At 42.7% G+C, this 72,089-nt stretch overlaps 2 protein-coding genes across 8 annotated transcripts; one reads left to right on the top strand and one right to left on the bottom strand.

Annotated features, from left to right (window-relative positions):
* Window positions 1–13,972: 13,972 nt before the first annotated feature.
* Window positions 13,973–35,164, top strand: LOC140195266 (ADP-ribose glycohydrolase OARD1-like). 5 transcript variants are annotated; one of them, XM_072253333.1, is made up of 6 exons: window positions 13,973–14,206; window positions 16,466–16,518; window positions 17,771–17,924; window positions 22,546–22,604; window positions 25,411–25,523; window positions 25,794–27,053. In XM_072253333.1, the coding sequence occupies exons 2-6, from the start codon at window positions 16,486–16,488 to the stop codon at window positions 26,020–26,022; spliced, it is 588 nt and encodes a 195-aa protein (XP_072109434.1). In that variant the 5' UTR covers window positions 13,973–14,206; window positions 16,466–16,485; the 3' UTR covers window positions 26,023–27,053. The 5 variants fall into 5 exon arrangements, 4 of the variants coding, with proteins under 4 accessions (XP_072109434.1, XP_072109432.1, XP_072109430.1 ...); XM_072253331.1 differs by having other exon boundaries at window positions 14,126–14,206; window positions 16,469–16,518; XM_072253329.1 differs by lacking the exon at window positions 13,973–14,206 and adding an exon at window positions 14,452–14,531.
* Window positions 30,682–62,559, bottom strand: apobec2a (apolipoprotein B mRNA editing enzyme, catalytic polypeptide-like 2a). Of its 3 annotated transcripts, XR_011885402.1 has the most exons (4): window positions 62,233–62,559; window positions 46,980–47,518; window positions 41,284–41,338; window positions 30,682–31,067 (listed from the first exon to the last, which is right to left on the bottom strand). XR_011885402.1 is itself a non-coding variant. In XM_072253335.1 (3 exons), exons 1-2 carry the CDS (start codon window positions 62,424–62,426, stop codon window positions 46,984–46,986), a joined length of 729 nt encoding a protein of 242 aa, XP_072109436.1. In that variant the 5' UTR covers window positions 62,427–62,559; the 3' UTR covers window positions 30,682–31,067; window positions 46,980–46,983. The 3 variants fall into 3 exon arrangements, 2 of the variants coding, with proteins under 2 accessions (XP_072109436.1, XP_072109435.1); XM_072253335.1 differs by lacking the exon at window positions 41,284–41,338; XM_072253334.1 differs by lacking the exons at window positions 30,682–31,067; window positions 41,284–41,338 and having other exon boundaries at window positions 45,910–47,518; window positions 62,233–62,558.
* Between the last annotated feature and the right edge of the window lie 9,530 nt (window positions 62,560–72,089).

The following is a 72,089-nucleotide window of genomic DNA, read 5'->3' as shown; positions in this document are numbered from 1 at the left end:
ATTAACAGATTGGAGCTGTGGGTGTCAATACAGTCATAGGTATACAGGGAGTAAAGAAAGGGACTTGGTACACAGCCCTGAGGGGCTCATGTATTGAGAATCAGAGGGGTGGAGGTGAGGGAGCACACTCTTACCACCTGCCAGCAATCTGACAGGAAGTCCAGGATCCAGCTACAAAAGACAGGGTCAAGGCTGAGGTCTCTAAGCTTCTTGTCGAGCCTATGGGGAATCATAGTGTTGAATGCTGAACTGTGGTCGAAGAACAGCATTCTCACATAAGCATCCTTCTCCAGATGTGTAAGGACGGTACACAGAGCAGTGGCTATTGTGTCGTCTGTTGATTGGTTGTGTTGGTAGGTGAATTGTAGGGGGTCCAGTTTGTGTGGTAGCAAGCTGCATAGAGCATGGCAGAAACCTGTGAATTAGCATGCTACCGGGGAGGGGTCCTTGCAGTCATTCAAAAGGAGACCACCCCAACCCCTTCCCGTACAGTGATGAGAGGGCCTGTGAGCCTAACGCACTTGCCTTGCTGGTGCCCCTGGAAAGAATTTTAGCTACCAGAGAATGAAGGGGTGAAGACAAGGAATGTGATTAAGCTGCAGTCGGCCAGAGGGGAAGAATCAACAGGAATATGAACAAAGCCACATTTCTAAAGACTGTTGTTCAAATTTCTGGAATAAACTCTCTGCTTAGCATTTTGTAGGTAGCAATTAGGGATAATAGGATAGATGTGGAGACACACAAAATAATTGAGGGGGGGTGGGATTCCGAGGCAGGGCATTTTTGCGGCCCTATTTGAGTAGATCCTTTAGGTTGGCTTTTTGGCCTTTTCTGGTACAAATTTATATTTGTCTAGGAGGCCATGAGGAGGGACTGTTAGAGTGGTTTGGGGGTTTAGGACATGCACATTTAGCAATTGACTTTGGTTCCCAGTCTTCACAGCTGGAAATGTATTGTGCATTTAAAATATCGAGCCCTTCATTGGGCCGACAGACCTTTCCACCAAAAGCGTCTCTATATGATGCCTGCTGTACCTTGTTCTGTCAAATAAGGAGGCTGCTTTGTATCTACCAATAACTTTCTCCGGAGACTTCATTCACGCAACAACTAAGACCATAAGATGCAAGAGCAGAATTAGGCCATTTGGCCATTGAGTCTGTGCTCCACTTTTTTTATTGTGGCTGATCCACTTTTCCTCAGCATCAACTTCACCAAGGATCTCGCGGTTTGTGCGTACCACTGTGTGGTGAAAAAGGCACAGCAGCTCCTCTTTCACCTCAGATGGTTGAAGTTTAGTATAGGCCCCTAAATCTTAAAAACTTTCCATAGGGGCACAATTGAGAGCATCCTGACAGGCTACATCACTGTCTGGTACGGGAACTGCACTTCCCTTAATCACAGGACTCTGCAGAGAGTGGTGCAGACAGCCCAGAGCATCTGCAGTTGTGAACTTTCTATGATTCAGGACATTTACAAGGACAGGTGTGAAAAAAGGGCCTGTAGGATCATTGGGGACCCGAGTCACCCCAACCACAATCTATTCCAGCTGCTACCATCCGGGAAACGGTACTGCAGATTAAAAACCAGGACCAACAGGCTCCTGGACAGCTTCTTCCACCAGGCCATCAGACTGCTTAATTCACACTGATTTGAGTGTACTCTATATTACATTCACTGTTCTATTTATTATGTTACTATGATTGCACGTGGCACATTTAGATGGAGACATAGCATAAAGGTTTTTACTCATGTATGTGCAGGATGTAAGAAATAATGTCATTTCAATTTAATAAAGTCAATTCAATTCAAGTGACAATTGTCATTTCTGGCTCTTTGTTCTCAATCACACAGACCAGACACAGACCAACGTTCACAAACTTGTATGTTACATCCAACCAACGAACATCTCACAAATATCTTTTCATTTGGAAATTATCTCTAGTCCAGCAGATTACCTGAGGCATCATTGTGTCCACTTTAAAACACTGATCAATCTAAGCAACTGGCTCACAAAATGGAGAACACAGTCTCTTCATAAAATGGCAGCCTCCATCTCCTCCCTCTTGGCAAGAACAAAGGAAACTGGCCTGTCTGTTTCTACCGTCCTTAGTTCATTAGAATTCACTGATTGTAGACTGTAGTTCTTTCTGGCCAACAAACTGGATGAGTCAACTGTGGAAGACAATGAGGCATTGCTAATGACATAGGTACGGTTTATCAGAAATGGAAAACTTTAGGAAGAGATCCTCGTTTGTAAAAAGTTTTAAAAAAACAAATATCAATGGCGAAACAATCCACGATGAGCTCAAAATGTATATTGAGGATAAAAGTATTCCAATTAGGAACCTGATTTCTTCTGCAACAGATGAAGCACCATGTGTGACAGGTCATCATGCTGGTTTAGTGGCATTTACGAAAAAAGAAATTCCAAGTCCATTTGCAATCCATTGTGTAATTCACCATCAACATCTCACAGACAAGAACCTCAGATAATGTCTTTTTATCCCAAGCAGGATTCTTGTAATATCGTCTATGAACTAAATTTAAGCTCATCCATTAAATAGCTGAATATTTTGCCAGTTATGCCAAGATAATGATGAAGAGTTTGAATGCTTGCTTCTTCACACTGAGTGCATTGGCTGTCAAAAGGCTGCTGCTTAAAATTTTTCTTTGATCTTTTCTACACTGTGGTTGAATTTTTGCTCAAAGTCAACAAGAGCTTGGGAGACAAGATTGAACTTTTTATGTGAAGATGAGGCAGACCAAGCCAATCTATATAACAAAATGAACATTCCAAATAAGAAACTGCAGGGTGAGAATTTCAATTTAATCTGGGCAAAAAGTGCAGCATCCACTTTTAATGGAATATTGGAAATACATGAACGAATCACTGGGAGAAGAGTGTTCCCACAGTTTCAGTGTATGGAAAGTATGACATCTCTTTCACAGATGGTGATTTGCAAGAGTACCACTTACAGCTCTAGTCAATGAAGAAGGATTTGAATGATCTGGAAAATCTGGACTGGGAAATTAACCCATTTCTTTGCAAGGTGGAAGAACAGGAACAGAGCTCACAAGAAGAATTATCAAATGATGAAGAGGCAAAAATGTTTTTCAAAAATGCTGGCTTTTGTGATGTGTGGCTACACAGTCATACAAAGTTCCCTGGTCTTTGGAGAAGAGCCAAACTGCTCTTCATTGCACTTCCATCTACTTACCTTGTTGAAAGAGGCTTCAGTGCAGTGAACCACAATCTCACAAAAACAGAAACCACTTGGATATTGTTACACGTGGAGACTTCAGGCTTCTGCAGTCACAACTTGAACCAGATATTTCAATTCTTGCTAAAAACCATCAAGTTCAAGGATCACATTGATATCGAAGCTGCTGTACAGTGCACAGGTACTGTGTAAACTAGGTTTAATGACAAGTAAAAATTTAAAGTAGAATCATTTTTCTCATGTTAGCATATGATAGACATGTTTTTACACAATGGGAGCGCCGGAAAGTATATTGTGCCTAAGAGGGGCGTTGGTAAGTACGAAAGTGCTTTATGGGGGTATTGAGCTAAAAAAGGTTGGGAAACACTGCCCTAGCCCATTGATGTTAAATCTGAAGCTGTCAAATTCTGAAAGTAAGCATATTTAACTGATCCTTCTCTCAGACGCTGATGAATTACTGTATACGCACGGAAGTTAAAATTCCTCCATTGTCAATGTTAACATTGACAAACAATGGTTTTAGTTTGTGAGTCTGATCCCATCTGTGAACTTGAAGTATTAAAGTGTTTTCAGGTACTTTCTGAGGTTATTACACCACCTGCCAAGTTGAAAATTAGACAAAGACAGGAAAAACCAAGGACTCAACTCTTATGTTTGTGCTCCCACTAATTAAAATCCTTTGAAAACTTTTGTAATTGATTTTGCCAAGGTTATAAAATGCAGCTGTAGAACAAAAGTTGTTTTTGTATTTGTTTTGTAAGTTCATAACCCACTGAAATCATAAGGAAGCTGAGTGAGGAGGAGGAGATGGAAATTTTCGCTGCAACCTTTGGACTTACAGATTTGATGTAGGTTGATAGATTACAATAAGCTTAAAGCAAAAGACATTTCCATTTGCAGAGGGTTCAGGGAACAGCACGTGTAAGGGTGATTCTGCACTTAGGGACACTTTTGGCTACTTGAAATTCTGAAAAATGAAATTTAATGAAACTCTGTTTTGTTTAAGTTAGAATATTTATTTTAGGCTCTGGAATGAAGACCAGATCTTGGCATTGATCAATCTTTAAGAAAACTTTTATATTTTAAGGCATTTTTGCAGAGTTTTCACAGATGAAAGTCATTACCATCACGCCATCAAAACACTGAACTTAATTTAAAATGAAATGACTAAAACAAGATTTCAAAGTCAATCCTGCAAATAAAAAAAATGCCCTTTAATAAATTTCATTTGACTCATTTTTACATTCAGATTATATTTTAAGACAAATTTTCTTAAGCTTGTCAATATTTTCCTTGGCTAAACAATGAAACACTTGTTTATTAATTAGACTATTGGAATTTAACACTGACAGCATGCTGATTTTGACATCAAAGCACTTGACTCCAGCAAATGAGTTTAGACCAATAGTACTAAACAAAACTTTTTAAAATATGCACTGCGATGGTAATAACAAAATACTTTTAACATTGGCAAACAATGGTTTTTGTTTAACATTAACTCTGACAGAAAGAACAGCTGTCCAACTAGAAGAAGCAACACTTACAATTAAAAACACATTCTTACAGTCCTTATTTATCAAAATTCCATCAGCAATCACAGTTTTTAAGACAGGCAGCTAGATAACATTGTTAAAAAATCCACGTGAAACGTGCACGTAGGCAGCCCAGCTAGACATTGTATAGTCTTGTTTGAAAAAAAAACAATAATGCTTACAAAAGCATCCGCCTAACCCTCCCCAGGTCTGGAATAAGCAGCAACTCAAATTTCAAACAGACCATAGAAATCATTATTTTTCAATTGTCCATAAGAGAGATCACTTTTTTAACACCAACAAAACATTTAATAAACTCTCTGCACACATTTTTTTAATCAGTAAGACAAATGGAACATCACACAAATCTCAATTCTGAAAAAAGCAACACTTGAAATTTAATGCACTTTTTTACAGTCTCTTTTAGTGCATAGGTGAAGCATCAGGAAGATGAGGTCATGGTGTTCTAGTTGCAGGTGTACTGGAGATTCTGGCCGGGTATTCTCCGCTCTTAAACCTTGTACTGCCTGTCTTTTCTTATCAGCAACCCTTTTGTTTCTTTGATTAACTCTCCACTGTCGTCTCTTCCGTCTCTGTTTGTGCTTTGGTAATTGTGAGATGATCTTAAATTTTCCTGTTTCCCTTTTTTTTGTATTCTACTTTCTTTTTCAAAGTACTGCTGATATTTCACTGGATCTACTTTAATAGTGTCTCTGTTTTTTTTTGATCGGTCTGCTGATGATTTTTGGGCCATCTTGATAACTTCACCGCCAGTTGTGTGATGGTAACGACATTTCTCATGTTTTAAAGAAAAAGCTGGCTTAGTCTTGCACTTGCTAACTCGATTTGATTGCTAGCTTGTAAATTTAAGTATACAGACATAAAGTGAAATTAATTATTTCTCAGTTAAAACACTCAAATAGTAATCTTTTACTCACTCTTCCTTCAGTTAGTCCTGACGGAGGGTCTCGGCCTGAAACGTTGACTGCACCTCTTCCTAGAGATGCTGCCTGGCCTGCTGCGTTCACCAGCAACTTTGATGTCTGTTGCTTGAATTTCCAGCATCTGCAGAATTCCTGCTGTTTGCAAATAGTAATTTGTTTGGTAATGACACGTAATAAACATACACTCAGATCAGTAGGTATAAATATTTCAATTACTCACATTTCTGGACATCAAAATGTCAGTGTTTGTGTTTTTAAAATGTCAGTCTACTGCCCAGACAGCTACATGCTCCCCTGTCACTTCTCATTTTTATGACAACCACATAAGCAGTTGCTTCAAAAAAACTTGATTGGTCTCTAAAATGTGCTGCATGTTGGTAATGACAAAAATATTGGGGACAGTGGTTCTTTGTCATAAAAATGTATAAATTATATTAAAAAAACCCACATGAATTTGATATGTGTTTTAAAAGTTCTTGTGAGAAAATACAAACTAAAAGTTTCATGAATTTCATACTTGCTGTTACTTTATTTGAAGACAAAATTATAGAGTCTGGGTAGGAGACAAGCCCAAAATAGTGAAATTCTGGCATATTCAAGTGTTTAACTCAAAAACTAAGAAGATATTATTTATGAAACATACTGGAAAAAAAAGTTTAGAGTTACTATTACATAACTTTTAAAACTGCTTTTAAAACTGACGAAGGGTCTCGGCCTGAAACGTTGACTGCACCTCTTCCTACAGATGCTGCCTGGCCTGCTGCGTTCACCAGCAACTTTGATGTGTGTTGTTTAAAACTTTTTTTTTTCTTGACAATCTATGCCAGGATAGATTTAACTTACCGTAATTAAAGAATCACCCACAACTTTAAAGCGATAAGGATAAGAAGCATGGGTTGCAAGAACCCCTGTATAAAGCAGAGAATGCTAATAATCAGGAGCCTGCTGCACTGAAGCTGGTGGGATCAGGCTGGTTTTTCCGAAAGGAATTGGATTGGTATTTGAAGGAATTATTCGCTAGGCTACAGGGGATGAGGCTGAGTAGATTGTTCTTCGTTGCCATCTCTTGGTGCTATGAGTCCACAGCCTAAAGCAATCCTGTGGGCAAACTAATTGTGTAATGCCAAGCTTACAAGAGCAATCAAACAACAACAGAGACTGAGAAACTCTAGTGTACATAGGAAAACAATTTACAGTTTTTAACCCAGGACTGTATTTTCCCTGCTCTTTACTAAGAATCCCAAGTCTTCGAAGACTTATTTCATTATCCTCCAATGAAGATTAAAATCCTCATGGGCTGGTGATTAATATGTAGACATTCCCCAAACTAGTACTTCAGAATTCCATCTTGGTTTAGAAAAGATTTCATTTTGAAACATCATTTTGCCAGTAATACAGGCATTACATGGTCCAAAGGAACAACATAAACAGGAGACCTGGACGGGGACTTGACATGGTTTGGGAAACAAAGCACTCAAGAGTTTAGTGAGATAGCAAATTAAGGCCATTTGGCCCATCAGCACTGTCATTTGATCATGGCTGAATTACTTTTCCTCTTAATCCCATTCTCCTGCCTTCTCCTCATAATCTCAGATACCCTTACTGCTTAAGCATCGAATATACCCAATGATCCGGCCTCGACAGCCATCTGTGGCGATGAATTCCACAGATACACCACCCTCTGGCTGAAGAAATTCCTCCCTATCCCTGTTCTAAATGGACATCGTCCTATTCTGAGGATGTGCCTTCTGTTACTGAACTCTCCCACGATTGGAAACACCCTCTCCATCTCTATTCTACCTAGGCCTTTCAATATTCAGTAGGTTTCAATGAGATCCTCCCTCCCAGAGCCTTCAAACACACCTCATTCATTAGCCATTTCACACTGGGATTATTCTCGTAAACCTCCCATGACACTCTCCAATGCCTTCACACCCTTTTTTAAATATGGGGCTCAAAATGTGGTCTGACCAATGCCTCATAAAGCCACAGCATTAATTTCTTGTTTTTATATTCTAGTCCTCTTGAAATGAACACTAACATTGTATTTGTCTTCCTTACTACTGACTGAGCCTGCACGTTAACCGTTATGGAGTCCTGCACAAGGAGTCCCAAGTTCCATTGCATCTCTGATTTCTGAATTTGCTCCCTGTTTGGAAAATATTTTATTCTCGCAGGAATGTAGGAGGCAGAGGGGTAATCTTACAGAGGTTGATAAATCATGAGATAAGATAAATAGAAGGAATCTTATTTTCCCCCCAGGGCAGGAGAGTTGAGAACTAGAGGACATAGATTTAGAATGAGTGAAGAGAGATTTAAAGGAGATAGCAGAGGTTAAGTTTTTCACCTAGTGGGTGAAGAAATGTCCGAATGAACTGCCAGAGGGGGTGGTGGACGCAGATCCCATTGCATATTTTAAAAATTATTTGGTCAGGAATGTGGATAGGAAAGCCATGGCAGGATGTGGTCTGAAAGCGGGATTAGATTACCTGTCAACATGCAGGCCCAAGGAGATTGTTTCTGTGCTGTCTGATTATATAATATTTAATTTATTTTTACTTTTGTGGTTTCCATGGGCTTTGCACTTTTCTGTTTAACAAAGCAAATACAGCTTTTCACTAAAGAAAATCAAACAGTTTAATGATACATCAAATATTACACAATCTTAAACGCATGCCCTCACTCTGTGTCGCTCTGGGGAGGGGCGTGATCGACAGCCGCCCCTCCATTTCTACTGACCTGTACTGTTTATTGTTCTTGTGTTAAAATGCTTTTGTGGGATTATGGTGGGAAGTTCCAGTTGATTTATTGTTACATGATAGCTTGGGTTATTTACTTGTCTATCTGTGGGTCACCCTGACTATAACCGGGGTGTGTGTTGGTCACCACCCTCGTCTGGTGAGACTGGTTGGGTTCAGCATCTGCAGAGTATTTTGTGTTCACGCTCCGGGTCATAGTGCCCGCTCCGTTTGGAGTTTATCAAAATAAAATGGTTGTTGAGTTATAAGAGCTTCCTTGTCTGTCATTATGGACCAAAAGCTCGCCACAATACATATACTGTAACTTTAAGAAATATTTACTTGTTAATGTTTACATTTTTCCCCAAAGTCCACAAAACGTTTAGAGTTAAAGGATCGCAAACAAGAGAAGATCTGCAGATGCTGGAAGTTCAAGTAACACTCACAAAATGCTGGGGGAACTCAGCGGGCCCGGCAGCATCTATGTAAAAGAGTACACTCGGCGTTTCAGACCGAGACCCTTGTGTCCGCCCGAAATTTCAACTGTTTACTCTTTCCCGTAGATGCCGAGTTCCTCCGGCATTTTGTGAGAGGCGTTTCCACACCTTCCGATTTACAACCATTTCGATAACTAACAATTCAAGTCTTTTTACAGGGTTACCAGATTGGCTTTTTCGGCGCCAACTTCCAGAAATCTGGCTTTTTCCCAATTTGGTTAGCATCAGAAAATTCATTTAGCTTTTTCCTGGCTTTTTTACACGCTAAAATTATCTGCACGAAAATTACATACCATTCTTTTTCTAAAACATTTTCCTTTAAGAAGAATGTTTTTTTTTGGTCAGTTACATTTGGCAATATTTCTGCCGCCAAGAGTCTGGGCAAGGAGGCGCCAGCCGGCAAGTCGGCCACATGGTCACGTCCGCGTCCAGTTTGTCTCGGACCTCCAAAGTGTTTTGGATGTGATTTATGATCATACAAATCGACCGTAAAGTGTACTTTCTATAAGTAATAACGTTTTGTGGTGAAACTGTGACGCCTTCGGCTGTTTTTATAAATCATTTATTATCAACACCCATGGGCATCTCGTCAAAGAAATGGAAAGCTTCTTACGATAGCAATCGTAAGTACAATAGCAAATGGGAAGAAACATTTGTATGGGTCCAAAAGACTGCTGATGGATCGGAGGCAGTTTAATGTAAATTGTGCCACTGCACTATTGTACCAAGAACTAGCAACCTTTCAAATCATGAAAAATCGGAGAAACCAAACGGAGAAAACCATCAAAAGGCCATACGCAACTTAATGTAACAAAGGCAAGATAATATAGAACATAGAATAGTACAGCACAGTTCAGGCCCTTCGGCCCACAGTGTTGTGCCGACCCTCAAACCCTGCCTCCCATATAACCCCCCACCTTAGGTTCCTCCATATACCTGTCTAATAGTCTCTTAAATTTCACTAGTGTATCTGCCTCCACCACTGACTCAGGCAGTGCATTCCACGCACCAACCACTCTCTGAGTAAAAAACCTTCCTCTAATATCCCCCTTGAACTTCCCACCCCTTACCTTAAAGCCATGTCCTCTTGTATTGAGCAGTGGTGCCCTGGGGAAGAGGCACGAGCTGTACACTCTATCTATTCCCCTTAATATCTTGTGTACCTCTATCATGTCTCCTCTCATCCTCCTTCTCTCCAGAGAGTAAAGCCCTAGCTCCCTTAATCTCTGATCATAATGCACACTCTCTAAACCAGGCAGCATCCTGGTACATCTCCTCTGTACCCTTTCCAATGCTTCCACATCCTTCCTATAGTGAGGCAACCAGAACTGGACACTGTACACCAAGTGCGGCCTAATCAGAGTTTTATAGAGCTGCATCATTACCTCGCGACACCCCGTAAGCTTTCTTAATTATCTATCTGTGAGGCAACTTTCAGTGATCTGTGGACATGTATCTCCAGATCCCTCTGCTCCTCCACACTACCAAATATCCTACCATTTACTTTGTACTCTGCCTTGGAGTTTGTCCTTCCAAAGTGTACCACCTCACACTTTACCTCGACACTGTTTTATCCCCCCTTGTTCAATCCCTTCCTACCTATGTTTGTGACACTTCTCACACTCTGAATTTTTTCAATGATTTTAAGTTCCCTGGCCCCCACCATGGATTTATTTTCACCATGGATGTCCAGTCCCTATATACCTCCATCCCCCACCAGGAATGTCTCAAAGCTCTCCACTTATTTTTGGATTCCAGAGCTAACCAGTTCCCCTCTACCACCACTCTGCTCCGTCTAGCGGAATTAATCCTTAATCTTAATAATTTCTCCTTTGCCTCCTCCCACTTCCTCCAAACTAAGGATGTAGCCATGGGGACCCAAATGGTTCCAAGCTATGCCTGCCTTTTTGTCGGCTTTGTGGAACAATCTATGTTCCAAACCTATACTGGTATCTGTCCCCCTCTTTTCCTTCGCTACATCGACGACGGCGTTGGCGCTGCTTCCTGCACAGTTGCTGAGCTCGTTGACTTAATTAACTTTGCCTCCAACTTTCACCCTGCCCTCAAGTTTACCTGGTCCATTTCCAACATCTCCCTCCCCTTTCTTGATATTTCTGTCTCTATCTCTGGAGACAGCTTATCTACTGATGTCTACTATAAGCCAACGGACTCTCACAGCTATCTGGACTATTCCTCTTCTCACTCTGTCTCTTGCAAAAATGCCATCCCCTTCTCGCAATTCCTCCGTCTCCACCACATCTGCTCTCAGGGTGAGGCTTTTCATTCCAGGACGAAGGAGATGTCCTCCTTTTTTAAATAAAGGGGCTTCCCTTCCTCCACTATCAACTCTGCTCTCAAACGCATCTCCCCCATTTCACACACATCTGCTCTCACTCCATCCTCCCGCCACCCCACTAGGAATAGGGTTCCCCTTGTCCTCACCTACCACCCCACCAGCCTTCGGGTCCAACATATAATTCTCCGTAACTTCTGCCATCTCCAACGGGATCCACCACTAAGTACATCTTTTCCTCCCCCGCCCCCCCCCCCCCACTTTTCGCAGGGATTGGTCCCTACGCGACTCCCTTGCCCATTTGTCCCCTCCATCCCTTCCCACCGACCTCCCTCCCGGCACTTATCCTTTTAAGCAGAACAAGTGCTACACATGCCCTTACACTTCCTCCCTCGCCACCATTCAGGACCCCAGACCTTCCAGGTGAGGCGACACTTCACTTGTGAGTCGACTGGGGTGATATACTGAGTCCAGTGCTCCCGATGTGGCCTTCTATATATTGGCAAGATCCGACGCAGGCTGGGAGACCGTTTCGCTGAACACCTACGCTATGTCCGCCAGAGAAAACAGGATCTCCCGGTAGCCACACATTTTAATTCCATGTCCCATTCCCATTCTGATATGTCTATCCACGGCCTCCTCTACTGTCAAGATGAAGCCACACACAGGTTGGAGGAACAACACCTTATATTTCGTCTGAATAGCCTCCAACCTGATGGCATGAACATTGACTTCTCTAACTTCTGTTAATGCCCCACCTCCCCCTCGTATCCGATATTTATTTATTATTATTATTAATTTTTTCTCTCCCTCTCTCTCCTTTTTCTCCCTCTGTCCCTCTCACTATACTCCTTGCCCATCCTCTGGGCTTCCCCCCCCCTCCCCCTTTCTTTCTCCCCAGGTCTCCCGTCCCATGATCCTCTCACATCCCTTTTGCCAATTAACTTTCCAGCTCTTGGCTCCATCCTTCCCCCTCCTGTCTTCTCCTATCATTTCGGATCTCCCCCTCCCCCTCCCACTTTCAAATCTCTTACTAGCTCTAATTTCAGTTAGTCCTGACGAAGGGTCTCGGCCCGAAACATCGACTGTACCTCTTCCTATAGATGCTGCCTGGCCTGCTGCGTTCACCAGCATTTTTGTGTGTGTTGCTTGAAATTCCAGCATCTTTTGGAATTCACCTCACACTTCTCTGGGTTGAACTCCATCTGCCACTTCTCAGCCCACTTCTGCATCCTATCAATGTCTCTCTGCAATCTTCAACAATCCTCTACATATCCACAACACCACCAACTTGCCAACCCACCCTTCTACCCCCACATCCAGATCATTAATAAAAATCACGAAAAGTAGAGGTCCCAGAAGTGATCCTTGTGGGACACCACTAGTCACAACCCTCCAATCCGAATGTCTTCCCTCCATCACAACCCTCTGCTTTCTGCAGGCAAGCCAATTCTGAATCCACCTGGCCAAACTCCCCTGGATCCCATGCCTTCTGACTTTCTGAATAAGCCTACGGTGTGGAACATTGTCAAATGCCTTACTAAAATCCATCTAGATCACATCCACTGCACTACCCTCATCTATATGCCTGGTCACCTCCTGAAAGAACTCTATCAGGCTTGTTAGACACGATCTGCCCTTCACAAAGCCATGCTGACTATCCCTGATCAGACCATGTTTCTCTAAGTGTCCATAGATCCTATCTCTAAGAATCTTTTCCAACAGCTTTCCCACCGCAGACATAAGGCTCACTGGTCTATAATTACCCAGACTATCCCTACTACCTTTTTTGAACAACGGAACAACATTCGCCTCCCTCCAATCCTCCCGTACCGTTCCTACAGATAAAGTTAAGGCAGTAGAGCTGCAAATTGCTGTAAGCATGACCTGCCATTGTGCGATGCGTACAGTTGACCACCTGAGTGAAATCATGATAGCAGATGAGCATGGGAGCACACTGGAGCACATAAAGTTACATAAAACTAAATGTGCATGCTTAATCAAAAACATCATTTCGCCTGCACTGAAAGCTAATCTCATTGATGACTTTCAGAACAAGAAATATGCCATCATTATAGATGAATCTACTGACATTACAACACAAAAACACTTGTGCATTTTAGTTCAATTTTTAAGTGATAGGACAAAGTAACTGGATTTCTTGGTTTAATTCCGGTGCAAGAGGCTACAGGAGAAAATATTCAATTTGATTGACGAGGAAATCAAAAGATGTGGCCAGAGTCTTGTAAATTGCATTGGTTTTGCATCGGATGGTGCATCAAACATGGTTTGATCAAGGCTCAAGGCTTGAGAATAACCCAGTTTTTACTTATATAAAACTGGCACTCGTTTCACAGAGTCTTGCTGGAAAATTCATTGTTGTACATACTTTAAACTAAAAGTGAATGTCCCACTTTCAGGAGGTCAACCCTATTACTTTTTGGAAACAATAGCTTCAAGAGGAGATGTAGTTAACCATTCCTTTCACGCCCGTCCCAATGTTTATTATTTAAACGAAAGCTGGCACATTTTTACCCGCGTAAACGTAACGCCTAGCAGATTTATTCCTTCCGTAGCAATTAATATTTGTAAAAATAATCAAAAGTTATTGAAACGGCGAACAGAATGAGACAGTTGGCTGTGCAGTGGTCAGAGCTAGTGTATTTGATAAAATTACTTTAATTTTTAAGAATGATTGTAATACTGCCTCTAAAGTGACGCAGCCCGACTCTAGAGGAACAACACAATTCAGCGGCTCGAACGTCATCTCAGGGACAGGAAATTCCGCATTGCTGCCACACTTTCTGTTGCTGAAAAATCTCTGTACAGCTTCCACCTGGCGCATTTTGAACGAAAACAGAAAACGCCGCGGCAGGAAGGACAAGCGGGTCAGGACACAGACACACAATACCGACTCCTTCCCAGGGTCCTTCCAGTACTTCAATTTTCATTCGGTTTGCAGTCTGACTGCGCCATCTCTGGTATTTCTCTTCCGTTTACCGCTTCGGCTGGGCTAGGGCGACGGTTTTATATTGGCAGGAAGGGCTGGGATCTCCCCACCTCAAGCCGCCGCAGTACTGGCAGGTTCCGTACAGTCAACTCCCCGACCCGACCCGTTGTCTCCCCGACCTCTCCAACGAGATTATCATCGCTCGGAGTCGGAGACGGCGACGCGGAAACCTGCCGTAGATGTCGGGCTGGGTCACAATACCTCTTGCCCACACTCTTGAAGCCCGGAGCAACGTGCGGTGCAACTATACGGCCCCCTCCCGTCTCCAGGGTCAGAAGGCTCGGGAGTCCACCTTGGTAAACACGAGAAAGTCTGCAGACGGTAGAAATCCAAAGCAACGCAGACAAAATGCTGGAGGAACTCGGCAGGCCAGGCAGCATCAAGAAAAGAGCCCGACTGCTCCCCTTCCTTCCCAGTATAAGGTTCTCCACCCTAAACGTCGACTGTTTACTCTTTCCATAGTTTCTGCCTGGCCTGCTGAGTTCCTCCAGCATTGTGTGTGTGTGTGTGTGTTGGACCCTTGTGAACTGCGCGGCGTCTTTAATTGTCCCCTGGCGTTATTCCAACCGCGATCTGGCGAGCTTTCTGCCCCTCACTACAGTGGATTGTCTGTTAGTGGCTGTTCTGTAAGAGTTATTGTTCATTTGGTGGGCACGCTTCCTTTTTTTATTTTTGTGTAGCAGTTAATATATACCTTGATAGAATCTCGTTTGTAGCCAAAACTACGTTACCCCTTTAACGTCAATAAATGCTCCATGTTGATATTCCAGGAGCTGGCTGTAGGGCATGAGCTGTCCGAGTGTTCTCATTGGGGTCGGTGGGGGGGGGGGGGGGGTGGTTTGGGAACAGGCATTAAAAAATTGCAGGAATAGATTGACGTAGGAACCAATGGAATGGCCTTATCTGAAACCTTGTTTAAATTTAAATGTTTTTTTAAAATGTTCTTAAGGAAAATGAATCTTTAAGTTTTAGTAGGTTCCCTGATAAAAGATCCTGGCTCCAAGTTTTTCATCTGGTATCTGTTTCAAATGGTGCCCTTCCACGTACCTTCTCTGTCCCCATCTTCGCGGTTCTGCTGCATTCTCCTTCCCAGGGCCAGCCCGAGCCTGCTGTGGAAGATCTTGGTGCCTATGATTTCATAAGATCAATTTGTGGCAGGTATTCTTTGCTCTATATGAGTTTCAAAACACTCAGCTTCAGCTTTTTCTCTGCAGCACCACAAAGCAACCAAAGTTTGCTGTCTTAATTAATGTTATCCACTAAATCCAGCAAAGAAAGATGTCATATGTGGTATTTGCCTGTCCAAAATGCCTAGATCAGTAGCTTGCCTTGTAATAAAGTTTTGTGTAGGAGTTTGTAAGAATGTTTTTTAAGCCTTTCCCATATTGGATGAGGATATACTTTATTGAAGGTTTCAATAATATCCCACAGTTGTTTGCAAAGCATTTAAGCACATGAACATAGTGGTTTGCGCAGTGCTTTACAGTACCAGTGACCTGGGTTTACAGCCGGCCGTTGCCTGTAAGGAGTTTATACATTTGCCCCGTGACCTCATGGGTTTCCTCTGGGTGCTTCAGTTTCCTACCACAGTCCAAAAACTTAATGGTTGGTAGGTTAATTGGCTAAGTGAAATTAAGGGTTGTTGGATGGTGCAGCTCGAGGGGCTGGAAGGCTATTCTGGGCTGTGTCTCAATTAAAAAAATATATATATTTAATATGCTAATGGTGTTTGCAGGAATATAATAATTGAAATTTGACAGGTTAGCAAAGCAAAGTTAATGAAAAAAATTTTTAAAAATACATGTTCATTTAGAACACATGAGGAAGTTCTTTAGCCAGAGGTTGGTGAATTTGTTGCCACAGACAGCTGTGGAGGACAAGTCATCAGGTATATTTAAAGCAGAGGCTGATAGATTCTGGATTAGGAAGGGCATCAAGGATTGCAGAAAGAATGTGGGAGAATGGGATAGTTGGTCAAGCTTGGTTGAATGGTGGGACAGACTGGATGGGCTGAATGGCCTAGTTCTGCTCCTATGTCTTCTTTTCTTTACAAAGTGGGGAGGGGGAGAGAGTTGGAGGGAGGGAAGTTTGAGCACCTAAACAACTGAAGAGCCGGTGTTGGAGAATATTGTGTTTCAGCCGTTCTAGAAGCAGTAGAGTAGATAATTAACCAGTATCAGGCAGGATCAGGAGAATTGTGTAGTTAAATAAACACTCCTGTTATCTTCAGCAGGTAGGATAACCAAAAGGATGGATTATACTGAGAAAGCACCAAAGCACAATGTGAGTATGTGAATGTAATCATAATCTGCCTAAAAATAAGCTGCATTTTACTTTATTAAGGAACCAAAAGAAGTTCATCATAATGTAAGACTAATGATGTTTGCCTGATATAATGTCAAGGCTACTGCTTCTCCAGTTCTGACCCATTAGTTTTTGCTTTGGCCATATCTTCAGCAGTTGCTCACGCCCTGAACTTCCTGGAAATTACCTTTTTTTTTAAAGGGTCCTTAAGGCCATCTCTGACTGAATTATTATCGTCTCTAATAATATCCATAAAACATAGAAGCAGAATTAGGCCATTTGGCCCATCAAGTCTGCTCTGGCATTCGGTAATGGCTGATTTGTTATCTTTCTCAATCCCATTCTCCCACCTTCTCCCTGTAACCTTTTGATTCTTTAACTAATCCTGAACCTCTCAACCCTCTGCTTTAAATATACCCAATGACTTGGCCTCCACATCCATCTGTGGCAATGAATTCCACAGATTCACCATCCTCTGACTAAAATATTCACCATCTGTATTCTAAGTGGACGTCTCTCTATTCTGAGGCTGTGCCCTCTGGTCCTAGATTCACCCACTCTGGGAAACATCCTTCCTACATCCACTCTATCCAGCCCTTTCAACATTCGATAGCTTTCAATGAGATCCCGCCCCCTCCCCGATTCTGCTGAACTCCAGCGACTACAGGCTAGGAACCATCATACACTCCTGATATGTTAGCCTTTCACTCCAGGGACCATTCTCATGAACCTCTTCTTGACCCTCTCCAATGTCAGTAGATCCTTTCTTAGATAAAGAGCCAAAAATTGCTTTCAGTACTCCAAGTGGAGCCTCACCAAGTGCAGTCCAACCAATGCCTTATAAAGTGTCAGTATTATTTCCTTGCTTATACACTTAAGTCCTCTTGAATTGAATGCTCACGTGCGTTTGCCTCTTTGTGTCCGGTGGACAGCACTGGAACAGGTCTTTGGTCCAGCAAGTCCGTGCCAAATATCAAGCAGTCGTTTACACCATCCTGTGGGCATCATGATGGGGTAATGCTTAGGGCAATGTTCTTACAGCGGGGGGCATCGGAGTTGAGTTCAATTCTGGCGTCACCTGTATGTCCTCCCCACGGGGTGCATATTAGGTATGCTTTCGATGGTGAAAATAACTATATCAATGGGGAATTCTGAGCACGGGTGGAATAAGATACTGGGGACGGTGAGCCAGCTGTTAAATTTCTGTAACTGATTTTCTTTGCCGTCATAGGGCTTTGCTGTCTCATACGTGACTGGTGATCTGTTCCAGTGTCCAGCAGAAGAATCACTGGCACACTGCATCAGTGAGGACTGCCGTATGGGAGCAGGGATAGCAGTTGCATTCAGAAATAAGTTCCAATCCATCGCAGAGCTACGGAGCCAAAGTAAGAGATTGAAGTGAAGTTATTGTTCACTGATAGAACGTACATCTTGGTTTGACACTAAAACTTAAACCAAATATTCTTGTGACTGGTGAAATATTTGCTTAAGTTCTTTCGTTGCTGGCCTGTGCTCTATTCTCCTGTGTGTGTATGTGGACGTCAAGGGAAACATTTTATATTAGATTAAAATCTTTTTTTTAAAAGAAAAAGTTTCACAGATTTACAGGTTATCTAGTATTGTACTAGAGGTGTTACATGCTCAAGGAGATCTTTTTTTTTGGTGAGAATGCTGTAATGGTCTTTTGGAGGTCACCTGATGTGATTTTCCTGCCGTCATGAGGTCATGTGATGACGTGCCCCGTGACTATATAAGGGTCGACTCAGGTGACGCAGTAGGTTTTTGAGTTTGTAGATTTCCAGGTAGAACGTGTTGTGCCTCCGTTTCTGTTGCGTTTGTTTTTGTGACGCAGTTTCATTTTTAAAACGGTTGTACGTTCTGTTGGAAGATTCCATATTACTTGGACTGGAAATTCGTGGCTGGAAGTGCCAATTTACTCAATTCCAACAGTTTTGAAGGGAGAGTGAAGAATTCATCGAAGTGAAGGATCGAGAGAAGTCGGCATCGGTTGGCAGTTTAATAAAGGATCGACCTTACTGAGTCTTCGTTGAAGAGAAGCTGCATTGAGATAACTCTAGCAATAGCACAATGAGTTCATGCAAAGGCTCTGTCTCTCTAAAAGGAATTTAAGGTCAGTTGATTTAAACTGTTTATTTTCGGCATCGGGAATCCTGTGGACAGAACTGGCAGTAAAGGTGCGTCGGTGAAGAAATCGTTCTCCAGAGAAGTCTCTCCCGATTGAATGTGTAAAACTGTTGGACTTTTGAAGTTATCGCTTTAAGAACTATATCTGATTGTATCGCTTTAAGAACCAGAGCCGAGTGGAGTTGGTGAACGGCTGCATACCTGTTAACCTCCGGTTAAAGTTTTCCTTTTTTTTTTTTCCCCCTATCACTTTTACATGTTTAATAAATGTTTGGTTGTTTTTATAAAACCTGTCTCGATTAATATTCATTGTTGCCGGTTACGTAACAGAGGTCCCTTTTCAGAATAAGGGATTGTTTGCTCAGGATTTATTCAGGGTTAGTGGTAGTTCTTCATCTGATTATTGTTAAATCTATTGTGACGTATCTGCACGGAATTTTATAATAAAATTGCCACTGACCCTGCTTCTGTGAATAATGATAAATCCTTTAGATAAAAGGAATTGGGGAAAAAAAGGGCTAATTCTATAGGGCTGAGACTAGAGTAGTCAGTACAGTATTGTTGCCATTCCCAAAGAATCAGAATCAGGCTTATTATCACTGGCATGTGTGGTGAAATTTGTTAACTTAGCAGCAGTTTCCAATGAGTGGGCAGTCGCAAGGCTGCGGGACTGGATGGCATCCCAGGGCGGGTACTCAGGATGTGTACGGCACAACTGACAAGTGTGTTTACAGTCAGTTTTAATCTCTCCTTCTGCCAGTGTAGAGTGTCCTCCTGCTTCAAAACATCCAACGTTGTCCCTGTACCAAGGCAACATGTCTGAACGACTGGCGTCCTGTCGCACTCACCTCAATACTTAGCAAATGCTTTGAGAGGCTGGTCAAGGACTACATCTGCAGCTTGCTACCACCCAAACTGGACCCCAACAGTTCACCTACTGACACAACCAATCAACAGACAACATGTTAGCCACAGCTCTACATATTGTCCTTGCACACCTGGAGAAGAGGGATGCTTATGTGAGAATGCTGTTCTTGGACTACAGTTCAGCATTCAACACTATAGTTCCCTCTAGGCTTGACAAGAAGCTCAAAGACCTTGGCCTTAACCCTGCCTTGTGCAGTTGGATCCTGGACTTCCTGTCAGATTGCTGGCATGTGGTAAGAATGGACTCCCTCACCTCTGCCCCTCTGACCCTCAACAGAGGTGCCCCTCAGGGCTGTGTCCTAAGCCCCCTGCTTTACTCTCTGTATACCCATGACTGTGTTGCCACCCACAGTTCCAATCTGTTAATTAAATTTGCCGATGACACTACATTGATTGGCCTTGTCTCAAATAATAACAAGGCAGCCGACAGGGAAGAAATCATCTCTCTGACACAGTGGTGTCAAGAAAGCAACCTCTCCCTCAATGTCTCAAAAAAAGAGGAGCTGGTTGTGGACTACAGGAGGAATGGAGGCAGGCTAACCCCATTGACGTCAATGGATCTGGGGTTGAGAGGGTGAACAAATTTATGTTCCCTGGTATAAACATCACCGAGGATCTCAGGTGGTCTGTACAAACTGGCTGTGTGATGAAAAAGGCACGACTGCGCCTTTTACACCTCAGACGGTTGAAGAAGTTTGGTATGGGTCCCCAAATTCTAAGAACTTTAACCACAGGGGCACAATTGAGAGCATCCTGACTGGCTACATCACTGCCTGGTATGGGAACTGTACTTCCCTCAATCACAGGACTCTGCAGAGAGTGGTGCAGACAGCCCAGCGCATCTGTAAATCTGAACTTCCGGCTATTCAGGACCATTTTATAAAGACAGGTGTGTGAAAAGGGCCAGAAGGATCATTGGGGACCCGAGCCACCCCAACCACAATCTATTCCAGCTCCTCCCATCCAGAATACGGTATCGCAGTCTAAAAGCCAGGACCAACAGGCTCCAGGACAGCTTCTTCCACCAGGCCATCAGACTGATTAATTCACGCTGATATAATTGTATTTCTATGTTATGGTGACTGTCCTGTTGTACGTACTATTTATTACAAATTACTCTAAATTGCACATTTAGATGGAGATGTATAGAGGATTTACTCCTCATGTATATGAAGGATACAAGTTATAAAGTACATTCAAAATTCAATCCATTCAAAAATTCAGTTCAACGCAATATACATAATATGGAAGAAAACTAAATAAATCAATTACAGTATATGTATATCGGAGATTAAACATTATGCAAAAACAGAAATATATATATTGAAAAAGTGAGGTGATGTCCAAGAGTTCAATGTCCATTTAGGAATTGGTTGGCAGAGGGGAAAAAGCTGTACCTGAATCGCTGAGTGTGTGCCTTCAGGCTTCTGTACCTCCTACCTGATAGTAACAGTGAGAAAATGGCATGGCCTGGGTGCTGGAGGTCCTTAATAATGGACGCTGCCTTTCTGAGACACCGCTCCTTAAAGATGTCCTGAATACTTTGTAGGCTAGTACCCAAGGTGGAGCCGACTAAATTTATGACCCTCTGCAGCTTCTTTCGGTCCTGTGTAGTAGCCGCAGCCTGTCAGAATGCTCTCCGCGGTACATCTATAGAAGTTTTTGAGTGTTTTTGTTGACATACTAAATCTCTTCAAACTCCTAATGAAGTATAGTCACTGTCTTGCCTTCTTGGTAGCTGCATTAATATATTGGGAGCAGGTTAGATCCTCAGAGATCTTGACATCCAGGAACTTGAAACTGCTTATTCTCTGCACTTCTGATCCCTCTATGAGGATTAGTATGTGTTCCTTGGTCTTACCCTTCCTGAAGTCCACAATCAGCTCTTTCGTCTTACTGACGTTGAGTGCCAGGTTGTTGCTGCAACACCACTCCACTAGCTGGTATATCTTCGAAGGGAAGGTTGCTAAAGCACGGCAAATATTTGCCAAACAGGGCCCAGGATTGTGAGTCTTGACGGGTGCCACTTGAATGTCCTTTCTGAAGCATCTAATATTAAAGGGCACAAGAGTGGATGTAGGATGTTTCACCTAGCTGGGTAATCCTGAGGGGGATGATTAGTCTTGGGAGGGGGGCATTTTCAAGACTCAATGAGAAATTTCTTCACTCAGAGGGAAGGAAATTGTTGACTGTCTCTTCCTATTGGCACAATAAACTCTGTGATTGTTTTCAAAACTAGTATCAGTTTGGTTTTTGGATGTTAGAGGAATTGAAGGATATGGAGATGTGGTATTAAAATAGTGTGTGGTAGAAGATCAGCCATTGTATTGAGTGGCTGAGGGGACTGAAAGCCAATCCTTTTGTACAATATCCTTAAATAATGCTGGAAGGGATAAATGGCCTATCTCTACTCCAAATCTTAATATTTTCTGACTGAAATTCTTACAGCTTATGGTTGGTTTTTATCTTGGCCATCTTTGTACAAGAGTGCAATAAAAGTAGACCAGGTTGTTTTCTGAGATGGTATGTTTCACATGAGGAAAGGTTAAGCTGAACAGGCCTATACTTTAGAATGAGAGGAAATTCCAGATGGGATTGGATGTAGAGTTGATATTTCTACTTCCTGGGGTGTCAGGTTCAGACAGCAAGGAATTAGCCAAATACAAGTTGTTTCTTTCCCCCAATGGATAACAAATCTTGGAATTCACCACCCAAGAAATCTATGAAGGCCTAGTCCATCATTTGAGATTTATCAGTGCCAGATTTTCCAATATTATGGAGTTGGTGCAGGAAAGTAGTGCTGAGGCAAAAGGTTAGCCATCACGTTGTTGAATGGTAGACTTGGCAAAAAGGACCAAGTTGGTCTAATTCTGCTTTTTCTTGTGTTCTTGATAAACCCGTTACTAAAATGACCAACTTTTCTTTGCTTCACAGAGAAGAAAACTGGAGAAGTGGCAGTGCTGAAGAGAGACCAAAGATACATTTACTATCTGGTAAATCAAACACTATGATTGCTCACTATATGAAGTATTTTTAAAATTTTGATTCAAAGGTTCATTTATTATTAAGTTTACAATCCTGAAATTCTTCTTCTCTGGGTAGCCATGAAGCCAGGAATGAAAAGAAAGGTGGCACGGTCATCAACCCCCTCAAATCTCCCCAGCCGGCACAAAATAAAAGAAACATAAATGGAACTGGCATGTTAACCACCTCCCCCAAATCCCCCTCCCTGTTCAAAAAAAATGAGGAAGATCGGGGAAAAAATGCAAAATATAAAAATATATTAGACTGAAAGAAGTCTCTAGTGCAAGTCCACATCCAAAACACAGAAAACCTGGGCAACAGTCTCTGGGCACAGCGGGTGGCTCTCCCCTGTCCGGTAGCAGAGTGACCAAAAGACGGGCAGCTGGTACTCGCCCTCTGCACCAGATTCAATGTTTCAATCTCTTTAATTGGCGCACAATGGAAGCCTTAATCAGTGAAATGGAGTCGGACATCGGCTCGCGCCCCGTCCTGCAGCCTGCCCGCCATGAGGTTCGTGCATGCCTCCCAGAATTTTTCAAGGCAATAAATTGTTTTGCACGATATCAGACATACTAATAGCATTGTTCTCTGGTTTGACAAAATTCCAAAATGCGTCTATTATTTGCTTATGACTAAACTCAAGTGACTGAAGCTCACTGGTTGACGGTGACATTTCAGTGTTTGGTAATGAAACATTTGTGATCTGATTGTCTTTTAATCCTAGTTTTAATGTTCACTTAGTGCCAATTTGCATTTGGTATATTTTTGTGTCCAAGTTCTATCTGGTATAACAGGCTTCATTTGGGGCTTGTGCCAGTATATTATATGAACAATTTTAATGGCACAGTATTCTGTATTTTTATTTTTTCCTGCCGTGGTGTGGACAATGAAGCCCACCCAGATTGTACTTTTGAAATGTTTCCTTTTCCATATCCTTGTAAGACAAGTCATTCAGCCTACCTATTTTAAGCCAATTCACAGCAGTCCCATTTCCTCTAGGCACCAATTTACTTTGTAATTGATTTGTTAGTTCTTCAGTTCTGTATTTCATTTGTATATAAGGAGCATCTTCTAGTAGTGGCCAGTTAAACTATGACGCGGGAGAGAATGGAAGGACCTGGAGAAGGCCCGCGCTGTCACTAATTTAGTGGATAAATACAGGTCTGCAAGGGAAACATCGGAGATTTCCAAAGAAAGTAGGGAAAGAAATTTGATGCCAAATGATTTGGTTCAACGATGGTGCTAGACGATTATAAGACAGCAAATTTTACACCTTTGTTTAAAAATAGCTATAGGAATAACAGACAAAATAGGCAGTCACTCAAAGTTTGGATTAATAAAGGGAAGTCAGAGTTAATTTGTTTAGACAACTGACTTGATTTTTTTTTGGCTAAATTAACATGTGAATGTGCTTCTTTAACTTGCAAAAGGAGATTGATAGTGTCATAGACACACAAGGGATTCCGCAGATACTAGAAATCCAGACAACACAGAAAATGCTGGAGGAACTCAACAGGTCAGGCAGCGTCTAAGGAGAGGAATAATCAGTCAAAAGTTTTTAGTCGACACCCTGAAGGTTGGCATTGACTGTTGTGGCCTGATCTGCTGAGTTTCTCCAGCAAGATAGTGTCAGGTAATGGGCATAACATTAAGAGAAACAATTCCCATTGGCAGAAGGGAGTCAGCAAACAAGATAGAAGGAACTGGCACAGGAACCAAAAGTGATATGAGAAGTATTTTGTAGAGCAAGTAATTAGTGTGTGGAATGCACTGTAAGGGGAATAAGTGGGAAGCATTGGTAATTTTTCTCCAAAATTCAGCTGGCTAGTTTCTGGGAAGTTGAGGGATGGCTTTGGAGAAGCTAGATAGATTTCTCAGTCTAATTAGACTGTGATTAGCCTTGCTGCAGAAATTCTTCTATAGGCTCAACCACCAAACTAGAGCTTTATCAGTGACTTCCCTGCCATCATTAGATCAGATGTAGAAAGGACGCTGCCCGACCAGCTGAGTTCCTCCAGCGTGTTGTGAGTGTTAGAAAGAGTGTTAATTCCACAATGTCCAATTGCATTTCCAGTTCCAGTGTTGCTGTCCATTGTCTATGTGAAAGATAATCAAGATTCAATTCACACGTGGGATGAAGTAGTAAAATCACTTGTCATTCAAAGCATTGCCATCCTGAAGTCCCCTATCAATGCCCCAGAGCCCTGACCCAAAGCAAATGCCACAACTGCTGTTTGAATATCATGTGGTCAGTGATTCAAGTGCCACCCCAAAGCCGTCCCTTCACCTAGAAGGCACAACTTAAGGACAATGTGGAATACTCTCCTCTTGCCAGAATGAGTGACTTTACCTGCCTGGGTGAGAATCTCTCCATCCGAGGTGAAAGTGAACAGCAGCTGTTGTTTTTAAAACAGTACCTTCCTCCACTGGTGCACGCACTGGCTGTGGTATGTATGGTGTTGCTCACCAACACCATTCTGATGCACTTCCAAAGCCTCCTCCCATCACCAAGAAGCACAAGGATGGCTGCAAAAGTTGTTCTTCATTTCTGATTTGAGAATTCAGAGTTTGAGAGAAATATTTTAAGAAATCCGATGTTAGAATATGCTTCAGTAATCAAATTGATTTTTGTTATTACATTTCCAAACTATTTATATGCTATTTAGTTGAGACAGTGCCTTGCCTTTACCTTGAACAAATAACCAGTTTAATGTTTCACTCTCTATTAATCCAAAGAGTAATTGGTTAATATTAAGTGGGATTATTATTGCACAGATTACTAAAAAGAAAGCCTTTCAAAAGCCAACTTATGAAAGTCTACAGAGCAGCCTGGAGGCCATGAAGAGACACTGTATCAGAAATCAAGTCACATGCATCTCAATGCCCAGGTAATAGAACACCCTGGTCTAGATAAATGAGCAAAACATTAATGGGGGTGAGGGAGAAATATAATGCAAGCTGGGTGTTGCATATTAATGTGAAATTGTTATGTATGAACGTGAGATTTATTTTTTTTAAATGTTCAGCTATCTAAAGGCAGGATCTTTGTTGCAGCATTTGAAAGTATGGGGTTATACTGACTTTTTTACATAGACTATCATTTGAAGCCAAAAATCACTAGTATGGACTACTTTTCTTCTAATTGTCTTTCTTTACAGGATTGGATGTGGATTGGACAAACTCAGCTGGAATAAAGTTGCTCAGATAATTCATGATGTCTTTAAGAACACTGACATTGTTATCACTGTGTACTCGCTGAGCAGCTCTGTGGCTTGCTGCTTTGAGTGGAAACGTGGTCAGACGAGTAACTCTTTGGATTGCCATCAAAAACCAAGTAGTTTGTGTTTAAAGATGTGGTCCAAAGGAATAGGAAGCAGCAAGAACTGAAAACTAGGACTTGTAATTGATTGAACCTGGTTGGTATACTCATCTAAAAGTGGGAATAGTTTCTGGGAGTTTTTGATTAAATGAAACATCTTCATCCTGTGGGAATTTCAGAATGCTGGTATTGAGATAAAATCACTTCAGCTTGTATTCTGTGCTTAAGCGTTACTGATGCTGTTAGGGAATGGATGTTGAGTGTTTCCTAGATTTCATATTATAGAAAGTGAAGATGGACTTTTAACAAAGGAGAAAATGTGAGTTTGGCCTTTTGCTCCAGTAGATGGGGAGAAGCAACATAGACTTGAAGGCATAACCTGAAAGTGGACTGGAACCAAGAAACCTGGAGGTTCATTTGTGTAGACCTTTGATTATATTAAGAATAGATGGTAAAGTGTAATGATCTTAGATGCCATGTAAAAAGTACAAAACTACGAAAGTTGTGTTGAATGTTTTATAAAGTATGCATACTGTTCTGGTCATCATAAACTTAAGAAACTGAAGCCTTTGTACACTGATCAGATTTGTGAAGATGCTTCCAGGAATAGAGCTACAAATTTTGTTAGAGAATCTGGGGTTGTTTCAGTAAAAAGATTAGTTTGGAATGTGAGGTAGAACTTTGTTCAGCAAGAGCTGATAGCTTGCCACCTATAACTATGGGCAATCAATGATTTCAAAAGGAAATTGGAATAGCACCTGAATGAAATAAGCTTATAAACATATGTGGGAAAGCAGGGAATGTGATTGGCTGAATGGGTCGACAGAGACCTGATGTCGACTGAATGCGCTGAAGTAATAATTCTAAGACCCAGTGGCTATTTTACATCCTGCTAGTGAGGTGGGAAACATTTGATCGTAAACTAGTTGTATCATGGGGAGCTTTAACAAAACATTGTGAAAGTTATCCATCTGGTTGTGTGTAGAAGCTTGCTTAGGCTTTAAGAATTGTTTGGGTGAAATGCACAATTAAAGCACCCAGTAGGAGTGTTTGAGTGCCTGAAACAAATCCAATTAAAGTCTTTCTGAAAATGTGAGAATTCTGTAGGCTCCAGTGCAGTTGTACAATTCATTATGTACACATGCAAAATTCTGGAGAAATTCAGTGGGTCAGGCAACATCTGCACTGTTTCTAGGTTTTGACCCAACACAGACTCTTCATTTCCCTCTATAGGAAGCATGCCTGAGCACTGAATAACACACACAAAATTCTGGAGGAACTCAGCAGCTCAGGCAGTATCTATGGAGAAGAATAAGCAGTTGTCGTTTTGAGCTGAAAACCTTCATCAGGACAGGAAAGGAAGAGGGAAGAATCCAGAATAAAATGGGTGGGGGGGGATGGTTGGAGGAAGGTAGAAAGTGATAGGTGAAGCTAGGAGGGTGTGGGGGTTGTTTGAATTAAGAAGCTGGGAGATGATAGGTGGAAAAGGTGAAGGGCTAGTGGAGGAATCTGATGGGAGAGAAGAGTGAGCTATGAGAGAAAGAGAAGGAGAAGGGACCAGGGGGAAGAGTTAGGTGAAGAGAAGGGGTGAAAGGGAAACCAGAATAGGGAATTGAAGGGGGCGGGGAGCTTAAAAAAATTAATATTCATGCCATCAGTTTGGAGGCTAGCCACATGGAAAATGAGGTTTTGCTCCTCCAACCTAAGAATAGTAGAGCATGCCGTGTCTTGAAAGTAGTCTATTTGCTACACAGGGAGAAAATTCAAAAATCCAAGTTGCAAAGGGACTTGGGAGAAGGCTTCGATAAAGTAGATGCGAAGAGGGTGTTTCCTATGATGAGGAGACTAGTACTGGAGGACACAGCCTGAAAACAGAAGGACGTACATTCAGAATGGAGATGAGGAATTTCTTTAGCCAGAGGGTGGTGAATCTGTGGAATTAGTTGCCACAGGTGGTTGCCCGATTGTTGATTGTATTTAAGACGGAGGTTGATATATTCTTAATTAATCAGGGTGTTAAAGGTAATGGGGAGAAGGCAGGAGAACTGCATTGAGAGAAAGATGGATCAGCTATGATCAAATCATGCAGCAGACTTAATGAGCTGAATGCCCTAATTCTGCTCCAATGTCTTATGGCCTTGTGTCAAAATGGAGATTGGAATTAAAATGGTTGGCCACCAGGAAATCCTGTTTTTAGCAGATGGAGCGAAGGTACTCGACAAAGCGGTCCCCCAGTCTTCGTTGGGTCTCACCAATGTGAAGGAGGCTGCATCGGGAGCACCGGACACAATGGACAAGCCCAGCAGATTCACAGGTAAAGTGTTGCCTACCTGGAAAGATTGTGCGGGGCCCTGAATGGAGGAAAATGGACCTGTGTATCACTTTTGCTTGCAGGGATAAGTTCCTACAGAGAGATCAGTAGGGAGGTAAGAATGGACACGGGATCACAAAGAGAGTAGTCCCTGAAATAATCTGGTTTAAAAACAAATTATAAGATGGGCTGCTCCAATTTGTGTCTTTCTGGACAATATAAGCTTTGATGTATATGCAGATATTGAACTGACACCATTGCTGATGGGACATTAGGAGTTTGAAGAGATTTGGCATGTCAACAAATACACTCAAAAACTTCTATAGTTGTACTGTGGAGGGCATTCTGACAGGCTGCAAAACTGTCTGGTATGGAGGGGCTACTGCACAGGACCGAAAGAAGCTGCAGAAGGTTGTAAATCTAGTCAGCTCCATCTTAGGTACTAGCCTACAAAACACCCAGGACATCTTCAGGGAGCAGTGTCTCAGAAAGGCAGTGTCCAGTATTAAGGACCTCCAGCACCCAGGGCATGTCCTTTTCTCACTGTTACCATCAGGTAGGAGGTACAGAAGTCTGAAGGCACACACTCAGCGATTCAGGAACAGCTTCTTCCCCTCTGCCATCCGATTCCTAAATGGACATTGAAGCTTTGGACACTACCTCACTTTTTTTTAATATACAGTATTTCTGTTTTTTTGCACAATTTTAAAAATCTATTCAATATACGTAATTGATTTACTTGTTTATTTAGTATTATGTTTTATTTTAATTATTTTCTCTCTCTCTACTAGATTATTTATTACATTGAACTGCTGCTGCTAAGTTAACAATTTCACGTCACATGCTGGTGATAATAAGCCAGATTCTGATTCTGATCTAGCTTATATAAAGTTACGTAAACTGTCACCTTGGTCGGTCGCTCTCTCTGTCTCTCTCTCTCCCCCTCTCGCGCCCTCTCACCTTTCAGTTCCACCGGAATCTGGGCACTCTGCACGACGTCTACCATTTTACCAACTTTCAAGTCCCTCCCCCTCCCCTCACTGCCTTGCCTTCACTATGGAATTCTACTCCCTACACAATTCCCTACCCCGATGGGAGGACCTGAAGAACTCCAGTTACCTTTTTAAACGTGGATTTAATCAGTTCCCCTCTTAACGCTTGCCTATGTCTGGCAGAATTTGTTTATCCAGAACAAATTCTCCTTTGATTACTATCGCTTTCTCCAAATCCAAGCAATAGGCCTAGATATGACTGCCTTGCATTGGCTACACCGAGCAATCTCTTTTCCAAATCTGCTCTGGCTTCACTCCAACTTTAAACACTACAATTAGTTCAAGAATTGGTTCTGCCTCAGCAGCTGTGCAGAACTCATTAATTTCATCAACTTCTCTGTTAACTTGCACCTGTCCTCAAGATTACTGGGACTTTTTCAGATGCCTCTCCTTTCCTGATCTGTCTCCATCTTGAGACAAACTATCCAAAGCATTTACTACAAACTTATTGACTCCCATGGTTCCCTAGATTACATCTCCCACTCTGTCCTTTGCTGGGATGCCATGCCTTTCTTCCATCCCCCCCCACCCATTCTTATCCTCCCTAACATACAATAGGGATAGAATTCTCTTGGTCTGTATACCCCATCAGCCTCGGCATCCAGCACATCATTCTTCAAAACTTCCACCAGATTTAATGTGATCCCACACGCCCCTTTCCACTATCAGCAGGAATCACACTGGCAACCTCCCCTCTGCTTTAATGTAACCTCCTTTATCCGTGAGACCACTTCTGTAGCAAAATTTTCCATGACCATGATTGTTCTTGGCAAGACCATGATTACCCACGTCATGCGGCAGAGTAAAACAAAGAAATGAAAATTTCCATTAGTGTGTGGTGGAGTAATAGAATTTAGGCAGAGTTGTTGGGAATTTAAAAGGAATAAAACATGCTTGGTGTAAACAGGTGTTTCATAGTTGACTTGCACTTGGAGTGAAGTGTGGTATGATTGACTGTGAGCATGCTCAAGTGAGAATGATTCTTACAGCTGTCTTTCCATAACAGATCTACATTGCTTTTAGCAGCAATATACGTGGTAGAAGTGACCCTTTCATAAATTGGTCATTGGTGCACAAGATAACACCTGGATGTGCCACTTAAAATAAACTGATTTGTCAGTAAATTGCTGCATATCAGTATGTGTTGTGTTCCAGTTATTTGAAGAGCTGTTTAAAGTTAATCAATTTGTTTATGATAATTTTCATGATTAAACATCTTGTGAAAGATAAGTCTTGGGATAGAAATAAAAAAAACTACCAGAAACCCTGAAGGTGAATCCAGAAGTTTCAGTTGTAAATGGTGTGAGGTAGGAGATGAGATGCTGACAGACCTGAAATGAAAGAACTAAACAGCTAAAGGGTACACAGTGTTTTATTGTAAAGCATAAAGCAGCAGTGAATACTGAATATGACACACTGACGTGTCCTACATGACACTGGTGTTCTCTACACAAAGTATTGCATTTTATTAACATGAAACCTTCTTACAGGCTTCAGGCAGTCCAGTATTTAAAACCACAGTAAGTAGCTTGGAGCTTCATTTCGATTGGGACATTTCACAGTAACTGCTATCAAAGAACTCGAGTTCAAGACATTAAGTACGTGTTCAAGAAACTTGATGCATTTCCAGAAGTAAAAGCAAATTCCTTTCAGTTCTGTCCGAGTGAATAAATAACCTTAGCTTCTTCACTGATGCTCGCTGTGCTGTGTGGAGTTATTGAAGTGTTTGGCTTTAACAGCACGCAATATTCTACAATAAAGAGAAGTGTACAATTATTTAACAATATTGTCCATTAGCTGTTACATATAAAGTTCAGCAGGTTATTTTTGGCTTCAGTGTGTTCTTTGTACTGAATATGTTTTAGTGATTATTGGCATGCTGCTGAATGTTGGTAAGGACTCCAAATCCACTGCTGCTCCTTGAACTTGCCACAGGTTAATTTGTGGTCACCTGAGAAAGCAAACGGCCTTAATTACTAAACAGACAGCAAAGCTGGCATTGCAGGAACTTACCCAGGATCTCACTGAAGAAGAAAATCCTGTATGTGCTGAAGTTTCTGAAACACAATGTGTGGCCTTCAGGCTTCCATGATGCATTGCAGAGCTATGTTTAACAGCAGATTAACGTCTAGCTACAGAACCACACACATGGAATATTCCTGGCCAGACAGCCACATATGGATTAGAAAGATTAGAATTGGTGCCAACCGCAGTCAGCTCTTTCCCACTGCATAATTAGAAAAGTTTCCATGCTCATAGTACTGACTGGATTATGGAGAGGTATGTCATTTTTCTGGACTGTCTTCCCGATAAATACTGAGACAGCTGATTTGCTTTGTGAACGTATACAAGACTCACATATGCCATAAAATGATATAAACCAAAATAAGGAATTATCAGTTCACTCCACGGGAAGCTGTTTCATCCACTATATGGAGCAGCTCTCTATAGCCTTCAGCATTTCTTGTTGCCTCTGTCTGTATTAATGGGCTGGTGCCCATTATCCATGGTGGATTGAGCCTTGCCTCATTAGCAACACACAGGTCCTGGCGTAGATGAAAACCAACGTAACTCTGCTCCAAGTGGAGTTTGACCTACTTTGAGATAGAGGGAGACCTTATTTGATGCTAGCGCTAAATGCAAATATGCTTTAGTGCACTAACAAAAGGTGAAATGTAATAATAGACTTTATATCTACTTTATGATATATCATTAATCCATGTAACATTTGTACAATGAGCAAGAAAAAAAACGAATTTATATTAGGAATTTATTTTAGTTTAAAGAATGTTTGAAGTAGAGAGAGAGACATCTTACAGGGTGGGAACCATTTGCAAACTGTAAGTCTCGTCAGGAGTGAGTCGCTGTTTGAAGTAGTGACTGATAACGAACTGGAGTGGGTCTAATTCCTAGCGGAAAGATTTACTAGTGCTGCAGGCCAGGGGGGTGGGGATGGAGAGGGTTCAAGCTAAAGTTGCAGGGCAATGGGTACCAGGAAGCCAGAACAGAGTGTGGAGTGGTTGTAGAGAAAAATGTTACTAAGCCTTTAATACAAAGTCAGGAGCATGGTGGGACTAATGTTCTGAGCTGTGTATATTTTAATGCAAGGAGCATTGTAGGAAAGGCAAATAAACTTGGGGCATGGATTAGCATGTGGAATTATGACATTGTATCAGTTAGTGAGGCTTGGTTGCAGGAAGGGCAGGACTGGCAGCTCAGTATTCCGGAGTTCTGGAGTTTTAGGTGTGACAGAGCGGGAGGAATTAAAGGAAGAGGGGTAGCATTACTAGTCAGGGTTACGGTCAGGATGGGACTAGGCATTTTCAATCCGAGTCTCAGCCTGGAAAGGGTCCTGACTATGGAAACATCATGTGTGGACGCAGTACCCAAGAAGGGCCAACTAAATATCTTAAATTACTACTGTCTACTGGCCCTGACCTCACACATCTTGAAGACTCTAGAGAGACTGGTCCTAGCTCACCTTTAACCCTTTTCCAGATCTGCCCTCGATCCCCTGCGCTTTGCCAACCAGGAGCACATTAGAGTTGATAATGCTGTCAACTACCTGCTGAACCGAGCTTAGTCCCATCTGGATAAGCAGGGCAGCACTGTGAGGATCATGCTTTTTGATTTCTCAAGTGCTTTCAATACCATACAGCCCTCATTGCTGGGGAAAAGCTCCGTTCAATGCAGGATGGCATTTCCATTGAATCCCGGATAAGGGACTACTAGATTGGCAGACCGCAGTTTGTACAGCTTCAGAGCTGTGTGTCAGACATGGCTATAAGCAGCACTGGGGACTGTGTTGGCTCCCTTCCTGTTTACCCTGTATACCTCGAACTTTAGATACAACACTGAGTCATGTCATCTGCAGGAATTCTCTGATGATTCAGCAATAGTTGGGTGTATAATGGGAGGATGAATACAGGGCCCTGGTGGAGGACTTTGTCAAATGGTACAAGCTGGATCATCTGCAGCTCCACATCAGTAAGACAAAGGAGATGGAGATGGAGATGGACCTTAGGAAGGCTAAGCCTGCATTGCTCCCTGTTATTATTGATGGTGAGGACGTGGATGCGATGAGACCCTACAAATATGTGGGGGTGCACCTGGACGACAGGCTTGAGTGGAGCACCAACACAGAAGCTGTGTACGAGAAGGGACAGAGTCGCCTCTTTTTCCTGAGGTCCTTTGGAGTCTGCAGGCCTCTCCTTCACATGTTCTACCGGTCTCTTATCGCCAGTACAATCGTCTATGCGGTGGTGTACTGGGGCAATGGCATCAACATGGGTGATACCAACAGGCTCAATAAACTGATTAGGAAGGCTGGCTCTGCTATGGAAATCAAACTGCTCACACTGGAGCCTGTGGCAGAACAAAATACCCTACAGAAAATAATGGCAATTCTGGGCAATGTTTCTCACCCTCTGGATGCCACATCGGCTGAACATAGGAGCACTTTTAGTAATAGACTAAAGCAATTGTGGGGTGTATGGGGTGTCTAGGGAGGGGTAGCACCTCTGGTGGGGGGCCTGCCGTGCCCTTTTTCAGGGCAGCTCGTCCACCTTTGGACCCCACCCGGCGCTCAGCTCTCACCTGTGGCTCCAAGTAGCTTTAACGCACCCCGGTAAACCGTCTCGGCAGACGGGCCAAACTAGGTGAGGGTAGCCGACGGGTCCTCGACCCTCGGTGAGGTAGGGGATCTGCCTGTCCCAGCGTGTGAAGTCAGGCCATGGCAGATTGAGTGGAAAAGTTCGATTAATGGTCCAACGGTCAAGAAGGCAGGCCGGCAGGCGTGGTGGAGCGCTAAGAGCACGACGAGGGACTTAGACTTACTGCTCATCCACTGCAAGAGGTGGTGATCTCACCCGGCAGAAGGCAAAGGCAAACCGCTGCTGTCACCTGCCGAGTACATGATTTCCCAATATGTCAGAGCGGCGTGGAGGGAAATCGTCCGCCGACTGGAAGTTCCAGATGCGACCTAACGACGAAAGCTATTGTGTTGCTCCAAAGAGAGCTATATGAGGCCATTCTTAACCTCAGCCATTAGGCTCTATAATGAGTCAGCCTATAGCCGGGGAAGTGATGACCCCCCCCCCCTCCTGTTAGACTATTTGAGGAAACCTATTTTTTTAATTCTTTCTTGCTTCTCTTGTATTTGTACTGTGCACTTGTAATGCTATTGTGACACTGTAATTTCCTTTAGTATCAATAAAGTATTAGCTATCCAATGGTTCAGCACGGACTAGATGGGCCAAATGGCCTGTTTCTGTGCTGCCGTGTTCTATGAATCCAATCTAAAATAATGATAGAATGTAATGTTTTATTCCTAATTTTCCAAGTTAAAGATTTTGAAATAATAACCAATTACAGGCTGCTTCTCGTTGCCTGGCATTGATTCTGAAGTTTGATCTACGTACTGTATATTCTCTGACTTAACTTGACGTGATGAGACGAGTGGTTCAACTTTACTATGCATTACCAGAACAAATATTAAACAATTGAATTTAAAACCTTCTTAAAATACAGATACACAACTTCAAACCGTCAGGCACAGCCTTAACCTTGGACCAAAAGGGCTGCAGATCTTCCAGAGTTAAGGTGAAACAGAAATAGCTGCTTCTGATGGAGTGAGAAGTCTACGTGAAAGGAACAGCTAAAACTGCTGGCGTCGAGTTCCAGCACGTCAGACTGTGATGCCGCGGGACAGACCATCACGTATCTCGCTCAGATGGTCTCGCTTCAAATTATTATCCTTTATCCATTGTAAATCATGATAACGCTTGTGTATTTCCAACAGGTTCTGCGTTTTTACGCATGAGTATTAAAAGTTTCTCCTTTGTCCTGTTTAGTGAATATCTTGAGTACAAAACTTCAATCCACCCAATCGAATAATGAGCTTGCATTCAATGAACTGGGCCGTGTACTCAGTCCCTTCTCATAGCACCTCCAAATTACATGTACCCACATTCCTATATACATTTTATATCCTAAAAAATGGCAGTTATGAATTTTTATTGCCAGCAGATATAGCAGCGAAATATCAATTCTGTGAGAGATACATTTTTGAAGTCTCACATTTTCAGCCCGTCTCTAATCTAAAACCCTAAAGTAATAAACAATAGTTTGTTGCTTTCCTGTCAGTTTCATTTAATATCAGGAATAATAGAATCACGTCATTCCTGAATCTTTTTTAAAATAAATCTTTGTGTGAAATCTTGTAATTGAGACATCGGATCAAAGTATACTTTCAATGAATATATCCTGAATTTAAAGCTCACATTGTCCTGAAGATTCTGTGTGGCAAGGTAGCAGTCCATTCGGCTTTTTGATTATTTCCCATGTCTATGACATAGTCATCATTAATTTAAAAGGAACCCAAGGTTCTTAGAGCGAAGAAAGTAACCCACCAATCAATATTCAGGGCACACTTACACTGAGTGTGAATAACTTTGAAGTTGCTTGCATGAAAATTTATTTGCCACAGTTTACCTGTTTGGTAAATCCTTTAATACCACGTTTTAATGCTTCCAGCAAGAGCATATATCATAGAGTCAGAGAAAAGTACAGTGCAGAAACAGGCCCGTTTGTGCCGAACCATTTAAACTGCCTGCTCCCATCGACCTACACCAGGCCCCTAGCCCTCCATACCCCTACAAACCATGTATCTTATCCAAACTTCTCTCAAATGTTGAAATAGAGTTGGCAGCTCATTTCACACTCCCAAGACCCTCTGAGTGAAGTAGTTTCCCCTTAAAATTTTCACCTTTCCCTCTTAACCTATCACCTCTAGTTGTATTCTCACCCAACCTCAGTGGAAAAAGCCTGCTTGCATTTGTCATCAGCAAATTGCACTTAACCTGTTACTAAATATGTTAATAGTTGAGACCATAATAAAGATTCCCCCAAAGACATGACTGGTTGCATTCTTCCAGATAATCTTCAGTCTTCTCTTAAGTCAATAATTCACCCTCAGTCCTGTGGGGTTTGTTGTAATGGTTGCTGTGAGCAATTTTAACAAATGATCTTCCCGAAATCCATACAAGTACCAACTGTAGATGCTCCTATGTAATTTATTCACATCTTTAAAACCAAAATTAAGTTCTCTTGTCATTGCTAATCCTTTATAAGTCTATATTATTATTCTCTCTTTCGATAGGGGTTTCCAAACTTTTTTATGTCATGGAGCCTTACCATTAACCAAGGGGTCCGTGGTCCCCAGGCTGGGAACCCCTGGTTTAAATAAAGTTCAGCAAAACAGGAACAAGATGGTTGGCACTGGACAAGTAGGTGATCTCAGTCAAGTGGCAGAGTCCTTGTTGGAAGATTGGTGTTTACAGATAGTGGGAGCGGGTAGGATCAAGCCAGTTTTCGCATTAAGCTCAATTTTTACCAAAATTGTTGTGAATACTATTGAAAGTGTTGAGGAGATTCTAAATATTTGGTTGCATTCAAAATATGCAGCAGGAAAACTAGATGCCTTTCAAGACATGGCAAACATTAAATGCTGGTGAAAGTGAGCTCACCGGCTTTAGCAAATACATTTTAATGAGTGAATGTAAGCAAATTTCAAAAAGAACTTCTATATTTCAAGAATGAAAACATACATAAAATAATTAACAGCTGATTATTTGAGGAAAACATATGGTATATTCAAAGTGCAGTTGAACATAGAGGGAGAGTCTTACAAGGTCAAATTCATGGACTTTCACTAGCTGGCCTGATATAATAATTTAGAATCGTTATTCATAAAGTTTTCATATGGGGGGAGATGTTTGGGCTGTAAACTCACCATGCCAATATTTTCTGTTTGTACAACTTACCTAGCGTGAAACTATAGCACCAAAGACATTTTTTTTGTCAGAATTTCAAGAGTTGTCACAGCTGCTCAATTGGTTAGTGCATTTTTTAAAAGTATTTTTGTGAAATATGGCCACTGTGTAATATTCAGTAACTTTTTAGAGAGTACTCCAGTGGCTGTGCCCCTTAACAACAGGTACTCCTGTTTGAGTACTGTTGGGGGGGAAAGCTTACCCAGGGGAAGTGACAGTGGCCGTGCCTCCGGCACAGAGTCCAGCCGTGTAGCTCAGAAGGGTAGGGCAAGGAAGAGGAGGGCAGTTGTGATAGGGGACTCAATAGTAAGGGGGTCAGATAGACGATTCTGTGGACGCAGTCCAGAGACCCGGATGGTAGTTTGCCTCCCTGGTGCCAGGGTCCGGGATATTTCTGATCATGTTCAAGATATCCTGAAGTGGGAGAGTGAGGAGCCAGAGGTCGTGGTACATACAGGTACCAATGACATAGGTAGGAAAAGGGAAGAGGTCCTGAAAGGAGAATATAGGGAGCTAGGAAGGGAGTTGAGAAAAAGGACCGCAAAGGTAGTAATCTCGGGATTACTGCCTGTGCCACGCGACAGTGAGAGTAGGAATGCAATGAGGTGGAGGATAAATGCGTGGCTGAGGGATTGGAGCAGGGGGCAGGGATTCAAGTTTTTGGATCATTGGGACCTCTTTTGGCGCAGGCGTGACCTGTACAAAAAGGACGGGTTACACTTGAATCCTAGGGGGACCAATATCCTGGCAGGGAGATTAGTGGGGGCTACTGAGGTGACTTTAAACTAGAATGGTTGGGGGGTGGGAATCAAATTAAAGAGGCTAGGCGTGAGGAGGTTAGTTCACAACAGGGGGATGGGAACCAGTGCAGAGAGACAGAGGGGTGTAAAGTGAGGGTAGAAGCAAAAAGTAGTAAGTAGAAAAGTAAAAGTGGCAGACTGACAAATCCAGGGCAAGCATTAAAAAGGGCCACTTTTCAACATAATTGTATAAGGGCTAAGAGAGTTGTAAAAGAGCACCTGAAGGCTTTGTGTGTCAATGCAAGGAGCGTTCGTAACAAGGTGGATGAATTCAAAGTGCAGATTGTTATTAATGATTATGATATAGTTGGGATCACAGAGACATGGCTCCAGGGTGACCAAGGATGGGAGCTCAACGTTCAGGGATATTCAATATTCAGGAGGGATAGACATGAAAGAAAAGGAGGTGGGGTGGTGTTGCTGGTTAAAGATGAGATTAATGCAATAGAAAGGAAGGACATAAGCTGGGAAGATGTGGAATCGATATGGGTAGAGCTGCATAACACTAGGGGGCAGAAAACGCTGGTGGGAGTTGTGTACAGGCCACCTAACAGTAGTAGTGAGGTCAGAGATGGTATTAAACAGGAAATTAGAAATGTGTGCAATAAAGGAACAGCAGTTAAAATGGGTGACTTCAATCTACATGTAGATTGGGTGAACCAAATTGGTAAAGGTGCTGAGGAAGAGGATTTCTTGGAATGTATGCGGGATGGTTTTTTGAACCAACATGTCGAGGAACCAACTAGAGAGCAGGCTATTCTAGACTGGGTTTTGAGTAATGAGGAAGGGTTAATTAGCAATCTTGTCGTGAGAGGCCCCTTGGGTAGGAGTGACCATAATATGGTGGAATTCTTCATTAAGATGGAGAGTGACATAGTTAATTCAGAAACAAAGGTTCTGAACTTAAAGAGGGGTAACTTTGAAGGTATGAGTCGTGAATTAGCTAAGATAGACTGGCAAATGACATTTAAAGGATTGACGGTGGATATGCAATGGCAAGCATTTAAAGGTTGCATGGATGAACTACAACAATTGTTCATCCCAGTTTGGCAAAAGAATAAATCAAGGAAGGTAGTGCACCCGTGGCTGACAAGAGAAATTAAGGATAGTATCAATTCCAAAGAAGAAGCATACATATTAGCCAGAAAAAGTGGCTCACCTGAGGACTGGGAGAAATTCTGAGTTCAGCAGAGGAGGACAAAGGGCTTAATTAGGAAGGGGAAAAAAGATTATGAGAGAAAACTGGCAGGGAACATAAAAACTGACTGTAAAAGCTTTTATAGATATGTAAAAAGGAAAAGACTGGTAAGGACAAATGTAGGTCCCCTACAGACAGAAACAGGTGAATTGATTATGGGGAGCAAGGACATGGCAGACCAATTGAATAATTACTTTGGTTCTGTCTTCACTAAGGAGGACATACATAATCTTCCAGAAATAGTAGGGGACAGAGGGTCCAGTGAGATGGAGGAACTGAGCGAAATACATGTAGTAGGGAAGTGATGTTAGGTAAATTGAAGGAATTAAAGGCAGATAAATCCCCAGGGCCAGATGGTCTGCATCCCAGAGTGCTTAAGGAAGTAGCCTAAGAAATAGTGGATGCATTAGTGATAATTTTTCAAAACTCGTTAGATTCTGGACTAGTTCCTGAGGATTGGAGGGTGGCTAATGTAACCCCACTTTTTAAAAAAGGAGAGAGAGAGAAACTGGGGCATTATAGACCGGTTAGCCTAACGTCGGTGGTGGGGAAACTGCTGGAGTCAGTTATCAAAGATGTGATAACAGTACATTTGGAAAGCGATGAAATCATCGGACAAAGTCAGCATGGATTTGTTAAAGGAAAATCATGTCTGACGAATCTCATAGAATTTTTTGAGGATGTAACTAGTAGAGTGGATAGGGGAGAGCCAGTGGATGTGGTATATTTGGATTTTCAAAAGGATTTTGACAAGGTCCCACACAGGAGATTAGTGTGCAAACTTAAAGCACACGGTATTGGGGTTAAGGTATTGATGTGGATAGAGAATTGGTTAGCAGACAGGAAGCAAAGAGTGGGAATAAACGGGACCTTTTCAGAATGGCGGGCAGTGACTAGTGGGGTACTGCAAGGCTCAGTGCTGGGACCTCAGTTGTTTACAATATATATTAATGACTTGGATGAGGGAATTAAATGCAGCATCTCCAAGACTTCAGATGACACAAAGCTGGGTGGCAGTGTTAGCTGTGAGAAGGATGCTGAGAGGATGCAGGGTGACTTGGATAGGTTAGGTGAGTGGGAAAATTCATGGCAGATGCAATTTAATGTGGATAAATGTGAAGTTATCCACTTTGGTGGCAAAAATAGGAAAACAGATTATTATCTGAATGGTGGCCGATTAGGAAAAGGGGAGGTGCAACGAGACCTGGGTGTCATTATACACCAGTCATTGAAAGTGGGCATGCAGGTACAGCAGGCGGTGAAAAAGGCGAATGGTATGCTGGCATTTATAGCAAGAGGATTCGAGTACAGGAGCAGGGAGGTACTACTGCAGTTGTACAAGGCCTTGGTGAGACCACACCTGGAGTATTGTGTGCAGTTTTGGTCTCCTAATCTGAGGAAAGACATCCTTGCCTTAAAGGGAGTACAAAGAAGGTTAACCAGATTGATTCCTGGGATGGCAGGACTTTCATATGAAGAAAGACTGGATGAACTAGGCTTGTACTCGTTGGAATTTAGAAGATTGAGGGGGGATGTGATTGAAACGTATAAAATCCTAAAGGGATTGGACAGGCTAGATGCAGGAAGATTGTTCCCGATGTTGGGGAAGTCCAAAACGAGGGGTCACAGTTTGAGGGTAAAGGGGAAGCCTTTTAGGACCGAGGTTAGGAAAAACTTCTTCACACAGAGAGTGGTGAATCTGTGGAATTCTCTGCCACAGGAAACAGTTGAGGCCAGTTCATTGGCTATATTTAAGAGGGAGTTAGATATGGCCCTTGTGGCTACGGGGATCAGGGGGTATGGAGGGAAGGCTGGGGCGGTGTTCTGAGTTGGATGATCAGCCATGATCATAATAAATGGTGGTGCAGGCTCGAAGGGCCGGATGGCCTACTCTTGCACCTATTTTCTATGTTTCTATGTTTCTATATTTATGTCAGCAGAAGAACTGCTTTCTCCTAGTTCCCGCCCATATAAGTATTGAGCACCCACCTCACTGAGCAGAGTATCAGGACGCTCTTCTCAATATAGTTATGAACATCTCTGATGCTGTTATTAAATTATAATATCCCTGCAAAATTATGCACACTGGGGGGTGTCAGCCTGTTAGAAAAAAAAATCATACTTAAGTTAACGTACTTTAATGTTCTTTAGTCTGCTCGCCGATGGTGCCTTTAATCCATCACATTTACACCTGTAATATAAATGCATACGTCACTACTGCACCCTGCATATGCAGCTCAAAGCCGTTTTGAACCTGAGCAGGACAAATCTGTAAAAGGTTTAAAAAGGGGAAATTTCAACGGTTCTTGTTTCAGTCGAAGCAAGTAGCTGAAGAAGTGAGCGGAAGGATTCGGGTCGAAAAAGTCATTTTTTTTAAACACTGCTCGGGGAGAAGGGTCTGCACTGCGCAGGCGCGTGACGTAGCGCACAAAGGTTTAAAAAGCAGACCACCATATACAGCGGCCATCGTTGTAGCGGCCATCGTCGGAGTGGACTGAGTCAGAGTGGGACGGCTTTGGCTCAACAGGCTTCAGCGAGAACAGGCAGCGGCCAGGGTAGGTTCCGGTAAGTTTTTTGTTCAGATTGTCTAGTGCAGAGAGAATGCCAGGCAGGATGTTGGAATGCTCCTCTTGCAGGATGTGGGAAGTCAGGGAGCCCTCCGGTGTCCCTGACAACGAGACCTGCAGGAAGTGCATCCAGCTGCAGCTCCTGACAAACCGCGTTAGGGAACTGGAGCTGGAGCTGGATGACCTGCGGATCATTCGGGAGAATGAGGAGATTATAGATCGTAGCTACAGGGAGGTAGTTACGCCAAAGGAGCAGAGGACAGGAAATTGGGTCACTGTCAGGCGAGGGAAGAGGAAAGGGCAGGCGGAGCAGGGTTCCCCTGTGGCAATTCCCCTCAACAACAAGTATACCGCATTGGATACTGTTGGGGGGGGATGACTTACCTGGGACTAGCTGCAGTAGCCGGATCTCTGGCACTGGGTCTGGCTCTGCAGTGCAGAAGGGAAGGGGGAAAAAGAGGAGAGCGGTAGTGATAGGGGACTCGATAGTTAGAGGTGCAGATAGGAGGTTCTGTGGTCCTGACAGAGAATCCAGGATGGTTTGTTGCCTCCCAGGTGCCAGGGTCAAGGATGTCTCTGATCGATTGCATGACATTCTGAAGTGGGAGGGTGATCAGCCAGATGTCGGGGTGCACATCGGTACCAATGACATAGCAAGGAAGAGTGAGGAGGTCCTGGAGAGTGAGTATAGAGAGCTTGGTAGGAAGTTGAAAAGCAGGACCTCGAGGGTGGTAATCTCAGGATTGCTACCTGTGCTAGGTGCCAGTGAGGGTAGGAATAGGATGCTCTGGAGGAGGAACAAGTGGCTGAGGAACTGGTGTAGGGGGCAGGGTTTCAGATTTCAGGATCATTGGGACCTCTTCTGGGGCAGGTGGGACCTGTACAAGAGAGACGGGTTGCACTTGAACCACAGGGGGACCAATATCCTTTCAGGGAGGTTTGTTAGTGCTATTGGGGAGGCTTTAAACTAAATTTGCAGGGGGATGGGAACCAGAGTGCCAGAGCTGACAGTGTGGCTGGGGTGGAAATAAATGATATTGAAAGTTTAAGCAAATCCGCTGTTAGAAAGGTTGTGAGTGGTGGTAAAAATCTTCTGAGGTGTGTATATTTCAATGCTAGGAGTATTGCGGGGAAGGCAGATGAGTTGAGGGCGTGGATTGACACGTGGAATTGTGATGTTGTAGCAATTAGTGAAACTTGGCTACAGGAGGGGCAGAACTGGTAGCTTAATATTCCAGGGTTCCAATGTTTCAGATGTGATCGAGGCAGAGGAATGAAAGGTGGAGGAGTAGCATCGCTTGTTAGGGAAAATATTACAGCAGTGCTTAGACAAGACAGATTAGAGGGCTTGTCTACTGAGTCCTTATGTGTGGAGCTGAGAAACAGGAAAGGTATGGCCACATTAGTGGGATTGTATTACAGACCACCCAATAGTCGACGAGACTTAGAAGAGCAAATCTACAGAGAGATAGCAGGCAACTGCAGGAAACATAAACTTGTGGTGGTAGGGGATTTTAATTTTCCATACATTGATTGGGACTCCCATACTGTTAGGAGTCTAGATGGTTTAGAGTTTGTAAAATGTGTTCAGGAAAGTTTTCTAAATCAGTATATAGAGGGACCAACTAGAGGTGATGCAATATTGAATCTCCTGTTAGGAAACAAATTAGGGCAAGTGACAGAAGTCTGTGTAGGGGAGCACTTTGGTTCCAGTGATCATAACACCATTGGTTTCAATTTGATCATGGACAAGGATAGATCTGGTCCTAGGGTTGAGGTTCTGAACTGGAAGAAGGCCAAATTTGAAAAAATGAGAAAGGATCTAAAAAGCGTGGATTGGGACAGGTTGTTCTCCGGCAAAGATGTCATTGGTAGGTGGGAAGCCTTCAAAGGGGAAATTTTGAGAGTACAGAGTTTGTATGTTCCTGTCAGGATTAAAGGCAAATTGAATAGGAATAAGGAACCTTGGTTCTCAAGGGATATTGCAACTCTGATAAAGAAGAAGAGGGAGTTCTATGAAATGTATAGGAAACAGGGGGTAAATCAGGTGCTTGAGTATAAGAAGTGCAAGAAAATACTTAAGAAAGAAATCAGGAGGGCAAAAAGAAGACATGAGGTTGCCTTGGCAGTCAAAGTACAGGATAATCCAAAGAGCTTTTACAAGTATATTAAGAGCAAAAGGATTGTAAGGGATAAAATTGGTCCTCTTGAAGATCAGAGTGGTCAACTTTGTGCGGAACCAAAGGAAATGGGGGAGATCTTAAATAGGTTTTTTGCGTCTGTACTTACTAAGGAAGCCGGCATGAAATCTATGGAATTGAGGGAATCAAGTAGTGAGACCATGGAAACTGTACAGTTTGAAAAGGAGGAGGTGCTTGCTGTCTTGAGGAAAATTAAAGTGGATAAATCCCCGGGACCTGACAGAGTGTTCCCTCGGACCTTGAAGGAGACTAGTGTTTAAATTGCAGGGGCCCTGGTAGAAATATTTAAAATGTTACTGTCTACGGGTGAAGTGCCGGAGGATTGGAGAGTGGCTCATGTTGTTCCGTTGTTTAAAAAAGGATCAAAAATTAATCCGGGAAATTATAGGCCGGTGAGTTTAACATCAGTAGTAGGTAAGTTATTGGAGGGAGTACTAAGAGACAGAATCTACAAGCATTTGGATAGACAGGGGCTTATTAGAGAGAGTCAACATGGCTTTGTGCGTGGTAGGTCATGTTTGACCAATCTGTTGGAGTTTTTCGAGGAGGTTACCAGGAAAGTGGATGAAGGGAAGGCAGTGGATATTGTCTACATGGACTTCAGTAAGGCCTTTGACAAGGTCCCGCATGGGAGGTTAGTAGGAAAATTCAGTCACTAGGTATACATGGAGAGGTGGTAATTTGGATTAGACATTGGCTCAATGGAAGAAGCCAGAGAGTGGTGGTAGAGAATTGCTTCTCTGAGTGGAGGCCTGTGACTAGTGGTGTGCCACAGGGATCAGTGCTGGGTCCATTGTTATTTATCATCTATATCAATGATCTGGATGATAATGTGGTAAATTGGATCAGCAAGTTTGTTGATGATACAAAGATTGGAGGTGTAGTAGACAGTGAGGAAGGTTTTCAGAGCCTGCAGAGGGACTTGGACCAGCTGGAAAAATGGGCTGAAAAATGGCAGATGGAGTTTAATACTGACAAGTGTGAGGTATTGCACGTTGAAAGGACAAACCAACGTAGAACATACAGGGTTAATGATAAGGCACTGAGGAGTGCAGTGGAACGGAGGGATCTGGGAATACAGATACAAAATTCCCTAAAAGTGTCATCACAGGTAGATAGGGTCGTAAAGAGAGATTTTGGTACATTGGCCTTTATTAATCCAAGTATTGAGTATAAGAGCTGGAATGTTATGATGAGGTTGTATAAGGCGTTGGTGAGGCCGAATCTGGAGTATTGTGTTCAGTTTTGGTCACCAAATTACAGGAAGGATGTAAATAAGGTTGAAAGAGTGCAGAGAAGCTTTACAAGGATGTTTCCTTGGACTTGAGAAACTCAGTTACAGAGAAAGGTTGAATAGGTTAGGACTTTATTCCCTGGAGCGTAGAAGAATGAAGGGAGATTTGATAGAGGTATATAAAATTATGATGGGTATAGATAGAGTGAATGCAAGCAGGCTTTTTCCACTGAGGCAAGGGGAGAAAAAAACCAGAGGACATGGGTTAAGGGTGAGGGGGGAAAAGTTTAAAGGGAACATTAGCGGGGGCTTCTTCACCCGGAGAGTGGTGGGAGTATGGAATGAGCTGCCAGACGAGGTGGTAAATGCGGGTTCTTTTTTAACATTTGAGAATAAATTGGACAGATACATGGATGGGAGGTGTATGGAGGGATATGGTCCGTGTGCAGGTCAGTGGGACTAGGCAGAAAATGGTTCGGCACAGCCAAGAAGGGCCAAAAGGCCTGTTTCTGTGCTGTAGCTTCTATGGTTCTATGGTATGACTGTTTTACCAAATCTCCATAAAATGCACTAAAAATCTAAAGTTTATCCACATTGCTTTCCAAAGCATCTAACTTCCTGTTGTAACACTTGCTGTTTTTGTCACACTTTTAACATTCCTTTTCTCCATTTTAAATTTTGACATACACATTACAACTATGCCATGGCATATTGTGGAGCATCCCACCAGTGGCAGTGCTATAGACATCAGTATTGCGTCTCAAGTCAATACTTTATTAAAAGATTTATCAACAGTAAATGACTATAAGGGTATGCTCTTTAATGTGAACACTTTCCCTTGATACATAGCGCTTGATCTGAGTATTTCCAGTGTTTTCTATTTTTATTACAAGTCTAAATTTTATATCTATGAACAATGACAAAATTATTGGTTATGAAAATAAATAACCAGTATAATCTTAAAATAGTGATTAATTTGTTTCACCCTTTTCCAATTACCCCTCACCTGTCAGTCTTAATGCAATTTCACATTGTATACTAGGGAAATTATGTTTGTAAGCTCTCCAATCATCCATTGTTAATTCCTGTAGTTATCATTTGTTCATGTGTCTGTTACCCTTGTGGTACAATTCTGAGAGGTGTCCTGGTCTGCCTGTTTATTGACACAAACCATGATCGGGAGTTTGGGATATGAAACATGACATGCACATGACTGCACTATTCCAAAACACTGCAAGATGTTTCCCATCATAACTGCTTCTAACTAGCCATTTAACGTTGGCTGTTTGGTGAAACATTTATTGATCATTGTTATGAACCAAAAGAATATCTCTGTTCCCCTTTTTTTTTTGTAACATTGCATTAGTCCTTGAAAGGTCTTGCAGACTTACTTATAGTCTGACAGATTACAAAGCAAACACCACCCCCACAACTATGACTACCTTTGCACCAGGTTGCTGTCTTTCATTTTGGAGAATGCCATGGACTCCCAACAAGCTGTAGACACAGATGGGATGATCACCAACACCCAATTAATATGAATTATATTTAGAGCTCTGGTCTTCACTCATAGAAACTTCCAAATTCTTCCCTATCTGACTCAGAGACAGAATTGTTATCCCAAGACTCATTCCCTCGAACCCCTAATTTTATTGGCATAAATCAATAGAGTTAACCAAACTTTCAATATTGACACTGTCACTCTTACCTTTCCTTCCCATGTGTAAATCAATAAAAACTAATAAGTGCTCACAGCAAACATACAATGAGGCAATAAAAACATCAGGCAGTGGGAACCACCAAATTTGGGGACACGTCAGAATGCCTCACCCTTCTAGGCACGTTGTAGAATTTCATTTAGAATCCCTTCATATGCCAAGCTGCTGGGCTGTAGGTCTTCCCAGGGTACGAAAGATTCCCCCTCATTTTCAACGTAAGTGCTCCAGCAGTAGTTATACTCAGGAGCCTTCATGATCTTCAGTCGGCAACCAGCAGCTTTCAGCAGCTGAAGACCTTGTTGGATCTCAGGCTCTTCCCACATGAACAAGCGAGCCATGAAGATGGTGAGGCGGACGTTGGGGCTCTTCTTCAGGAATTCTGCAATTTTGGAAGCGCAGGCTGCACAAGGGCTGGAGGAGACGTGCCAAGTGATGGAGTACTTCAAACTGCCATTGCATTCCTTGAAGACCTCTGCAAAGAAGGCCTCTTCTGCATGCGTACTTGTGTGCTCGTCCTCCACGTATCCTTGCATCTTCTGGCAATCTGCACCTTGCTGTTCCACTGAATAGCACAAAAATGTCTTATTCCTTCCTGAGCTGTATTCTACGTTTTTGAACTGGAACTTGAAGAAAATAGAAGGTATTTGCTGTCTGGAATTTAAAAAAGAGCAGATGTTATTGCCAAGAAAACAACAGGACTTTTGCCTCAACCATAAACAATTTTACATAGTGAGTGCTTACCAACAAGTAGAGGACCCATTCTATTTTCTATCTTTTAACTAAACCTTTATCTCAATCAAAACCTCAGTGCCCCTTTGATGGAATAAGCTTGTCAAATGTCTTTCTAAAATCCCATTTTAGGAATGATTTGCCTTCTCTGCCGTACCAGATAACTTGTTAAAATTTCTTAATAGGTTCTTCAAACCTGATTTACCCCTCTCAAAACCTTGCTGATTCTGCCTAGTCACACTTAGAGTTTATAAATGATTTTTGAACCTGATTGTAAAGATGAGTTAAAACATCTTGCTGAGAATGGGTGTCAGGCTAACTGGTTCACATTTCAATGTTTATTTCCATTCTCCCTTTAACTAGCAGGTATATTTGACATGTTTCAATCTGCTGGAATTGGTCCAGAACCTGGGGACTTTCCAAAGATCACTTATTGATGCATCTGTTACTTCTGCAGTCACTGAGACATTGTCCAATCAAGCCGGGGACTTTTCTTTTTTAAGTTACGGAGAGGGCAATATTATGCAGAAACAGCTCTTCAGCCGCTGAGTCCACGGCAGAAGTCCCCCTTAATTTCTCTAGTCATTTCTCTACAGTGAATCTTCTGAAGAGAAAATAGCCCTGAATCAGCAAAAGTAAATTTTCCAGGTAAAACCCAAGTTCTGGAATATGTTGATGCAACAGCCAGCATCACCACACAAGCTGGTTTATGGCCTGTCCAAGTGTTGCTTATGAGATAGGACTACAAAAAATATGCTTGATGACAACAGTGTCTCCTTACATAACAGTGCATACGCCTCTCAAAGTTCAACCCCCATCACGAGAGGTGGAAACAGGTAAGGACGGCCAACAGGGCTCTGGTGAAGCTGCACAGGCCAGAGCCCTGTACAGTGGATATAATGGATTGCAGAAACATTGATGATCTCCAACCATACCATCGACTTCAGAGGACGATGGAGATCAGAGCTCATCAATAGCTGCCGATCCACTGGGAGCTAATGGCCCAAGAAGAAGGAGAGCACTTTAATATAATTTATAACTGGCACATTTTGCGATATACAAATAAATAATTCTATGTAAATGAAATTTTTAAATGTATCAATATCTCCCCTTTTATGCGTTCAGAGTATATATTGTGTACGGTGGCAGAAACAGCAGCTCTGAGATTAAAGGCTTTATCCCACTATCCCAGCTCTGATCAGAGAATTGTGAGATATGCCCAACAATTCTGGTGTCACTGACAGTTCAAGGGTGATGTGCTTTTGCAGATCTACCCCCACATTATTTTCCAGTGATATCTGTGGCCAGTTCTTCTCTGCTCACTGCAGTGGCTCATTGAAATGGAATTTCAAGTGTATTTTTAACTCTCTTTATCTCAGCAGGAGGACGTGGCAGTAAACTGGGAGTAATATTGCCAGCCACTCACAGAGGAAAGAAAGGCCATTTTAAAGAGGCAACCTGCCTGGTCTGTCAGTCATAGAATCATGGAGCACTCCAGGATAAAAACAGACCCTTTGGCCCATCTAGTCTGTGCTGAACCATTATTCTGTCTAGTCCTATCAACTTGCATGTGGCCACAGTCCTTCATACTCCTCCCATCAATGTACTGATCCAAGCTTCTCTGAAATGTTCCAATCAGACCCATCCACAACTTCTCCTGCCAGCTTATTCCTCACTCACACCACCCTCTGAGTAAAGATGCTTCCCTCTCAAGTTCCACTTAAATATTTCACCTTTGACCCTTAATCTATGACCTATAGTTCTGGTCAGTGGATAAAGCCTGCTTGCATTTACCCTACCTATACCCCTCGTAACCATATAACAATTACAGCATGGAAACAGGTCATCTCAGCCCTTCTAGTCCATGCTGAACTCTTACTCTCACCTAGTCCCACTGACCTGCACTCAGCCCATAACCCTCCATTCCTTTCTTGTCCATATACCTGTCCAATTTTAACTTTAAACAACAACATTGAACCTGCTTCAACCACTTCTGCTGGAAGCTCGTTCCACACAGCTACCACTCTCTCAGTAAAGACGCTCCCCCTCATGTTACCCTTAAACTTTTGCCCTTTAACTCTCAACTCGTGTCCTCTTGTTTGAATCTCCCCCACTCTCAATGGAAAAAGCCTATCCACATCAACTCTATCTATCCCCATCATAATTTTAAATACCTCTATCATCCGTTAGTCTTGTGAGACCATGGATCTGCACCTGGAAAGTCGCCACTCTGGGCAAGGTTGTATGGAAGACCAGCAGTTGCCCATGCTGCAAGTCTCCCCTCTCCACGACACCAATGTTGTCCAAGGGAAGGGCATTAGGACCCATACAGCTTGGCACCGGTGTCATCGCAGAGCAATGTGTGATTAAGTGCCTTGCCTAAGGACACAACACGTTGTCTCGACTGGGGCTCGAACTCACAACCTTCAGGTAGCAAATCCAATGCCTTAACCACTTGGCCACATGCCCACATACCTCTATCAAGCACCCCCTCAACCTTGTACGTTCCAAAGATAACTTTGTATATCTCTATCAAATCTCCTCTCATTCTCCTACATTCCAGGAACAAACTCTTAACCTATTCAACTTTTCCCTATAATTCTGGCTATCAGTTCTGGTAGCATTCTTGTAAATTTTTCTGTATTCTGTCAATCTCATTGGTAGGTGACCATAAACTGCACACAATACTCCAAATTTTGCCTCATTGATGTCTTATACAGCTTCAACACAACATCCCAACTTCTGTACTCAGTGCTCTGATCTATGAAGAGCAATGTACCCAAAGCTCTTTTTACGGCCCTGTCTACCTGTGATGCCACTTCTGAGGAATTACAGATCTGAGTTTCCAGATTCCTTTACTCTACCACACTCTTTATTGCTCTATTGTTCACCGTATAAGTCCTTCTTTGGTTTGTCCTCCCAAATTGAGAAACCTCACACTTGTCTGCCTTAAATTCCATCTGCCATTTTTCCAGTTGGTCCAGATCCCGCTGCAAGCCATGGCGGCCTTCCTCGCTGTCCACTACACCCCCAATCTTGGTGTCAAATGCAAACTTGCTGATCCAGTTGACCACTTTATCATCCAGATCATTGATATGGATGACTAACTGAACAATGGACCTAGCACCAGTCCCTGCAGCACGTCACTAGTCACAGGCCTCTGGTCAGGGAGGCCACTATCTACTATCATGCTCAAGCTTCTGCTAAGCCAATGCTGAGTATAAATTGCTACAACATCCTAAGTGCCATGTGACTGAACCTTGTGGACCAGCCTCCCAGCTAGGTCTTTGCCAAAGGCCTTGCTGAACATTTGTCCATGCAATTGTTCGCCCTCACACAATGCAGGTTCCAAGCGAGGAATTCATCCGGCCGAATTGCTCCCTCCCGAGATTTTGATCAGCACTGAAAAGTCACACCAGCTGGGCTCTCGTGACTCAGTAGTTATTTTGTTCAAAGGCTACCCTCCCTCCCACCTCCACCTCCAGACCTCACGTAATCAAAGAACTTCCACACTCTGAATGAATCCTGCATGATAAAGGATCTCCCCTTCAACACACTGTACTGGACGAAGGAATTCTGAGGTCAGCTCGGGGCCCCGGCAGTCAAGGAAGAGAGGATGCGTGGGTTGAGGGAAGGATGAAGCATTTGAAAGATAGTGGGGCAAGTGTCTGTCAGCGGGAAAGGTTCAGCCCAAGGTTGCTAAGTGGAAGGGATGCTAGTGGCAGATCGATGGCGAGGAAAAGTTGTGTCATGTTTGGCCAGGTTATTAGGTTCATGGTGGGGAAATGAGGGATGGTTGGGGTACATTGTGGGTAGTGGGGAGAAGCTCTAAGGAACACACAAGATAGCAAACTGTTTTGAAGGGCCTTCCATCATCAGGGACCCCCATCACCCAGGACATACTCTCTTAGAAAACCATAGAAACCATAGAAAAACTACAGCACAGAAACAGGCCTTTTGGCCCTTCTTGGCTGTGCCGAACCATTTTCTGCCTAGTCCCACTGACCTGCACACGGACCATATCCCTCCATACACCTCCCATCCATGTATCTGTCCAATTTATTCTTAAATGTTAAAAAAGAACCCGCATTTACCACCTCGTCTGGCAGCTCATTCCATACTCCCACCACTCTCTGTGTGAAGAAGCCCCCCCTAATGTTCCCTTTAAACTTTTCCCCCCTCACCCTTAACCCATGTCCTCTGGTTTTTTTCTCCCCTTGCCTCAGTGGAAAAAGCCTGCTTGCATTCACTCTATCTATACCCATCATAATTTTATATACCTCTATCAAATCTCCCCTCATTCTTCTACGCTCCAGGGAGTAAAGTCCTAACCTATTCAACCTTTCTCTGTAACTGAGTTTCTCAAGTCCCGGCAACATCCTTGTAAACCTTCTCTGCACTCTTTCAACCTTATTTATATCCTTCCTGTAATTTGGTGACCAAAACTGAACACAATACTCCAGATTCGGCCTCACCAATGCCTTATACAACCTCATCATAACATTCCAGCTCTTATACTAAATACTTTGATTAATAAAGGCCAATGTACCAAAAGCTCTCTTTACGACCCTATCTACCTGTGACGCCACTTTTAGGGAATTTTGTATCTGTATTCCCAGATCCCTCTGTTCTACTACACTCCTCAATGCCTTACCATTAACCCTGTATGTTCTGCCTTGGTTTGTCCTTCCAATGTGCAATACCTCACATTTGTCTGTATTAAACTCTATCTGCCATTTTTCAGCCCATTTTTCCAGCTGGTCCAAGTCCCTCTGCAGGCTCTGAAAATCTTCCTCACTGTCTACTACACCTCCAATCTTTGTATCATCAGCAAATTTGCTAATCCAATTTACCACATTATCATCCAGATCATTGATATAGATGACAAATAACAATGGACCCAGCACTGATCCCTGTGGCACACCACTAGTCACAGGCCTCCATTCGGAGAAGCAATTCTCTACTACTACTCTTTGGCTTCTTCCATTGAGCCAATGTCTAATCCAATTTACCGCCTCTCCATGTATACCTAGCAACTGAATTTTCCTAACTAACCTCCCATGCGGGACCTTGTCAAAGGCTTTACTTAAGTCTATGTAGACAATATCCACTGCCTTCCCTTCATCCACTTTCCAGGTAACCTCCTCGAAAAACTCCAATAGATTGGTCAAACATGACCTACCACGCACAAAGCCATGTTGACTCTCCCTAATAAGTCCCTGTCTATCCAAATGCTTGTAGATTCTGTCCCTTAGTACTCCCTCCAATAACTTACCTACTACCGACGTTAAACTTACCGGCCTATAATTTCCCGGATTACTTTTTGATCCTTTTTTAAACAACTGAACAACATGAGCCACTCTCCAATCCTCCGGCACCTCACCTGTAGACAGCGATATTTTAAATATTTCTGCCAGGGCCCCTGCAATCTCAACACTAATCTCCTTCAAGGTCCGAGGGAACACCCTGTCAGGTCCCGGGGATTTATCCACTTTAATTTTCCTCAAGACAGCAAGCACCTCCTCCTTTTCAATCTGTACAGTTTCCATGATCTCACTACTTGTTTCCCTTAATTCCATAGACTTCATGCCAGTTTCTTTAGTAAATACAGACGCAAAAAACCTATTTAAGATCTCCCCCATTTCCTTTGGTTCCACACATAGCCGACCACTCTGATCTTCAAGAGGACCAATTTTATCCCTTACAATCCTTTTGCTCTTAATATACCTGTAAAAGCTCTTTGGATTATCCTCCACTTTGACTGCCAAGGCAACCTCATGTCTTCTTTTAGCCCTCCTGATTTCTTTCTTAAGTATTTTCTTGCACTTCTTGTACTCCTCAAGCACTGTATTTACTCCGTTTCCTTTACATGTCATACAACTCTTTCTTTATCAGAGTTGCAATATCCCTTGAGAACCAAGGTTCCTTATTCCTATTCACTTTGCCTTTAATCCTGACAGGAACATACAAATTCTGCACTCTCAAAATTTCTCCTTTGAAGGCTTCCCACCTACCGATCACATCTTTGCCAGAGAGCAACCTGTCCCAATCCACGCTTTTTAGATCCTTTCTCATTTCTTCAAATTTGGCCTTCTTCCAGTTCAGAACCTCAACCCTAGGACCAGATCTATCTTTGTCCATGATCAAATTGAAACTAACGGTGTTATGATCACTGGAACCAAAGTGCTCCCCTACACAGACTTCCGTCACTTGTCCTAACTCATTTCCTAACAGGAGATCCAATATTGCATCCCCTCTAGTTGGTCCCTCTATATATTGATTTAGAAAACTTTCCTGAACACATTTTACAAACTCTAAACCATCTAGACCCCTAACAGTATGGAAGTCCCAATCAATATATGGAAAATTAAAATCCCCTACCACCACAACTTTATGTTTCCTGCAGCCATCAGGAAGAAGGTACAGGAGCCTTAGGACTCACACCACCAGGTTCAGGAACAGTTATCACCCCCAACCATCAAGCTCTTGAACCAAAGGGATAACTTCACTCAACTTCACTTGCTCCATCACTGATCTGTTCCCACAACCTATGGATTCACTTTCAAGGTACTTCATCTCATGGTCTCGATATGTATTTATTTATCTGTTTGTTTGTTATTTCTTCTTTTTTTTGTATTTTCACAGTTTGTTGTCTATGCACACTGGTCAAACACCCACGTTGGTGCGGTCTTTCATTGATTCTATTATCAATATTATTCTATTATGGATTTACTGTGAATACCCACAAGAAAATCAATCTCATGGTTTTATATCGTGACACATATGTACTTTGATAATAAATTTATTTGAACTTTGAACTGAAGCCAGGACTCTGTTTTGAATAAATTCACAAGCCTGGAGCAGATGCACAGATCTGGAATAGTTGCATAGATGCCGAGTAATGTCACAGCTGTGGTGAAGTCCTGCTGCCACAAGAGTGACCATGGCTGGTGCAGGTCATCCATACTCCAAAGGAAATGAGGGGAATGTACAAGGATAGGGAGCATGTCATTGAGTGCCAATGTGCACGTATTGGTGTATTAGTGTATTAGATGAAAATATAATTTACTTGAAGTAACAAGATGGCAGTTTTGTCTTTGACAAAATGGAACCTGTATTGGACCAGAGTGCTTTGCTATTAGAGTTCGTGCGACATTATGCTGACGGACCTTGAGTAAATGACAAACTGCAGAAAGATAAGTGTATTCAGTTACCGGAAGAATGCCAAGTACACTGATTAATTAGATTAACAGAATGCACCCTCTCCTTGACCTGGCACGGGTAGATAACACTTGTCTATAAATGAAAGACTACACTGTATGTTTTTGAAGCGACTACCAGCTCTTGTGTAGTGATCCTTCCCTTGTGGCAAGTAAAATAAACATGCATATGAATAATCCACTCTGAGTTAATTGTTGTTTGTTATAAGATGTATAAAAGGTGCTTGACAGAATCAAAGTGTTGCAAATCCCCAATTTTCAATTATAATAACATAAGAAATAGGAGCAGGAGTAGACCATCTGGCCTGTCGAGCCTGCTCCACCATTCAATAGGATCATGGCTGATCTGACCATGGATTCATCTCCACCTACCTGCCTTTTCCACATAACCCTTAATTCACCTGCTATACAAAATTCTATCCAATCTTGTCTTAAATATATTTACTGAGGTAGCCTCCACTCCTCCTCATCTTTGTCCTAAATTTACTCCCCCAAATCTATTCGGCACAGCCAAGAAGGGCCAAAAGGCCTGTTTCTGTGCTGTAGTTTTTCTATGGTTTCTATGTCCCCTAGTGCTAGTCTTACCCACCAGTGGAAACATCTTTTCTGCTTCTGTCTTATCTATCTTTTTCATAATTTTATCTGTTTCGCTAAGATCTTCTCTCATCCTTCTGAATTCCAGTGAGTACAGTCCCAGGCAACTCAATCTCTCCTCATGATCTAGCCCCCTTATATCTGGAATCAACCTGGTGAACCTCCTCTGCGCCGCTTCCAAAGCCAGAACATCCTTCTTCAAGAACCGCACAAAGTAGTCCAGACGCTTCCTCACCAGTACCCTGTACAGCTGCAGCATAACCTCCCTGCTCTTAAAATCAATCCCTCTCGCAATGAAGGTAAACATTCCATTTGCCTTCTTGATAGCCTGCACCTGCAAACCAACCATTTGCGATTCATGCATAAGCACTCCCACGTCCCTCTGCACAGCAGATTCTATAATAATCTGCTCTTCCATTCTTCCTTCCAAAGTGGATGACCTTGCATTTACCAACATTGTACTTCATCTGCCAGACCCTTGCCCACTCACTAAACCTATCTATATCTCTCTGCAGACTCTCCGTATCCTCTGCACAATCTGCTTTTCCACTCAATTTTTAGTGTCATCAGCAAACTTAGAAACACTACACTCGATCTCCTCTTCCAGATCATTAATGTATATTGTAAACAGTTGTGGGCCCCACACAGACCCCTGCGGAACACCGCTCACTACTGATTGCCAACCAGAGAAAAACCCCATGTATCCGAACTCCCTGCTTTCTATTAGTTAACTAATCCTCTCTCTATGCAAATACATCATCCCCAACTCTATGCATCCTTATCTTATCGATGTCTTTTATGTTGCACCTTATCAAAAGCATTCTGGAAATACAAGTAAGTAACGTCCATCAATTCCTCGCTATCCACTGCACTTGTTATATCTTCAAAGAACTCCGGTAAGTTTGTCAAACAGGACCTACCTTTGCTGAGTCCATGCTGTGTCTGCCTGATGGATCTATTTCTTTCCAGATACCTCGCTATTTCTTCTTTACTGATAGCTTCAAGCATTTTTCCAACTACAGATATTAAACCACCAAGCATATAGTTACCTGCCTTTTGCCTACATCTTTTTTTGAACAGTGGTGTGACATCTACCTTCTCTGCTGAGACCTGCCCAGAGTCCAGAGAATTTTGGTAAATTATCACCAAAGCCTCAACTACAACTTCTGCCATTTCTTTCAGTACCCTGTAATGAATTCCATCAGGACCAGGGGACTTGTCTATCTTTAGGCCCACTAGTTTGCTCAGCACTACCTCTTCAGTGATAGTTATGGTATTGAGGCCCTCACCTCCCATCGCATCCATATCATCTCTTTTTGGCATATTAGACATGTCCTTCCACCATGGAGACCGACACAGAATAGTCATCCAAAGCCTTAGCCATTTCCTCATTACCCAATATCAATTCCTCCTTCTCGTCCTCCAAGGGACCTACATTCACTTTGACCATCCTTTTCCACTTTATATAATTATAAAGACTTTTACTATTAATTTTTATAGTTTGTGCTAGTTTATTTTCTTAATCTGTCTTTCCTTTTTTTATTGCCCGATTTGTGGTTCTTTATTGTTTTTAAAGTTTTCCCAGTCTTCCAGTTTCCCACTACTCTTGGCGATCATGTACGCACGAGCTTTTAGTTTGATACCTTCCTTTACTTCCTTAGTTATCCAAGGCTGGCTCTCCCCACCCTTACTGTCCTTACTTTTAACTGCAATATACTTTGGTTGAGCACTGTGAAAGTCTTCCATTGTTCCTCAACCGTCCCACCATATTTCCTATGTTCTCAGCTTACCCTATCCAACACCTCCTTCATCCTGTTGTAGCTTCCATTGTTTAGGCATACTACACTGGTTTCAGTTCCAACGCATCCTCTCTCATCTTATTTTACGTTTGTTGAATTGAGCAGCACTGCGAAGCCCTTCACAATCCAATATCTATACACTTACATCAAGAAACACTGAAGGACACAACGCTCAGAAGTCTTACAGAAGGAAGCATGCCCATATTGAGTTTTTAAATAGCAGTCATGTTTAGTCCAACATCCCCACCGTCTCCACTTAACTTGCAACTTTCCCATTCTCAACAGTTTCATTGCATGTTTAGAACAGTTAATGAAGTTGCCTTCCATTAGTTTCACACACAAAGTTTCAGAGTGCTGCATCATAGAAACAGACCCTTCAGCCCATCAAATCCATGCCAACCATTGATGGCTTTGAACAGAAAATCCTACAAAAAGTCGTGGATTCAGCTCAGTCCATCATGGGAAAAGCTCTCCCAACTATTGAGCACATCTGCATGAAAAGCTGTTGTAGGGAACCAGCACCCATCATCAAAGATCCTCACCACCTAGGCCAGACTCTTTGTTCACTGCTGCCATCAGGTAGAAGTTACAGGAGCCTCAGGGCTCACGCCACCATGTTCGAGAACATTTACTACCCCACAACCACCAGGCTCTTGAAAAAAGGTGATAACTACACTCACTTGTTCATCCATTGAGATGTTCCCACAACCAGTGATCTCACTTTAAGTTCTCTGTATCTTGTTAGCTCATGTTCTTGTTATTTATTGCTATTTATTTATATTTACATTTGCACAGTTTGTTGTCTTCTGCGCTCTAGTTGATCTTTCATTGATCCTGCTATAGTTACTATTCCATAGATTTATTGAGAATGCGCACAGGAAAATGAATATGGTGACATATATTTACTTGGATAATAAAATATACTTTGAACTTTAAACTTGGAAATTCAAGATTATTAACTGAAGCAAATCCACAGCCTACCATGATAGTTAATCCAAGCCTCTGGATTACTTGGCCAGTATTAACTGTTGTGTTTAAAAACGCAAACAACAGGAATTCTGCAGATGCTGGAAATTCAAGCAACACACATAAAAGTTGCTGGTGAACGCAGCAGGCCAAGCAGCACCTCTTCCTAGAGATGCTGCTTGGCCTGCTGCGTTCACCAGGAACTTTTCTGTGTGTTGATTAACTGTTGTGTCTCTACATTTGCTTTTGACCATCTAGATCAGGGGCTCCTAGCCTGGAGTTCACAATTCCATGGCATAAAATGGGTGGGAACCCCTGATCTAGACCAAATCAGAATCCATTCAGTCACCTTTCCCTTAATTCTGCAGTCATCTTCAGCCTCCTGTGTGACATTTTATCAAGTACTTTCAAATAGTAATAAGCATCAACCTCACTACCTTAGACCTCCTTGCCAAAGAGCTCAATCAACTTAATTAAAAAGATTTGTCTTTAACATAAACAAAATGACTTTCTGGAGATGCTGCCTGATGTGCTGATTGTTTCTAGCATTTTGTATTATGTTTCATATTTCCAGCATCTGCAGTTTTACTTTATGTTTCCATTTACCATTAACACGTTCATATGGAACGAGTAAAGTGCTCTTGGTTTGCCTTTTCTGTCCAGCAGTACTGCCGTTCACAGTTCATAGTGGAAGTGATGAATGACAGTGAAAAGGGTTGAAATAACAATCTTATAAACTGCATGGACATCACACTCTGGACTGGCTGCTTGTGTAAATCTGAAAAGTTAATGGTCGCTGAGCTGTGATATTTTTTGTGTGTGAGATCTCTCTCAACAAAATATGTTTATTATTATTAAAGCAAAAGACTGAACCCACTAATACATCTGAAGATTATTCTTTCTGGAATATTATCCCAGGCTTATTTCACTAACAATAAGACCCACATGACATATATGTTCCCATGATTCAGGACATTTACAAAGACAGGTGTGTAAAAAGGGCCTATAGGATCATTGGGGACCCGAGTCACCCCAACCACAAACTGTTCCAGCTGCTACCATCTGGGAAACGGTACTGCAGCATAAATACCAGGACTAACAGTCTCCGGGACAGCTTCTTCCACCAGGCCATCAAACTGATTAACTCATGCTGATATGAGTGCATTTCTATGTTCCATTGACTGTTCTATTTATTATAAATTATTATAAATTGCTATGATTGCACAGTGCATATTTAGACGGAGACGTAACTAAAGATTTTTACTCCTCATGTATGTGAAAGATGTATGGAATAAGGTCAATTCAATTAATTTCACTAACATGAGCAACCAGTCTTTTTAACTCATCAGATAACCAAAATTTCCAGTGTTCATTAAATTTCCTGCCTTATTATAAACACATGGAAACAATCCTTCAACTATAATTGAAGAGAAGAGAAGATGGCGGCGCGATGCAGCACGCAGCGGCCACTCCGGAATGAATATCTGTAATCTGTCAAGTAGGACACCGTGCACAATCCTCATTTGATGGAGATGGACGTGAGAAGCACAGAGGAACATCTGGTGAAACTTCTGAAATGCCTGTTTCGCTGCCGCTGCTACTGTGCGATTGAGAATCTCCGGAGGGGAAGGCCCCAAATCCTCGGCTTTGCCTGTTGCTTGGTGGCTGGGGTCCGGGTCGAAGCGCTCGGCAGAGATGGTGCTCGGTGCTCGGTGTTGGAGGGCTGGTCAGAGGCTCGAAGCTTTCGGACGGACTCAGAGTCCGCTGCGGTCAGGTGCTTCCAGGGTGCTGCATCGGCAAGTTTGCGGTGCTTGGAGGTTCATGGCAGAGAGAGAGTTTCTCCCTTCTACCATCTGCGTGAGATGATGGGGTTATCGGGACTTTGAGACTTTTTTTACTGTGCCCACGATCTGGTCTTTATCAAATTACGGTATTGCTTTGCACTGTTGTAACTATATGTTATAATTATATGATTTTTGGCAGTTTTAGTCTTGGTCTGTCTTGTGTTTCTATGATATCATACTGGAGGAACACTGTATCATTTCTCAATGCATGCATTACTAAGTAACAATTAGCGAGGACAGAGTGTCCTCATAATCTAATCTAATTAGTTATAATCACATTGAATGCATTTTAATAATTCCAGAACATTCTGAAATTTCATAGACCACTTAGCACCCTACTCACACCCCTAGCAACTGAATCTATGCATCCTTGTTTATCTACAAATTTTGTCGCTATCCCTGTGGAAGTAAATTAAAGAAGACATTAATCCTGATAAATAATAGGGATAATTGTTGATTAAAAGAGAACATTTCAAAAAGTGCACAGCAGATTATGCAGCCTTTGTGGAGAGAGAAATAAAGTCAATATTTGATGAACCCTTTATCAAAGCTTGGAAAAGTTTAAAACCGTTTAAATTGGAGGGGTGGAGAGAGCAAAGAGAATGTTTGTGAGAAGGCAGCGACCGAATGCACAGTTGGTTTTGCTGCAGGCTGAGAGGGGGTGGTAAAGGTTTGCTGATGTAGTTAATCTGTCTGTAATATAAATAGGAGATGAATGATTTACAGAGGAAGGAAAAAAACACATTGCTGAAACTGAGGTACAAAAATCTTTTCCTTTCAAATTTCCACCATCTTCATTGTGTTTTACTTTAGAAGTAAGTCAAAAACTGGCCTATTTAGTAGATGAAGAATTTTGCCCAAAGTCTGCAAGTCAGCTGAAGACTGTATTGCTGATCTTCTAGATTTATTAAGTTTGTGAAAAAGCAGGGAAGAACCTCTGTTCTTGGTGCGTACATTTATATCTAATTAAACATGTATTGGATTCCACACAAATAGCCTTTTCATCTTTATATATTTATAATCACACTTATCATAAATACCCTGAAGTTCTTAAGATAGGATTTATTATTTTGTGGAAAATATATATTATACACTATCTATCTATAGCTATTTATCTATCTATATATATATACACACACACTCAGATATACTCATATTTGTACACACTTTGCACAAATGCAACACTACAGATTTATTTATTAGATATATTCTATGAAGGCAATTTTTCCAGAATATACGTCCTGCCGTGAATCTCTAATTGGCAACATCTATGAGAACACTACAGATGTGATGTCCGTCACAGACTGTTAAATTATGAGGCAGCATGTCCAAAATTTCCTTATAAGAGCTTCTGGAAGGGAAAGCTGTGTGCTGGCTGTGCATACTCAATAAACCAATCTTCGCCTACTGAGACAAAAAATAATAGCGTCCAGAAGTTTGAACTCATAGACATATGAAGATACAGTACTTTGAGGCTGCTGTCATCAGTGAATGAAAGTATTAAGTTGTTTTAATTCAGTTACTATCTGTGCTGAAGTAGAAGGCAAATTGGACTGTCCACTAACCAGGCCACTGAATACGACGACTGCAATGTTTTTTAACATGAGCTTGTCATACTCCATTTAATTACACATATCACTCTCTGAAATAGATTCTGCTTTTTGCTCGTGACTGATTAACTTTCCCTGTAGCTTCTTCATCTTAGATCAGGTTTTTCTCTTGTGATGAGTTTTGTGGAGCATAGATGGAACGACACAGTGGTAAAACTGCTTGCTGTGTCTTACAGCTCCCCAGTGGCCCAGGTTCAATGCTGACTTCAGGTGCTATATAGACTGAGCCCGCAAGTCCTCCTCATGGCGATGGGTTTCCTGAGAGTTCTCCAGTTTCCTCGCACTGCTCTAAGACATGCATGTTGGTATATTAATTTGCCTCTGTAGATCGTCCCCGGCATGTTGATGAGTGAGCAGGTCTGAGGGGGTTTGTCAGGAATGTGGAGAGGATGAAATGGGATTAGTGCTTGATGATTAGTGCAGACTCAGTGGAAGGTTTCTTGCCCTGTGTGAATCTATGTCTGATAAATATTGTATTAATCCCTTTATCAGCATGGAAAAATTAGATATTCAACCTTTAGAGACATTTTTGTCAAATTTATATCTACGTTTTCCTTCCTCACTAACATGCCACCACTTTGTGGAAAGCAGCTTGACACTCACCCGATGACGATTTCAAAAGGCCCCAGGTCGACGACTTCAGCATTTTCTTTGCCCTCTACTTTGTCCTTATTGTCAACTTCCTCATTTGCTGCTTCAGTCTTGTTTTCGGCCATGTCTAGACAGTACAGGCCAGTGGGATGTGCACTGTCTGACGGCAAGCTCTTCACTGAGCAGGAGAGAAATCCCTGCAGCATTAAAATGCCTCACCCACCAAATAAGGGAGCAAGGGTTGAGAGGACTTCCAGCTCAAAATAAACTGTAGCTAGGACACCACTATTTGTCCCGTCAATCACAGATGGCTCTTCTTAATCCTCACATTATCGTTATTTATTTATTTGTTTACTGAGGTACAGAGCAGAGTAGGCCCTTCCCACCCTTCGAGCTGCCCCACCCAGCAATCCCCCAATTTAATCCCAGTGTAATCACGGGACACTTTACAGAGACCAGTTAACCTGAAAACAGTATGTCTTCAGAGTGTGGCGGGAATCAAACCTGGGTTGCTGGTACTGAAGAGCGTTGTGCTACCCTGCACATCTTCCCAACGCATCTGTCTTTTTAACTAAATGCAAAAAAAGGAAAACGAGGCTGATGAAAGATTTCTTTCTGAAACAATGTATCTTTGCTTTAATTTCCCCCATGCTTTCCTGAAGCTGTTTGGATGCGACTCCAGGAGCTCCCAAAATGTCCAATTTCTCCAGCAAAGACTTCAAAGTATCAAAAAGTCAGAAATGGTGCATGTGACAAGGAATCTGACATGTAAGTGTGTCTATCACTAGTGCGACTGTCACTAGAAAGTACTTGTCTGAATTTTCCTCCGGGAATCAAAGCAACTCAGAAATGGTCATTATCACATTATGCTCCATATTCAATGGTGCAGTACTAGAGTAAAGCTTTTCTAGACCCACTGAGTTCAATACAAACATCAGCTACTATTTACATCAATCCCATGTGTTTAATTCTCCCCGCACACTCATTAATCCCCTCCTCTATCTACCCCGCCTCCCCTCCAAGGTTCATCCACACAACTACATCCTAGGAGCATGTTTACAATGGGAAAATCAATCTAACAACCCACACGTCTCTCACTGGGTCACAGTGAAAACCCCTGAAGTGATGTCCAAATGTGCACGGCACTCCCCTCTGTTCATTAGACCATCAGACCCAGAGGTTCACAGAAAGCCAATATTGAAACTCATCATCTGCCACTTTCCTTTCTGCATTATTTTTCTGTAACAGTTAGCTGCCTTGGACAAGGAAGTGTGATCTTGTATCTAGGGCCTTCACTTTATGTGTTTCCTATCCTTTATAAAAAGTAAGAAGAGCCACCATTAAAGGAGAGTTTATTAACTGCAGCAATTTAAGGAGGGAGTTTCATTCTCAGGATCCACTGTGGAAAGCAACAAGCGCGTCAGGGAAGTCAGTAAATATTCAATGTGCAACCTCCCAGGGTTGTTGTGCCAGAAATTCCTGCCATCATCAAGACATCCACATCCACTGCTGACCTACTGGAAAATTGTTTATGTGTCTATCAACTCGTTGCTAAGTGATAACCCCCACTGCTAATCATGAGGCCCAGTACACTGGCAAGATGTACATGTTAATCCCGTCATCTGGAGCAGCCAGAACAAGGTCCTACCCACAAAATAGCTAACAAAAATACAACCTATCCCTGAATTTAAAATCTTCAAGCTGTTTTGAAATATTTCTGTCATTCGGGAATATAATTTGAAGTTCTAGAAGATGGCAGCATTGAGAAACGAGATGTGCAGGAACTTTTGAAAAAAATTAAGATAGATAAATTCTCGGGACTTGGAAAGTATATACCCCAGGTTACTACGGGAAGTGAGGGAAGAGACAGCTGCACTGTTGGTGATGATCTTTGCATTCTCACTGGTCACTGGACACTCAACAGAGCGAGAGTGGGAGTTTGTAGGACGGGAGACAATATGGTGAAGTGGGGTTTAAAGACCAGCGAATCCTATGAGTGTGGTGAAAGGGTGCAGAACGTTGAACACGTTCTGCACAACTGCCTACTCTCACCTGATTTAGCTGACACTGAACTACTCAACAACACTAGAGTGGCTGACTGTCTGGTGTGACAAGCTATGATGATGACTGGACTAGTACTAGGTGATTGGAGAGTGGTAAATGTTATTTGTTTGTTCGAGAACGGGAGTCTGGATAACCCTGGGAATTATAGATCAGTGAGTCTTACTTCAGTGGTGGGCAAATTATTGGAGAAGATTTTTAAAGACAGGTTTTACGAGCATTTGGAGAAGCATAGTCTAATTAGGGAGCATTAGCATGGCTTTGTAAGGGTCAGGTCATGTCTCACGAGCCTGATTGAATTCTTTGAGGATGTGACAAAGCACATTGACAAAGGTAGAGCAGTGGATGTGGTGTATATGGATTTTAGTAAGGTGTTTGTTGAGGTTCCCCATGGTAGGCTCATTCCATAAGTCAGAAGGCCTGGGATCCAGGGAAACTTGGCCGTGTAGATACAGAATTGGTTTGTTTACAGAAGACAGCGTGGGTTGTAGACTGAGAGTTTTCTGCCTGGAGATCGGTGACCAATGGTGTTCCACAAGGATCTGTTCTGAGACCCTGCTCTTTGTGATTACTTGTGACCTAGATGGAGAAGTGGAAGCATAGGTTGTTCAGTTTGCAAATGACAGAAAGGTTGGTGGAATCATGGATACTGCAGAAGGTGGCTAAAAGTTACAATGGAGGACTGATATGATGCAGAGCTGGGCTGAGAAGTGGCAGATGAGAAACGTGAGACGTGGTTTACTCTGGAAGGTTGAATTTAAAGGCAGAATACAGGGTTAATGGCAGGATCCTTAACAGTGTGGAGGAACAGGGGAATCTTTGCATCCATGTCCATAGATCCTCAAAGTTGCCATGTTAGTTTGTAGGGTTGTCAAGAAGGTGTATGGTGTGTTGGCCTTCATTAGTCAGGAGATTGAGGTAATGTTGCAGCTCTGTAAAATCCTGGTTAGATCCCACTTGGAATATAGTGTTCCGATCTGGTCACCTCATTGTTGAATGGATGTAGAAGCCTTTAGAGAGAGAGCGCAGGAGATTGACCAGGATGATGCCTAGATTAGAGAGCATGTCTTATGAGGATAGGTTGAGCAAGCTACAGATTTCTCTCTGGGATGAAGGAGGATGAGAAGCGACTTGATAGAGGTGTACAAGATGATAAGAGACATAGGTTGAGTGAACAGCCAGAGACATTTTCCTAACATGGGAATGGCTAATACAAGTGGGCATAATTTTAAGATGATGAGAGGAAAGTACAGAGGGGATGTCAGAGGTAAGTTTCTTACACAGGGATTGGTGGGTGCATGGAATACCCTGTCAGGGGTGGTGGTAGAACATAGATACAAATATAGAACCCAGACCCTTTGACCCACAGTGTTGTTCCGAACCAGCTAAAAAGTAAATTAAAAAAAAGACAAAAAATAACCTCTCCTGCCTACACAATGTCCATATTCCTCCAGCTTCCTCATATTCATGTGCATATTGAGCCAATATGAGCCAATAGGCTGGTCCTGGACTTATTTCCTGGCATAATTTACATATTACTATTTAATTATTTATGATTTTATCAATATTTAATTATTTAAGGTGCAACTGTAATGAAAACCGATTTCCCCCGGGATCAATAAAGTATGACTATGACTATGACTATGACAATGAATCGTCTCTTTTACAACATTACAGCATAGTACAGGCCCTTTGGCCCAAGATGTTGTTCCAACCAATTAACCTGCTCTGAGATCAATCTAACCATCCCCTCCCACTTGGCCTCCATATGCCCTGTAATGTATTTGCTTCTACTCACCACCCTAGGCTGCACATTCCAGGCATCCACTACTCTCTGAGTAAAAAGTTAACCCCTCACACCCCCTTTGAACTTGCCCTCTCTCATCTTCAATGTATGCTCTTTGGTATTAGACATTTCGACCCTGGGGAAAGATACTGCCCCTCTACTCTGTCTATGCTTCTCAGAATCATATAAACCTCTATCAGATCTCCCATCAGCCCTCTACCACTCCGGGGAAAACAACCCAAGTTTGTCCAGCCTCTCGTGATAGCACATGCCCTCTAAACCAGGCAGCATCCTGGTAAACCTCTTCTGCATCCTCTCCAAACCCTCAACACCTTTCCTATAGTGGGGCGACCGGAACAGTATGCAAGCCTCCAGATGTGGCCAGAATTAACCAGAATTGTATAAAATTGCAACATAACTTCTTGACTTTTGAACTCAGTGCCTCGACTAATAAAAGAAAGCATTCCATCAGCCTTAACCACCTTATCGACCTATGTAACCACTTTCATGGAGCGATGAACCTGAGCCCCAAGATCTCTCTGCTCAGCAACACTGTTAATGGTTTTGCCCTACCAAGGCGCAACACCTCACATTTATCTGCGTTAAACCCCATTCCTCTGCCCATATCTTCCACTGATCTATATCACGTTGTATTCTTTGCCAGTCTTCTACACTATCCACAACTCCATCAATCTTGGTATCATCTGCAAACTAACTAACCCACCCACCTTAATTTTAATCCTGGTCTGTTATATACATCATAAACTCAGACAGACGTGGGCCACAACATGGGCCAATGAGAGTGAGCAGGCCTATAGTCAACTACACCTGAAAGGAGGAAATTCTCTGAAAGAGCATAAGCCTTGCCTGTGAAAGCATGAACTTTGGCCAATTCTGGTTGAGTCTAGTCTGAAAGGAGAGTGTATGAAGTCTCCTCTCCTTGATTATGAACTATGGGTGACTCCACCGCTCAGTGAGTGTGCGACTTGCCAGAGATCAACAACAGCATCTGGAAATGACCCCATGCCTGACCAGTACAAGGTGCTGCAAACACACGTGAAGTCTCATGCATATGAAGCATCAAACATATGAGGTATATCGAGCCTCATCTGCCTCATCTGCCAAAAGCAGAACTTCCCGGTGGCCAAACATTTTAATTCCCATTCCCAGTCCTGTTCTGACATATTGGTCCATGGCCTCCTCTTGTGTCAAAATGGGGCCACCCTCAGGGTGGAGGAGCTGCACCTTATATTTTGTTTCCATAGCATCCAACCCGATGGCATAAATATCCATTTCTCCTTCCGGTAAATGAGTTTTTCTCTCCCCTCCTTCTCTTCTTTGATTTCCCACTCTGACCTCTTCTCACCTGCTTATCACCTCCCCCAGGTCCCCTCCTCCTTCTCTTTCTCCTATCTCTTCTCTCTTCTCTTATCAGATTCCTTCCTCTCCAGCCTTCCATTTTTCCCACCCACCTGGCTTCACCTATCATCATCAAGCTTGTCCTCCTTCCCCACCCCTCAACTTTTTATTCTGTCATCTTCCCCCTTCCTTTCTAGTCCTGAAGAAGGGTCTCGGCCTGAAACATTGACTGTTTATTCATTTCTACAGATGCTGCCTGACCTGCTGAGTTCTTCCAGCATTTTGTGTGTGCTGCTTTGGATTTCCAGTATCTGAAGACTTTCTCGTGTTTGAAGTTATATTTGAGGTCGGGGTTTTGGGGTGGGGAAGGGGAGGGTGAGGTCACAGGTCTCAGGGAGGATAATTTCTTCACCAGTTTGAATGGGGCACGAATGCGCAAGCGCGTGAAGGTCAGCCTGTCAGACAACGGGAAAGTTTAAAAAGTGAGCAGATTAATGGAGCGGGTGATGTTGCAGCGGGAGATGGAGTAGTGGGAGACAGAGTAGGAAAGCTTTGGCTTGAGAGGCTTCAGCGAGCAGAGGATGAAGACGAGCCTGCTCCCAGTGAGGTAAGGTCGGGTAAGCTCCTTTAATTAATCTAATTAACTTAGAAGTAGGTAATGGAGGCAGCAGTTAGGTCAGTCGAGTGCTCCGTTTGCAGTATGTGGGAAGTCAGGGACAGCACAATCATCCCTGATGACTACACCTGTAAAAGGTGCATTCAGCAGCAGCTCCTGACAAACCGTGTTAGGGAACTGGAGCTGGAGCTGGATGAACTTCGGATCATTGGTGAGGCAGAGGCAGAAATAGACAGGAGTTTCAGGGAGATAGTCACCCCTAAAAGTCAGGAGGCAGGTAGCTGGGTGACTGTCAGGAGAGGGAAGGGGAATAGACAGAATGAGCAGTGCACCCCTGTGGCCATTCCCATCAATAATAAGTATACCATTTTGGATACTGTTGGTGGCGATGACCTACCAGGGACAAGTTGCAGTGGTTGCGTCTCTGGCACCGAGACTGGACCCTCAGCTCAGAAGGGAAGAAGGGAAAAGAGGAGAGCAGTAGTGATAGGGGATTCGATAGTTAGGGGGAAAGATAAGAGGTTCTGTGGAAGGGATCGAGAATCCCGAATGGTCTGTTGCCTCCCTGGTGCCAGGGTTCGTGATATCTCAAATCGAGTTCTCAGTATTCTCAAGAGGGAGGGTGAGCAGCCAGATGTCGTGGTCCATGTAGGGACCAATGACGTGGATAGGAAGAAGGAGGAGGTCCTGCAAACAGAATTTAAGGAGTTAGGTGCAAAGTTGAAGGACAGGACCTCCAGGGTTGAAGTATCAGGATTGCTACCCGTGCCACGTACTAGTGAGGCTAGAAATAGGAAGATAATGCAGCTAAATACATGGCTAGGGAGTTGGTGCGGGAGGGAGGGCTTCATGTTTCTGAACAATTGGGCCTTGGTCCAGGGAACTGGAGGGGGACTAACATCCTTGTGGGAAGGTTTGCTAGTGCTGTTCCGGGGGATTTAAACTAGATTTGCAGGGAGAGGGGAACCAGAGTGCTAGAGCAGAGAGTGAGGTGGAGGAGGGTAAAGGTCATGCGAGAACTGCAAGTATAGTGCATGGAGTAAAGCCGGATCAAACATATAAAGAGGCTTCGAGGAAAGAGAAACAGAATAAAGGGTGTAAAGGCAGTAAGGTAGAAGGGGTAAAGTGTGTGTACTTCAATGCAAGGAGCATCTGAAACAAAGGCGATGAATTGAAAGCTTGGATACATACATGGAATTATGATGTAGTGGCCATTACAGAGACTTGGCTGGCACCAGGGCAGGAATGGATTCTCAATATTCCTGGATTTCAGTGCTTTAAAAGGGATAGAGAGGGCGGAAAAAGTGGAGGAGGGGTGGCATTACTGGTCAGGGATACTATTACAGCTACAGAAAGGGTGGGTAATGTAGCAGGATCCTCTTTTGAGTCAATATGGGTAGAAGTCAGGAACAGGAAGGGAGCAGTTACTCTATTGGGGGTATTCTATAGGCCCCCTGGTAGCAACAGAGATACCGAGGAGCAGATTGGGAGGCAGATTTTGGAAAGGTGCAAAAATAACAGGGTTGTTATCATGGGTGACTTTAACTTCCCTAATATTGATTGACACTTGATTAGTTCCAAGGGTTTAGATGGGGCAGAGTTTGTTACGTGTGTCCAGGACGGATTCCTGTCACTATCATGGAAAAGGATAGAATCAGAGAGGACAGGAAAATTTTTAATTGGGGAAGGACAAATTATAAGGCTATAAGGCTAGAACTTGTGGGTGTGAATTGGAATGATGTTTTTGCAGGGAAATGTGCTATGGACATGTGGTCAATGTTTAGAGATCTCTTGCAGGATATTAGAGATAAATTTGTCCTGGTGAGGAAGATAAGGAATGGTAGGGTGAAGGAACCATGGGTGACAAGTGAGGTGAAGAATTTAGTCAGGTGGAAGAAGGCAGCATACAAGAGGTTTAGGAAGCAAGGATCAGATGAGTCTATTGAGGAATATAGGGCAGCAAGAAAGGAGCTTAAGAAGGGGCTGAGGAGAGCAAGAAGGGGGCATGAGAAGGTCTTGGGGAGAAGGGTAAAGGAAAACCCCAAGGCATTCTTCAATTATTATGAAGAACAGAAGGATGACAGGAGTGAAGATAGGACTGATTAGAGATAACACTGGGAAGATGTGCCTGGAGGCTGTGGAAGTGAGCGAGGTCCTCAATGAATACTTCTCTTCGGTATTCAACAATGAGAGGGAACTTGATGACGGTGAGGACAATATGAGTGAGGTTGATGTTCTGGAGCATGTTGATATTAAGGGAGAGGAAGTGTTAGAGTTGTTAAAATACATTAGGAAGGATAAGTCCCCAGGGCCTGACGGAATAATCTCCAGGCTGCTCCACGAGGCGAGGTAAGAGATTGCTGAGCCTCTGGCTAGGATCTTTATGTCCTCGTTGTCCATGAGAATGGTACCGGAGAATTGGAGGGAGGCGAATGTTGTCCCCTTGTTCAAAAAAGGTAGTAGGGATAGTCCGTGTAATAATAGACCAGTGAGCCTTACGTCTGTGGTGGGAAAGCTGTTGGAAAAGATTCTTAGAGATAGGATCTATGGGCATTTATAGAATCATGGTCTGATCAGGGACAGTCAACATGGCTTTTTGAAGGGCAGATCATGTCTAACAAGCCTGATAGAGTTCTTTGAGGAGATGACCAGGCATATAGATGAGGATAGTGCAGTGGATGTGATCTACATGGATTTTAGTAAGGCATTTGACAAAGTTCCACGCGGTAGGCTTATTCAGAAAGTCAGAAGGCATGGGATCCAGGGGAGTTTGGCAGGTGGGTTCAGACTTGGCTTGCCTGCAGAAAACAGAGGGTTGTGGTAGAGGGAGTACATTTGGATTGGATGGTTGTGACTAGTGGTGTGCCACAAGGATCGGTTCTGGGACCTCTACTTCTCGTGATTTTTATTAACGACCTGGATGTGGGGGTAGAAGGGTGGGTTGGCAAGTTTGCAGAAGGCACAAAGGTTGGTGGCGTTGTGGATAGTGTAGAGGATTGTCAAAGATTGCACAGGGACATTGATAGGATGCAGAAGTGGGCTGAGAAGTGGCAGATTGAGTTCAACCCAGAGAAGTGTGAGGTGATAGACTTTGGAAGGACAAACTCCAAGGCAGAGTACAAAATAAATGGCAGGATACTTGGAAGTGTGGAGGAGCAGAGGGATCTAGGGGTACATCTCCACAGATCCCTGAAAGTTGCCTCACAGGTAGATAGGGTAGTTCATAAAGCTTATGGAGTGTTAGCTTTCATAAGTCGAGGGATAGAGTTTAAGAGTCGCGGGATAACGGTGCAGCTCTACAAAACTCTGGTTAGGCCACACTTGGAGTATTGTGTCCAGTTCTGGTCACCTCACTATAGGAAAGCTGTGGAAGCGTTGGAAATGGTACAGCGGAGATTTACTAGGATGCTGCCTGGTTTAGAGAGTATGGATTATGATCAGAGATTAAGGGAGCTAGGGCTTTATTCTCTGGAGAGAAGGAGGATGAGAGGAGACGTGATTGAGGTATACAAGATATTAAGAGGAATAGATAGAGTGGACAGCCAGCGCCTCTTCCCCAGGGCACCACTGCTCAATACACGAGGACATGGCTTTAAGGTAAGGGGTGGGAAGTTCAAGGGGGATATTAGAGGAAGGTTTTTTACTCAGAGAGTGGTTGGTGCATGGAATGCACTGCCTGAGACAGTGGTGGAGGCAGATACACTAGTGAAATTTAAGAGACTATAGACAGGTATATGGAGGAATTTAAAGTGGGGGGTTTTATGGGAGGCAGAGTTTAAGGGTCAGCACAACATTGTGGGTCAAAGGGCCTGTACTGTGCTGTACTGTTCTATGTTCTATGTTCTATGTCTATAAAATTTGTGGTCTGAGAGTTGATCATTAAACAACTGGAGATATGTAATTGGTTATTCTGTGACTAAGAACCATATTTCAGACAAGCAAGATTGAAAATCTCACTACAGGTGAACTTTCCGTATGGTACTACAACTGTGGGGTGTATGGGGCGTCCAGGGAAGGGTAAACCTCTGGTGAAGGGGCTCGTCATGT

Source organism: Mobula birostris, chromosome 3 (genome assembly GCF_030028105.1).
Source record: "Mobula birostris isolate sMobBir1 chromosome 3, sMobBir1.hap1, whole genome shotgun sequence".
In the NCBI taxonomy this organism is placed as follows: domain Eukaryota; kingdom Metazoa; phylum Chordata; class Chondrichthyes; order Myliobatiformes; family Myliobatidae; genus Mobula; species Mobula birostris.
This window is presented reverse-complemented; position numbering and strand designations above follow the sequence as displayed.

Coding starts and splice junctions, on each gene's coding strand:
- LOC140195266 (XM_072253333.1), top strand. CDS start 16,486: ATGGATTATACTGAGAAAGCACCAAAGCACAAT. Junction 17,925..22,545: donor CGCAGAGCTACGGAGCCAAA/GTAAGAGATTGA, acceptor TTTGCTTCACAG/AGAAGAAAACTGGAGAAGTG. Junction 25,524..25,793: donor ACATGCATCTCAATGCCCAG/GTAATAGAACAC, acceptor CTTTCTTTACAG/GATTGGATGTGGATTGGACA.
- apobec2a (XM_072253335.1), bottom strand. CDS start 62,426: ATGCTGCAGGGATTTCTCTCCTGCTCAGTGAAGAGCTTGCCGTCAGAC. Junction 47,519..62,232: donor CCTTTTGAAATCGTCATCGG/GTGAGTGTCAAG, acceptor TTTAAATTCCAG/ACAGCAAATACCTTCTATTT.